Source organism: Lathyrus oleraceus, chromosome 7 (genome assembly GCF_024323335.1).
Source record: "Lathyrus oleraceus cultivar Zhongwan6 chromosome 7, CAAS_Psat_ZW6_1.0, whole genome shotgun sequence".
NCBI classification, from domain to species: Eukaryota; Viridiplantae; Streptophyta; class Magnoliopsida; order Fabales; family Fabaceae; genus Lathyrus; species Lathyrus oleraceus.
The window spans coordinates 193,429,312-193,501,400 of record NC_066585.1 but is presented as its reverse complement, the minus strand read 5'-3'; the positions used below and the strand labels follow the sequence as shown (position 1 = coordinate 193,501,400).

The 72,089-nt window shown below is 38.2% G+C and overlaps 1 non-coding gene and 2 pseudogenes across 1 annotated transcript; 2 read left to right on the top strand and 1 right to left on the bottom strand.

Annotated features, from left to right (window-relative positions):
- The first annotated feature begins 7,642 nt into the window (after window positions 1-7,642).
- On the top strand, window positions 7,643-8,812 carry LOC127102860 (uncharacterized; annotated as a pseudogene).
- A 13,955-nt stretch (window positions 8,813-22,767) lies between these two features.
- LOC127102859 (plasma membrane ATPase 1-like) lies at window positions 22,768-30,480 on the bottom strand (annotated as a pseudogene).
- Window positions 30,481-48,739: 18,259 nt separating this feature from the next.
- LOC127108903 (small nucleolar RNA R71) lies at window positions 48,740-48,846 on the top strand. The gene has a single exon (XR_007796401.1). It is a non-coding gene; the product is annotated as a small nucleolar RNA R71 (small nucleolar RNA).
- Window positions 48,847-72,089: the final 23,243 nt, after the last annotated feature.

The window sequence follows — 72,089 nt, the reverse complement described above, 5'->3', positions numbered from 1 at the left end:
CACAGTATAATGTCATGACTTCTTGTGTGACATTGTATTCAGACAACATTTGTTTCATCCAGACTAGTTGAGAACAACTACTCCCAGCTGCTATGTATTCAGCTTCAGCAGTGGATAGAGATACACAGTTCTGTTTCTTGCTAAACCATGAGATCAGATTGTTCCCCAAGAAGAAACATCCTCCTGATGTGCTCTTCCTATCATCATCACTTCCAGCCCAGTTAGCATCACAGTAACCAGTCAGCATAGATCCAGATCCATGAGTATACAACATCCCATAGTCACTGGTGCCATTGACATATTTCAGTATTCTCTTCACTTGGTTTATGTGACTGACTTTTGGTTCAGCTTAATACCTAGCACAAACACCTACAGCAAATGCAATGTCAGGTCTGCTTGCTGTGAGATATAGCAGACTACCTATCATGCTTTTGTATAGACTCTGATCTACACTGACACCATTTTCATCTTTGGAGATTTTCACATGTGTATGAGAGCAGGTGTTCTTTTATGGCTTGCATTCTCCATGCCAAACTTCTTCACAATGTTCTTGGCGTACTTGCTTTGAGATAGAAAAATAGAGTCTTTCATCTGTTTGACTTGTAGCCCAAGAAAGTAGGTCAGTTCTCCAACAAGACTCATCTCAAACTCAGATTGCATTTGTTTAACAAAATGTTCAACCATCTGATTTGACATCCCACCAAATACAATGTCATCTACATATATTTGTGCCACCATGAGCTTTCCTCCTTCATTCTTCACAAATAGAGTTTTGTCAATACCTCCTTTCCTGTATCCATTGTCAGTGAGGAACACTGTGAGTCTCTCATACTAAGCCCTTGGAGCTTGCTTCAACCCATAGAGGGCTTTCTTTAATCTGTACACATGTTGTGGAATATTTGGATCTGTGAATCCTTTAGGTTGTTCAACATACACTTCTTCATTTAAGTAGCCATTCAGAAAGGCACTTTTTACATCCGTTTGGAACAGTTTGAATTTTAGAATACATGTCACTCCAAGCAATAATCTAATGGACTCAAGGAGAGCTACATGAGCAAATGTTTCATCAAAGTCCACCCCTTCAACTTGAGTATATCCTTGAGCTACTAATCTTGCTTTGTTCTTAGTAACAACCCCTTGTTCATCAGATTTATTCTTATAAACCCACTTTGTACCTATGACATTTACTCCTTCAGGTCTAGGAACCAGTTCCCATACTTCATTCCTCTTGAATTGACCTAACTCCTCCTGCATGACATTGATCCAGAACTCATCAGTCAAGGATTCCTTGACATTCCTAGATTCAATCTTTGACACAAAGCAGCCATATGAGATCACTTCTCTTGATCTAGTAGTGACCCCTTTATCTGGGTCTCCTATGATAAGATCTTTGGGATGATCCTTCTGAATTCTGATAGAGGGTCCCTTATTGATTTTGTCATCTACAGGTTCAGCTTGAGAAGATTCACTTTCCTTATTTTTGTCTGAGAAGTCAGCTGGAGAATCATTCAGAGATATCTCGACATCGTCTGTGACATCTGCCTGTTGGTCATCAACCACAACATTGATGGATTCCATCAACACATTAGTTATGGAATTAAAGACCCTGTAAGCTATGTTGTTTGTTGAATAGCCCAGAAATATTCCCTCATCACTTTTGGGATCCATCTTCCTTCTCTGCTCAGGATCAGCCAAGATATAGCATTTACTACCAAATACATGGAAGTATTTGACTGTAGGTCTTCTTCCTTTCCAGACTTCATAAAGGGTTGTGGGAGTCCCTTTCTTTAATGTCACTATGTTGTGAACATAACAGGCTGTGTTCATGGCTTCGGCCCAAAAATGGTAGGGCAATTTCTTAGCATGAATCATAGCTCTGGCTGATTCTTGAAGAGTTCTATTTTTTCTTTCCACCACACCATTTTGCTGGGGAGTAATGGGGGATGAGAACTCATGATGAATTCCTTCTGAAGAGAAGAATTCATCAAATTTGCTGTTCTCAAATTCCTTTCCATGATCACTTCTAATCTTGATGACAGGGCTTTCCTTTTCTCTTTGTAGTTTTAGGCAAAGCTCCTTGAAGACTTCAAACACATCAGATTTTTCTCTTATGAAATTGATCCAGGTGTATCTGGAGAAATCATCCACCACCACATATGCATACTTCTTCCCACCAAGACTTTCTACTTGCATGGGTCCCATCAAATCCATATGGAGGAGTTCCAAAACTTTGGTAGTGGTGTCATGTCTGAGCTTCTGGTGTGACATCCTTGCCTGTTTACCAATCTGACATTCTCCACAGATTTTTCCTTCATTAATCTTTAAGTTGGGAATTCCTCTAACAGCTTCAACAAATATGATCCTTTTCATACCTTTAAGATGTAGGTGGTCCAATCTTTGATGCCATATCTTCACTTCTTCCTCTTTGGCTAAGGTACACATTGAAGAGTAACCAGTTTCTTGAGAACTCCACATGTATCAGTTGTCTTTGGACCTAACTCCTTTCATGATTACTTCATTTTCCTTGTTAGTAATCAAACATTTAGTTCTAGTGAAGTTTACATTCAGACCTTGATCACACAGTTCACTGATGCTTATTAGATTAGCAGTTAATCCCTTAACAAGTAGGACATTGTCAAGGTCAGGAACTCCAGAGCAATCCAATTTACTCATTCCCTTGATTTCACCCTTTTCTCCATCACCAAAGGTAACATAACTCATGGCATGAGGGTGAAGGTCAGTTAGCAGATTTTTGTTTCCATTCGTATGCCTGGAACAACCACTGTCAAAATACCAATCTTCTTTGGCTGAAACTCTGAAGGAAGTGTGAGCTATTAGGCTTGTAACATTTGTTTTAGGAACCCATTGCTTTTTGTTGACAGGCCTGTGAGGTTTGGGTCTTGATTGATATTGAGTCTGAGCAGGGCTAGGATAACCATATAGCTTATAGCAGAAGGGCTTCAGGTGGCCAAATTTTCCACAGTAATGGCATCTCCATTTTTTATGCTTCCTTTTTTGTTGTCTTCCCTTCTGATGTTGAGACATATGATGTGACATCTCAGGTTTGTTTTTAACATGGTTGTACTTAGGTTTGGATCTTGGTTTACAAGCAGTGTAACTGCACTCAGCCTTAGATTAATTGAATCCAATGCCATATTTGTCCCCTGTTATTTGACCAGTCTGGAGAATCTTGTCTAAGATGTCAGATCCATTGTTAAGCATTCTTACATACTTGGTCATCTCATCTAGTTTGGAATTTAAGAGTACTGCTTCAGTCTTCAACTTGGAGATGGTTTCCACATATTCTTCCTTTTCATTTTCCAGCTGAGCAATCACTTTCTTCTGAGTTTCAACTTGTCTGCACACTCCTGCACTTTTGTGGCACAACTCTTTGTAGGTAGTGGCCAGTTCTTCAAAGGTTACTTCATCATCTCCCGACTCTTCATCAGAACCCCATCTTCCTGTCAATGCAGTCACATGATTTGCAGCTTCTTCTATTTCACCTCCACCAGACCAAGACGCAGCAAGACTCCTCTTTTGTTTCTTGAGGTAGGTCCCACATTCAGTTTTAATATGACCATACCCATTACACTCATAGCACTGAACTTCTTTGGGTTATTCTTCAGACCTTGTTCTTCTACCAAAACTGTTGGATTTACTGATGTCAGATGTGATGTTCTTGACATTAGATCTCACATAAATCTTTTTCATAAGTCTGTTGAACTGTCTTCCCAGCATTGCTACCTCTTTTGCCAGATCTTCATGAATATCTTGACCCCCTTCCTCATCTTCCTCTTCAGTGTTTGACATGAAGGCTATGCTCTTGGCTTTCTTTTCAGATCCATCACATATTCCCATCTCAAATGTTTGAAGTGATCCAATTAGCTCATCAACTCTCATATTTGAAATGTCTTGAGATTCTTCTATGGCTGTTACTTTCATAGCAAATATCTTGGGGAGTGATCTGAGTATTTTCCTTACTAACTTTTCATCTGACATCTTCTCTCCCAAAGCTCCAGAGGCATTGGCAATTTCAAGGATACTCATGTGAAATTCATGGATATTTTCATCTTCTTTCATCCTTAAGTTTTCAAACTTGGTGGTGAGCAACTGTAGTCTAGACATTTTCACTCTAGAGGTGCCTTCATGAGTGGTTTTAAGAATGTCTCAAGCATCTTTAGCCACTTCACAGTTGTTTACTAATCTGAAGATGTTCTTGTCTACTCCATTGAAGATGGCATTCAATGCTTTAGAATTTCCAAGGGCTAGATCATCCTCCTCCTTGGACCATTGTTCTTCAGGCTTCTTATCAGCAGTGGCTTCTCCTTCCTTAGTAATTACTGGATGTTCCCAGCCTGTTAACACAGTCTTCCAAGCCTTATTATCAAGAGTTTTTAGGAAGGCTACCATTCTAGGTTTCCAATAGTCATAGTTAGATCCATCCAAAATTGGTGGCCTGTGAATAAATTCTCTATCTCTCTCCACTCTACCAGAACGTGTTGTCCCTAGATCTCACCCAGAACCAGAGCAGGATGCCTGCTTTGATACCAATTGAAATTCTGGTATCAGATATGAGATGTCGAAGGTAATGTCACGACACTAATATCTAAATAATACAAACAGAAGAAAGATATAGAATAGTAATGCAAAAGACACAAGCAATTGTTAACCCAGTTTGGTGCAACTCACCTACGTCTGGGGGCTACCAAGCCAGGAAGGAAATCCACTAAAATAGAATCAATTCAAAGACTCTTCGTACACTTCAACAAGTTACAGTCTTTCTCACCTAATCTCTACCCGTGCAATTTCTATCTAAGCACTCTTAGATATGAGAACCCACTCACTTCCCTACAATCACACCTGTGATTTTAAACAACAATCCATTGAGAAAAGAACACACTTTTCAATAACACACACTTGATTTTACTTCACAGTTTCAATCAAGTAGACACGCACTTGATCTTGCTTAACAACTTTGATCAAGTAGACACACACTTGATCTTGCTTCACAGCTTTGATCAAGTAGACACACACTCTTGCTTAACAGCTTTAGAGTGACAAATTACAACCACAAATCAAACCAATTCAATCATCTAAAGATGACTTGAATGGCTTACAAGTCTCACAACTAAACAAGACACAAACCCTAGCTCTCTCTCAATATTTCGCTCAGTATTGGTTGTGTTGTTAAAATAGGTTTTCCAAGTCCCTTTTTATAGAAGCTTTCAGCTGGGCTTGGACATCTTGAAAACCCTAAAACTATTTTCCAATTAAATCTTTTCATAACAGCTGGTTAGATCTCCTTAGAAAATAAGTAAATCAGGTTGTAATCAATGATTGAATGCGCCTGCAAATCAGATCTTCAATCATACATAGATTGCCATTAATTGCGCAATCACATAACACCAGACATTCACACTGAATATTCTGTGTACAGGATATCATGACATCGGGTCTGACATCCTGGAAAATCCTGCATAATTCCATAGTTCCTTTTATAATTTCCAGCAGGTACAAAACATCAGATGTCATGACATCGTGTATGACATCCTGAAACAATCCTGCATAATTATGTTTTCCATTTAAACTCCAGCAGGTACACATCATCAGATGCCATGACATTATGACATTCTGAAACAATCCTGCATGATCATGTTCTTGAACTCCAGCAGGTACACAGGATATCTTATATTAAGACATCACACATAACATCTTGTGAACACTCTTTGTTTTACCAAAATTGCTGCCAACACTTAGAACCAACACATTTTAGGACCCTTGCTTGGAGGCCTTTTCCTTATCTTTGTGATACTTTGTAAATGTTGGATTTTATTTGTAACTTACATTCATGTTGTAAGAATGGCATCATGGCACCACCTTAGGGGGACATGTTTGTAAGACCATTATCCTTTGTTTAGCTTAAGTCACTTTCGCACACAAAAGGCTTTCTCTTGGGCTACCTTACAATGAGACCCCTTTAATTTCTTGTTGGTTACTTTGCATTCATGTAGCATAAGCCAAATTTCATAATCAAATAAAACAAACCCTTGATTCAACGTCAAGCGGCATTTTCATAACCAAATTCAAAAATACTTAATAATTATGATTATTATTGTGTGCCACGAGCCTTAAGTGGGGGAGAATGAGTAAGAATGGAGCATTCATACCCTTACTCTGATTATTTTGGACGCAAGACGCTTGGCTTGTTGTCTAGAATAATCACCTCCGCCCATAGACATTAGTACAATATAATCACGAAGACTCATTTCATAAAACCCTTATTCAAGGTAAAAATAATACAACTCATTAAACTCATTTTTGTGCCTTAGGGCATCATCCCGAAAACCCTTTTTTCAAAGGTAAAATCAACCAACACACAAACATTTTCTACTCCGATCTACGGAGCTCTGATTCCTCATTCCCGAATGAGTGATACGTAGGCACAAGGGCCTCAATCCTTGGCGAGCACTATAATAACAAAAACACTCCCCCCCTCCTTTTCACACATTCTTCTGAAAATAAAAAATGATAGATAAATCCCATGTATGTAAAACGACCCAAATGGTTCCCATGGAGTACCATGGACGTAAGGGGTGCTAATACCTTCCCCTTACGTAACCGACTTCCGAACTCAAATCTCGGTTGCGAGACCGATTCCTTATTCTCTTTTAGCGCTTCCCGTGCGCGTCTCCTTTCCGAGGGTTTTATCGACTATTTCCCCTATCCTCTCCGATAGAGGTACACTAAATAAAATTCGATGGCGACTCTTCTGACTTTGCCTCTCTTTGGCATCTCTTTAGTCCCAGTTTCGTTATCGTGAAATCCCGGTAGCGACAAGATGGATTGCAAGAGCAGAAAATTACTTGGGTTTAAGGTTTATTTTCTTAAATATTTATTTGAGCCCAAAATCATATATTTGAATATTGATTTTATTTATCTAACTCTTATTTTGTTTTGCTTCAGAATCAAATGCATGCAAGATCCATAGAGAATAATCTTGCACCAAATATTTGATCTTCCCCAAAATTCAATAATTCGAAGATCTAAAATCTAGATTTTCAGGGAATTTATTTTTATCAAGATCCCTAGGGAATTTTATTTTTATCTATGTCTCTATAGGCATGTGATTTTTATTTTAATATTCTTTGTAAATAATGTAATATTATGGGTAAACAGTGTAACAATATTTAAAAAAAAAGAAATAATCTTATCCCTCGGTTTTCAAGATAAACCGAGATATAAGATACGTTAGTTTTAAAAATAATAAAAGTGTTGCTGATGGGGTTCGAACTCATGTGCATATAACGTTATCCCTTGATTTTTAAATCACCGAGTTGATAAGTGACAATTTTTCATGACACTCTTTGTTACCTCGCTACTGGAGCCGAGGTAAAATTCATTTTGCGTCCGACGTTAAAAGTATTAGAATATCTCTATATTTAGTATAATTATTAGGATATCTCTATAATTGGTATACATCATAATTGTATATTATTAGCTTCCAAATATAGACACTATCATACTTGTATATAATGAGTATTCTGATCAATGAAAAGACAAGGATTAAATTACTTACATGGTATCAGTTTTGTCACGATCCTAACCTAAACCCTTCTCACCGCCGCTAATCCTTTGTTTTACCATGACAGAAACAAACTCCCATTCCCAAACTTCTTATGACACTTCATCAGCCTCTCAAACCAACCCTCCTCAGGCGGCGAAACCCAACTTCCACTTCGCCTTCGCCATTAACAATGTCAAAACCATAATCCTGGTGACGTTGGAAAATGATTCTAATCTCTACCTCTCATGGTCTGCCATCTTCAAGGTGCAAGCATGTGTTCACAACGTACTTGATCACATCATCCCGTCATCAGATGCACATGCCATACAAGCATCAACAGACCTTAAGGCTAACGATTCTGAACTTTGGAATCGACTTGATACGGTGGTACTGCAATGGATGTACGCAGCTGTCTCACAGGATATTCTTCAATCAATCCTCGTCGTCAATGACACTGTCGAAGAATGTTGGAAGCGCATCACCACTATGTTTCATGATAACAAGCATTCACGTGCTCTACAATTAGAAAATCAATTCAGCAACACAAACCTGGAAGATTTTCCATCGACAAAAGGGTACTGCAACCGCCTTAAAACTCTATCTGATCAACTCGCCAACGTCGACTCTCCGGTCACTAACACACGAATGGTGGTTAAAATGATATCTGGTCTCACTGATGCATACACTGGGTTTGTCACCTATATATAGCAACATGACCCTCTCCCTACCTTCGCCACATCACGATCACGGCTGGAACTCGAGGAGTCAACCATGTTGCAGTGTGCTGCTCGCGAATCACACACCTCTTCTGTTTCGGCCGCTCTCATGGCCAAAGCTCCGGCCACCGAACCTGCACCCAAACCATCATCCTATGCTTCAAACTCCAACTATCTCCATCGACATATCGCGGTCATAGAGGAAAGAAACCAAATCGTGGCGGTCGAAATTCCGGAAGAGGAAATCACGAGCAACAACAACAACAATAATGGCAACCATGGAATTACCAACCTTGGCAACAATGGGGTCCTTGGAATTATCCACCTTGCCCTTATCCAACCTCAAATTGGAATAGACCAAATAATGGTCCTAAGCCCTAACAAAGTGGAATTCTTGGGCCCAAACCTTAGCAGGCTGCTTTTAATGTTAATACTACCAGCCCTACTGACAATGAAAGTGCTTTCAACACCCTCAATCTTGCTCAACCAGACCCCTCTTGGTACATGGACACCAGAGCCACCTCTCACATGACATCCTCGCAAGGTAATCTCTCGTCTTATTTTAAATTGAGCAAAAATAATAAAATCATTGTCGGAAATGGTCATTCTGTTCCAATTTATGGTCTCGGTAGTACACATCTAGATAACCCCACCCACCTCTTGTCCTAAACAATGTGCTTCAAGCTCCAAATCTAATTAAAAATTTAGTGTTGGTTCGTAAATTTACTACAGATAACAAAGTTTCAATTGAATTTAACCCGTTTGGTTTTTCTGTGAAGGACTTTCAAACGGGGATGCCTATCATGAGATGTGAAAGCCAAGGTTACCTTTACCCCATTACCAACCACATGACCAAAAATAAAGCCAACCATTCATCCACCTTTGCAACTTTGTCACCATCTATTTGGCATAATCGTCTAGGACATCTGGGTGAACATGTTTTATCTTTTCTTCGCAAAAATAAATTGGTCGAATGTAATAACTCCAGTAAATTACATTCACATTTTTGTAATTCATGTCCTCTTGGTAAACACATCAAATTGCCTTTCACTAATTCCCTTAATAATAACTTGTTGCCATTTGATATTCTACATAGTGATGTATGGACATCTCCGGTTTTAAGCTCAACAGGTCACAAATATTATGTTTTATCCTGGATAACTATTCAATTTTTTTATGGACATTCCCTATTTCACAAAAATCTCAAGTTTATCCTATTTTCCAAAAGCTAAGAGCTTACATTAAAACACATTTTCAAAGGGAAATCAAAACAATTCAATGTGATAATGGTGGCAAATACATATCTAACAATTTTCGAAAAATGTGTGAACTTAATGGCATATATTTTCGTTACTCTTGTCCTTACACCTCCTCTCAAAATGGTAAAGCTAAGCAAAAAATAAGGTCCATTAATAACATTATTCGAACTTTATTAATTCATGCATCTCTACCTCCTTCATTTTGGCATTATGCTCTAGAAATGACCATTTATATTTCTAACATTTTGCCAAGTAAATCAATTAATTTTCAGTCACCTCTCTACATGTTATATAACAAAAACACGACATACTCTCATCTACGTGTTTTTGGTTGTCTATGCTTTCCTCTATTCCCCTCAAATACCATCCACAAACTCCAGCCTCGCTCCACACCATGTGTCTTTCTTGGGTATCCGTCCAATCATCGTCGTTATAAGTGTCTCGATATGATAACAAACAAAATAATCATTTGTCGTCATGTTTTGTTTGATGAGTTCACCTTTCCCTATGCAAAGCTGCACACCCCTCAATCTACTACCTACACGTTTCTCAACAATGACTTATCCCCTTATCTCATCAACCATATCATGACCCAAGACCAAAATAATTCATCGGTCCCTCCTTCAAAACCAAACACCTCCCCAAACATGGCCCACACCACACCTTTTCCAAATACATTCCCTCAAACAATACAACCCACTACTCCCTCAAACCGGCCCCAATCAAATTCAACCCATACTCTAAACTCATCACTCCCCTCCCCATAATCAAATCATACCTTGCAAAATAATCTTCCCCCTATCTATCAACCTACCGCCCAAGCCAACACAAAACCCATCACTAGGAGTCAACATGGAATTTTTAAACCTAACCAAAAATACTACAGTTTACTCACTCATGTCACAAAATCCCCCCTCCTTAGGAATCCAGTGTCTGCACTTAAGGACCCTAATTGGAAAATGGCCATGCATGATGAATATAATGCTTTAATTAAAAATGAGACGTGGTATTTAGTACCACGACTGGATAATGTTAATGTTATTAGATCTATGTGGATTTTTAGACATAAAGAAAAATCTGACGGTTCCTTTGAGAGGCATAAAGCTCGACTTGTAGGTGATGGTGCAGGTCAACAGGTTGGCATTGATTGTGGAGAAACTTTTAGCCCAGTTGTCAAACCGGCTACCATTCACACTGTTCTCAGTCTTGCTCTTTCTAAATCTCGGCACATTCATCAACTAGATGTCAAAAATGCATTCCTCCATGGTGAACTCAATGAAACAGTTTACATGTATCAACCATTAGGATTCATAGATTCCAAACATCCTTATCATGTGTGTCGTCTCCACAAATCACTATATGGGCTCAAACAAGCCCCTAGAGCTTGGTACAAGAGGTTTGCCAACTATACTTCATCGATTGGATTTTACCAAAGCAAGTGTGATCACTCTCTATTCATCTACAAGAAAGACTCTCATCTAACCTACCTTTTATTATATGTAGATGATATCATCCTCACCACCTCCTCTGATGCTTTGTGGCAATCCATCATCTCTCTCCTCAACTCCAAGTTTGCTATGAAAGACTTAGGACATCTCAACTACTTCCTGGGTATTACCGTCACTCGCCATAATCATGGTCTATTCCTCACGCAGAAGAAATATGTCAATGACATCCTATCACAAGCCGGCATGTCTTCATGCAAAACTTGTCCAACTTCAGTTGATACAAAACCCAAGATGAGTGCCACACATAATGTCCCGTATGAGGATCTGTCTCTCTACTGTAGTCTTGCAGGTGCCCTCCAATATCTTACCTTCACACGACCTAATATCTCATGTGCGGTTCAACAAATCTGTCTTTTTATGCATAATCCTATGGACACCCACATGCATGCTCTCCACAGAATATTACGCTACATTCAGGGCACAAGACACTACGATTTACATCTCTATCCCTAATCTACTACTTCATTACTATCTTATATAGATGCAGATTAGGGTGGATGTCATGACACTAGGCGTTCCACTTCCGGCTACTGGGTGTATCTTGGAGACAATATACTTTCTTGGTCGTTTAAATGGCAACCCACACTCTCACGCTCTAGTGCTGAAGCAGAATACCATGGAGTTACCAATGTGGTATCTGAATCCTGCTGGTTATGAAACCTTCTGCTTGAGTTACAATGCCCTATTCATAAAGCCACCATGGTGTACTGTGACAATGTTAGTGTCATCTACCTCTCAGGTAACCCAGTTCAGCATCAACGAACGAAACACATTAAGATGGACATTCATTTCATTCGTGAAAAAGTCGCTCGGGGTCAAGTCAGGGTTCTCCATATCCCCTCGAAACATCAAATCGCAGATATTTTTACCAAAAGACTTCCTCTCATACTTTTTCAAGACTTCAGAGACAACCTCAACGTCCGTCCACCTCCCGCTTCAATTGCAGGGGAGTATTAGAATATCTCTATAATTAGTATAATTATTAGGATATCTCTATGATTGGTATACATCATAATTGTATATTATTAGCTTCCAAATATAGACATTGTCATACTTGTACATAATGAGTACTCTTATCAATGAAAAGGCAGGGATTAAATTACTTACAAAAAGTACTTTTTATAGTAGTGTTGTAACTTATTCCCGTTTAGAAAAATAATTGTATCAATAATAAACTTTTTCTCGTTCATAAAAATATTTATAACTTATTCCCGTTTATAAAAATAATCGTATCAACAATAGATTTTTTCCGTTTATAAAAATATTTATAACTTATTCCTTTCTATATCAACAATATACTTTTCTCGTTAATAAAAATATTTGTAACTTATTCCCGTTTATAAAAAAATAATTATATTAATAATAGAATTTTTCCCGTTTATAAAAATATTTGTAACTTATTCTCGTTTAGAAAAATATTTGTATCAACAATAGTATTTTTCCCGTTTATAAAAATATTTATAAGTTAATACCGTTTATAAAAATATTTGTATCAACAATAGGCTTTTCCCGTTTATAAAAATATTTATAACTTATTCTTGTTTATAAAAATAATTGTATCAACAATAGTTTTCTTCCCCTAATAAAAATATTTGTAACATATTCCCGTTTATAAAAATTATTGTATCAACAATATAATTTTTCTCGCTCATAAAAATATTTGTAATTTATTCCCGTTTAGAAAAATAATTGTATCAATAATAGATTTTTTCCCGTTTATAAAAATATATATAACTTATTCCTGTTTATAAAAATAATTGTATCAACAATAGACTTTTTTCGTTTATAAAAATATTTATAACTTATTATCATTTATAAAAATAATTGTATCAACAATAAACTTTTCCCGTTAATAAATATAAACTTATTTCCATTTATAAAAATAGTTGTATCAAGAAAAGTTTACAGTAAAAACATTCATTAAATTAAGTTAAATAACTTTAGACTGATATATCCCTATAATTAGAAGAAAATAAACATTGATTAAGAAAAGTTTAGTGGTCACTTCCACATTATGTTCTTTTAATAGATTCATAGTAGATTGAATTAAAAATCATAGATTAAAAATTCATATGCTCTGGTTGCCGATATTTCGTCATGATAAGCCCCTGTGATATTTTGGAAGATAGTTTGTCTACGTTTAAGTAGTTAATAGTTATAAAAATTTGTAGGGTGCGTCAAGAAATGCCTTTTGATGAAATACCTATATCAGGCCCAATTAGGGGAGTGGATGTAAAAAAAGCCCATTATATGGCATGTTTATTCTAGAAGGAAGAAGGTGGGTCCAGCTGATGATTAGTGAATGACATGTCCCTTTTTGAGGGAATCCAATCAGGCTTTACGGGAGTATAGGAGAGGAGTGCGGGAGTATAAGCATTCCTTATTTGATTTTTCATTACTGTTGTATTAAGGAGAGTCTCTCTTTGGTAGGAGCCATTGACCCAAGTTATCTTTTTTTTTTGTAAGAACTTCCTCATCTTTTCCATATAATAAATACCATTTCATCAACATTTTTCTGTTAACTCTATCATTGGTCCGACCTATCAGATAAACGAGCGGAGCCAGTGAACCCATGAATTGTTGATGCCATCGAAGATGACAGATCGAGTAGAAGTGTGCGTTTAGTCCGGCGAAGCGTGTGCAAGCCATGAAGTTAGCGAGATATGTGGAGATGGAATTATATGGATCAGTGGGCCTATAAAACGGTTGATTTACTAAATCTAGGTCAAGATCCTGGGGAAGTTGTAAGGAATGGTGTTTTGGGCCACAAACAAAAAAAAAGCTTTGGGTCAAATGTAATTTCAGGCCCAAATAGAAGTGTGGTAGGCTCTGGTCCAGGAAATAATTCAATTAAGAAATTTCGAAATGTTACGAACGCAACATCAAGTACCAATTTGAACTCAGTAAGAATGAACAAAGATGGCAGAAAAAAGGGTGGCACCGACTAGATTTGTGGCTTCAAACACCTCCCCTACTCGGAGCTCATGGAGAGGAAGGCAAATGGTGTATGTTTTTGTTGTGGGGAACATTTTCACCTCCTCCATCAATGTGTCGAATATAACACCCTAATCCCCGACTCGATAATTTTAATAAAATAATATAAATAAAACTCCATGATTAGAGTGTCACACACACTTCACCATAGCATAAAAACATCAAACATAACACACAAATTAAAATTTAGCAGCGGAAAATCATTAAGTTTGGCATACAAGCCTTAACATCCAACGAATAACAAAATTTCAATGTAAGGAAAGCATAAAACAAGAAAAAGGTGAATAACCCATCCGCAATGCTGCATATCATAGCGAATCCTCTATGAATCAAAGATAAATAGCTAAAGAGGCATTGATGCCATCCTCTAACTCAGCGACTACTCTTGTACCTGGTTGTCTGTACTCTAGAGGAGCGCATATGCCACAATAACAAAAAGGAGTGAGAATACACTCAAATAATATAGAGGTGCAATACATAAAAAGGGTAGATCAAAAACATCTACATCATCAAATCAAACACACTTTACAGATAGTACACATCACACCATTAATAATAGTTCATGCATAATGCAGGTATATGCAATGTGACACCACCTCAACTCTACATGCAAATGTGGTATCGACTCCTTGGACATCAGAAGTATGTTACTGATATTTTTCACTCACTCCCGATCCCACCAATGGACCAGAGTACATCAAATCGCTACTGATTCCACCATTGAATCAACAATGCATCATGACTCCCATTATACGGAAGTCGGTTACTCGCTCCTGATCCCACTAATGGACCATAGCATATCAAATCGTTACTGATCCTACCACTGAACCAACAACGCTTCACTGATCTCACCATAGGCATCAGCTACTCGCTCTCGGTCCCAGCACTGGACCAGAGCATATGGGACTGAAGTCCGTACATCATGATGCATGACACATGTAACTATACGCCAAAGAAGGCCATCAACACAATGTACATGCTTAACTCACAACATAAATTCCACATCACATAACATTAATTATGCATAATATTAATTTATCAATAACATTCATCACATTAATTAACTATGCATGTCAACATTCATGCAAGTTCGTAATTCGTCAACAATTAATTATGTACTCATTTTACAATATTAAAAGCATATTGGTTCACGCCCCAACACATCAAACAAAATCACATAATCTCAAACAATTCATGACAATACCAATTAATCGTCAAAACAACACAATGTCATGAAATTAACTCGAAAACACTCAATTATATGTCGTCACCCTCGCCGAGAGACCAATAGCTCGTTGGGTGAGCCCTTGCTAGGAGAGATTTTCTCTCGCTGGGCGCACATCTCAGGAAATAGAATTCCTCACTCTGCATATCTCATTAGGCGAGATCGGTCAGACCGGAAACCCCCAAAACACGATTTCCACCATCGAACCCCTATCACAACTCCAATTTCACACTTAGAACACTTAAATCGACCAAAAACGAATTATACACTAATTATAACACATATGCATGTTAATTTCACATTGAATCATAATTGATTTCACCAATTTATCATGAATTAAGATCATACTCTTGAAAACTCAAACACATCAATTACCAACAATATTTTGTAGATTTCACATGCTTTCACCATGCATCAATTTGACATATTACAGTGCACGAATTTCATACAACAACATCAATCAAAACACAATATACATGTATTTGTAACCAACAATTCACACAAAATCAACAATGAAAAAATAAGACAAAACCTAGATGAGGATTAAGGAGTACTCACTACCCTTTCATGAAATTAACACCCTTAATTGAGTAGTTCTTCCTCCTTACCTTGATTTTCAAGCAAAAACGCTCTAGCCATGGCTTCATCTTCTTCCTCAAACCCTTGTTCTTTCCTGTTTTTCTCTAACTCTCTCAATTTTCACGTACTGACACAAGTAAGTTCCCCTAATCCCTTTTTAATAATAAACCTAATTTTTAGCTTACTAACAATTACACGTTGGCCCAACATTTTTTTTTTATTTCTCACCTCTTACACCATTATTTCTCATTATTCTATTTTATACCCAAATCTCACTATTTGTCATTTTCTATTTATTTAACTAATTCTACTATTTTTAATTAAATAAACCAGTTAAAGTTATAATAATCCCATAACCTCACACACCACATATTATCATCAACCAAATACTATTAAGTCATTTGAATAATAAAATAAAGCAAAAAAAATCAATTAAATAAATTAGTTGAATTCAGGGTGTTACGACTCTCCACCACTTATAGAGTTTTCGCCCTCGAAAATTATCTGAAGGAAAAAGATTTGGATAAAACTCCCTCATCCGACTCTTGAGCTCCCACATCACACTTCCACCAACAGGTCCTCCTCAAACGACTTTCACCAAAGCAATCTCCTTGCCTCACAAGTGTTTCACTTCACGATCATCAATCCGCAAAGGTGATGCCTTAAAAGTCAAGTTCTCCCTAACTTGCACATCATCCAACTAGATGACATGAGGCGAATCAGGAATGTACTTCCGAAGTTGGGACACATGAAAGACATTATGAAGATTCGAAAGAGACGATGGTAATTCAACCTTGTAGGTCACCTCTCTTACTATCTGGAGGACCTAATATGGACCAATGAAATGAGGCATGAGCTTTCGAGACTTAAATGCACGACCAACACTAGTGAATGATGCGACTCTCGAGAGCATATGATCTCCCTCTTGTAACTCAAGTGTTTTTTTCTTCTTATCATGATAACTCTTCTAACAACCTTGAGACGCTTTCATCTTCTCTTGATTCATCTTGATCTTCTCAGTAGTCTATTGAAAGATCTCAGGTTCAAGCACTGCACTCTCACCTGATTCATACTAACACAAAGAGTTCTACACATTTTTCCATACAAAGCCTCATACGGTGCCATTCCAATACTAGAATAGAAACTGTTGTTATACGTAAACTCGATCAACAATGGTTAACTATCCCAATTACCTCCTTGCTCTAGGACACAAGCTCTCAACAAATCCTCAAAGGATTGGATAGTCTTTCAGTCTGACCATCTGTCTACGGATGATAAGTAGAGCTCAACCTCAATTTAGTTTAAAAAGCTTCTTGTAAACTCTGCCAAAAATTCTATGTAAACCTAGGGTCTCTATATGACACAATACTCGAAGGAATGCCATGCAACTTCACAATCTCGCTGATGTAAACATCAGCTAACTTCTGCAACAGATAGCCGATCTTTATCGGAAGGAAATGGTATGATTTATCCAGTCTATCAAAAATAACTCAGATGGAATCATTTCCCTTCGTCGTCTTCAGCAAACCATTTATAAAGCCCATCTAAATGCAATCTCATTTCCACTCAGGAATACTTAACAGTTACATCAATCCCGAAGGCTTTTGATGCTCGATCTTCGACTTCTGACAAGTAAAACAATAATAAAAATACTCAAGAACATCCTCCTTCATACCCGACCACCAAATCATCTTCTTAAGGTCTTGGTTCTTTGTAGCAACTAGATTAATACTCAAACCACTTTTGTGACCTTCCTCAAGAATTTTCTTCTTATGCTCTGACAAATCCGATACACAAACCCTATCTCTTAACCTCATAACACCATTCTCATTAATTCGGAAATGCACCTCTTTACTTTCCTCACAATGAGAATCCCACACAAAAACTTGCACCTTTCGAGTTAACTGAGTCAAAGGTAAAACTAACCTCGAATAACCTTCTATGAATCTTCTCTAGTAACTAATTAGGTCACGAGGATTGTACATAATTTCGAAGTAGAGTTGGAAATCTTGCATTTATTTAATGTGAGTACCTGTACCTTTTTTTAACTTGGCCTGTAAAGAAATGAAAGCTTCAGTTAGATGGTGCATCTTGGTCATCACGTCGACACAATTTTCAGTATGATAGTCCTTCCACCAATTGTAAAACTCTCGGGTGTAGTAGAAGGATTTTTGTAATTTGAAAGGAATAAGTTCTAGGCTTTATTTATCTTGTTTGACAAGGTGTTCAAAATATGTCTCCTCAGACATTCCGACGGTGCTAAGACATATTTCCTTTTTGTGTTGGAAGTAAAAGTTGGGTTTGAACTAACAAAAACCAAATTGTCGAGCCACAAGGTTGGGTTGATACCTAACAAAACCTACTTGGCCCTTTTTCTTCGAGAGCATGGTCGACAATATTTTAGTGTCAGAAAATCTTTCCAGATCTCAATAGACTCAACCTGATGTTCATCATCGAGTGCAGGAAATTCTCTTTTGAACCATGCAGGGCCATAACGTCTATCCACAAAGGGATCCATATGGGAAGTGAACATGTAACGCTTCACAAACATCATATAATATTCATTGAAGATCTCTTATGTTGAAAGCCATTTGTTAGTATGAGTAAGAAAGGTGAGTCTACTTCCTTCGATTTGCCATTCTTTGGTGTTTTTAATAGGTCTGTTCGGTTTGTTAGCCATCAAAGATGGCTCAAATATGACATTAATCCAGAGTTGAAGGATCCAGAAGGGACCAAACAACAGAAGAGTACCCATGAGATTGTTAGTGAGACTAAATGTTTTCATGGCATGAGATGCTAGGCTCGAAGCTTCATAGAGTGATGCCAAAATTAACTGGCTTAAACATATGTTTCTTCCACAACGTAGTTCGTTGGTAGAGTGACAAACATTTTTGCTACTTGCAAAGAACTTGAGCAAAAAAATGAAATGTGACAACCATATGGACAAAAAAGGCGATGTGTTCTTTATCAAAAATTTCCTTAGTCGTCTCATCAAAGTGATCAGCAATGAAGTTGGTGAAGCTATCACAATTTGAGTTAAAACCAATGCTATCTTCATTTTGGATAGACGGATCGAAGACTTTTCCAGTTGGTCGAAGACCAGTAATGGCAGCCACATCAAACAATGTTGGCGTAATCATGCCACATAGCAGATGTAAGGTGTTTGTAGAACCCTCCCAAAAGTGAAGCGTAACAAGCAACATGTTCTGGCTATACGCATAACCTACCCTAGATAATTGGATTAGGTAGAAGAGACCTTGATCTTTCCAAATCCTTCCTTTCTTAGATTCTACCTTGTTAACCAATTAAGGTAGTTCGACTGATTGTTATACGGAGCTGAGCGGAATACACGAGTAGACATGTAGGTAAAATCTAAGGGGTTATCTGCAGTTGCGAGAGGTTTTGTATGGTGATAACAAGGGAAAATTGCACTACCTCATTCTACATTCATGTTAAGATCAAGAAAAGGACCAGAGAAATCATGAGTGATATCAAAAATGTTGAAAGGGATTAATACATGAGACTTCTAAATGAGGGTTTTTTCTTCTTGAAGAGGAGGTTCAGGGACATGTAGTTGATTTCCAACAAGAATGAATGTGGTAATAGATGCAACGAGAGGAATCTTCTGGTCTGGAGTTGATGTGGACGTCATTTGAGTTAAAATGAGTAGGAATTGAGTTTTGCAGAAAGAAACTCTGAAGTTTTTTCTAAAAGCGAAGAGAAAAATGGAAGAAAAGAGAAAAAAATGAAGAGAAAACTATTTATAGCTTTGGAGAAAATCATTCATTTTCTCTATTTTCTTTATTTTCCTTTAAAGAAAATAAATTAGAAAAAATATTTTTAACAAATGGCCCATGAAGGTTGAAAAAGTGGAAAGTTGAGATTGTGTGTGAACCACGTTTTTCCTAGAAAATAGGAACCATGATATCTTTTTATGAACTTGCACGTCTTGAAAAGACGTTTAGGTCATAACCAAGACGACGTTGACGTTAGCACACAACTTTGAATAGAGGTGAAAACTTAAAAAATGCCATCTTTCTTTCAAGATAAATCGAAAGTGGCATTTTTAGGGGGCAATTTGTTAGCCAAGAAATTTTAATGTACTAACTCGATAAGGGAGTTAGTTGAATTTTTTTGTACAAAGCGTAAGGCAAGATTTCAGGCTTTTCGACCAGAAATATTGGGATAAAACATCAATGTTCATCATATTGAGGATTTATTCTGGTACTTAGTGAAATTTCCAAAAGTTGGTTGTTGACACGTGGAGATCAATCGAAGACAAGCGAAAAATGCAAAAGTGACATGTCGGATGAAAGACAGTTGATAGTTGAAGACAATTAGTTTCATAGTACTATAAATATGGAATCTAGCATTAGGACTCAGGAAAGCAAAATCATTGTAAACTTCAATACAAACTCAAAGTACCCATACGCAAGCCAAAAACGAGTCTCTAAAGAAAATGTACTTGCCTACCAACTTTTACTTATGCAAATAAAGTCTTTTCATTTCATCTACATTTACTTGTTTTTGTTTTCATTTCAAGTTACCATTTCGACTTAGTCGAAATTACTGTTATATTTACTTTCAAACTTAATGTTTTTTCCAAAATAGTCAACACAAATACTCGACAACATTAATGCACACTTCTTTTTTTCAAAAAATTTGCACAACATGCCCCAGGATTTACTAGTTTGGTCCTTCAAGAAATAAATTTAAAACTAAATGATTGTTTACCAAAATCACTGATTAATAGTAACCCCACTTAATGCAGTTTTATAAATAAAAATTATTTATGCGTTGCGAGGGGTATAACCCCAAACACATATTAATTTAGAGAATGTCTTAACCCCTAACATTTATCTTCTTAAAAAACAAGGTTTTCCTTGTAGTCAAAGGTTTTTGAAAATACCAATCTCTATGAATATGATAATTATAAAACTTACTTCTATGCTCATGAATATCCATACACATTATACTTCTTCCTTTGAAATCTTCTATCTCTAATAAATATTAACTCTTTAGTTATTATAATTATTTTTATCATATTGTCTAATTAAAAATGTCTTATTTAAAAAAAATGTTTTTTAAATTATTTGTTTTTTTTTAGTTATTGATTTTATATTTATTAATTTTTTATTAATATATTTTAGTTTATTTAGTTACTCTACTAATTATTCTATCAATATTTTAATAAATAATTTTTTTATAATTAAAATTAATATAATTACAAATTCAAATGAAATATTTTAAAATGGCTCGTTTGAATATTCTACTAAAATATTGCATCCACTTATTATTAATTAGTGTATACTTCCACCGGCTTTATTTATAAGCAAAAGTCTTCTAATTTTTGTATCTTAAAGATAAACAAATGTCAACAAATCTATGTGTATTTAATATCTTTATTCTAAGAGTATTCTGCATTAATTATTTAATTTTGTTAGTAGAAGATAATTTAATTGAGAATATACTAGTAATTGTATTATCTCTCACATGAAATCAAAAAAATTAAATACAATTAATTATATTTTTTAATAAATATAAAATTAGTTTATTTTATTTATAAATCAGGCGGGAGTAGTATGCGATGATCACCCTTAGGGATGGCAATGGGCAGAGTTTGGGCAAGGTACTATAGTACCCATCCCCATACATGCGATTTGAAAAAATTCTCGTGCCCGAGCCCATACCCGCTTGGGTGCCAAAGTTAGCACCCGTACCCGTGCCCTATGGGTATGTAGGTACCCATGCCCGTACCCGTGACCCGCATTCCTATTAAAAATAAATAGATCAATTATAAAACATCATATAATTTTAAGTTTTTAAAAACATTTAAAAAAATTTCAAACAATTTATTGTTGAAATAAACGAACACTTAATTAAATATTTAATGATTTAACATTAATATACATTTTATAATTGATAGACATACATTTTTATATAATAATATAAACTAAAATATGTAAATCAAAATAAAAATACATAAATATATAGTGTGCGGGTATGGGGCGGGTTGGGTACCAAGGTGTCTATACCCGCACCCGTACCCGCTTATTTTTATGGGTAATTATCTGAGCCCATGCCCGTACCCATTTTTGCGGGTCTTTACCCTATCCGTTGTGGGTAAATTTGCGGGTGCCCATTGGGGATGAGTCAAATTGCCATCCCTAATCACCATTTTCTTCTTCTCTCTGTATTTGAAGGACAAATACACATGTGGCTATAAATGGTGTCATTACCATGTAATCGGAATTATTGACTATATGTAGTTTCTAGAATTAGAGAATAATATGGTGGAAGTTAAATAGAACCTCATCTCTTTTCTCTTATATCATTATCAGACAAAATTTATATGCAACTTGTCTCTATTTCATCCAATACTGTGATTTTCATATCCAATGCTATTAATAATACCAGACAAAAAACCAATAAACATCATAACACCAAGTGATATATCAGAATAGGAAGAGTGTTTTTTTATCACTCAAAGCTTAAGCCATGTTCACCTTTCTACAAAGTTCTCTTTCACATGTAAATTTCTATTCACTATTCTTCACTATCATTCCGCTCTTACTTTCTTTTTTTCTTTTTCATCAAATATTGGTATTATTCCACCATAAAAAACTCACCACCTTCACCTCCAAGATTTCCACAACTTGGCAATCTTCATCAACTTGGCTTATTCCCTCACCGCACACTCCGAACTTTATCTCAGAAATATGGTGTCCTTAAAGTCTATAAAGTCTTTAAAGAAAATAAATCAGAAAAATCTTTTTGACAAGTGACCCACGAAGGTTGAGAAAGTGGGAAGTTGTGATTATGTGTGACCCACGTTTTCCTAAGAAATAAGAACCATGTTGTCTTTTTCTGAACTTGCACGTCTCAAAAATACGTTTAGGTCATAGCCATGATGACGTTGGAGTTAGCGCACAACTTTGAATAGTGGTGAAAACTTCAAAAACGGTGTAGCGGGGTATTCGTTACCTTTAGATTTATTGACAAAATCAAAAGTAAATCATACAATTCGAGTCGCCACCGCACTTCTATTTATCCAAAGGAAAGGTTAGAAAGCAAACAAAAATCGAGAAGTTTTATCAAATCAAAAACTAATAAAAATGTCAGAGATCTGGGTAAGGGGGTTGGTTATGCAATGGGAAGGTTTTAAGCACCCAAAACATCCTTAGTACTCTAAGGGAGCCCTTTTTGCAAATGTTGTATGGTAGGTGGGTATTTGTGGGGGGAAAAATTGTGCAAACATGATTGGGGAGATGAGAAAAGAATATACAAATTATTTATAATTTTGTTGTTTGAATGGATAAACCCATTGCCTACGTACCATCACAAAGGTAGGATCAAAACCTCGTAGTTCGGGGTAAAAAATCTCAAAAGATATTGGTGAATTGATTTGATCAAAAGCCTTAAGGTCTTTTGTTATCAAAGGGAGAAAACTCAACCTAAACCAACAATCCACCATGTGAGGAGAGCTTCAACATACTAGTGAGGGATCCACCCTATAATAAGTATGGAAGACTTATAGTCCAATCACTAAGGATAAGGTGAGGTTTACATCAACCACTATGATAACTCAAACCTATGGCTAATGTTTATAAAAAAAGGTTTAGCAAAGGTGGCCATTGGAACCACAAAAACCACTTGAAGTGAGTTGTATTTACAAATTAGAAGTCTTCACAAAATGAAGTCAAAGTTGACTTAAGGTTCAATTCAAAATAAGTGTTAATGAAAAGAGTTTGAAAAAACAAAGGCATAATGCCTAGGTTTCTAGTTTTGAAAACAATGTCAATGTTTGCACAAAAAATAATTTTGGCTTGGGTTAGAGTGGAGAGAAGAAGAGAAGGGCTAGTCCTAAACATGCAAAGATGAGAGAAGAGATAAAAACCCTTGGAGTTCCTTTCTTGAGATCATAAAGATGATTCAAGATGCTCCTTTCCTTTGGACTTAGCAATTAACTCAAACAATCAAGCAAATATTCAATCAAGCTCCTAGGATCTCCATTTGGCTTGTCTCTCTTAACTTGGATGCTTATGACAATGGTCCCTCTAACTATCTCAAGTTTTGGAATCCCTATCACACAAGAACAAACAATAAAAAAGTTCACAATGCAATAAGAGGAATGGACAAAGAGAGAGTTTAGATTAGGGGTCCTTTCAAGTCATCTTCAAGATTTAAGCATTCTAAAGGCATGAGGCCTAGTTGCTCTTCAATCAATTTTAGCATTCTAAAGGCATGATGCATAGTTGATCTTGAACTCCATTAAGCATAGGTGAGGTCCTAATTCTAAGTCCTTTCTCCTTTTTGCATTGGGTTCACACAAACAATCACAAAAACAAACACAAAGCAACAATATATTTGCACAATAATGTGCTCAAGTGATCAAAAGGCAAATAGCATAAACATAAAATATGAGCTCAAATGAGCAAAGGGAAAAGACAATATGAATAAATGAGCAAGAAATTAAATTGCATTAAAGTAAATTGCAAGAATTAAATGCTTGAATTAAAAGTTAGTAATTAGTAGTTAATGTTAGTGTGTCATAAGGCAATTTAGCGCTATGTTAAGCAATCGTAAGTGGACTAATGTAGTAGTCACACCTATCTGAGGCCGGTCAATAAAACTATAGGCAAATAAACACAAGTTAGAGATCATGACTAGTAAGCCAAGCTCCTACAACTTGCCATGCCAAAAGAAAAGAAGAAAGACCTTGTATGGATTTTAGGCTTTTTGCTTGACCAAGAAGCAACCTATCTTGGACACAAAGCAATTCATTTGATCTTTGATCAAGTTGAATTTGATTTGGATCAAAGAAGGTTAAGCCTCTCATATGTCAAGGCTAACCACAAATCATTAACTCATTGGTCAAAATAAAAGAAGAAGATGAAGAAGAAAATGGAATGGATAAGGAAGAATTCAAATGACATAACCAAAACACAATGATCAAATGTGAATGGCATCAACATCAATCAATGGTAAACAGAAGTGAAATGAAGATTAGAAGTCAAGAAAGGTCAAACATATTTTGGTATTTTTTGGAATTAAAATAATACATAAAATAAAATGAACAAAGTAAGGTCAAACTTCAAATCCAATTCAAATCAAATTGGATAAGTCCAACTGGATCATCATAAGTCTAACATGGTCAAACAAGGTTGGACAAATTTTCTCAACATTTTTTGAAAACAAAAGCTATTTTAAAACAATTAAAAATGAAGAAAAATAACACAAATGGACTAAAATCTCAAATAAATCTCAAATCAATTAAGAAATTGATGAGAATATTTTTCATAGACTTATCATCATCCATATTTATTAAGAAAATATTTTTGGAATTTTTTAATATCAAAAAGTAATTAAAATGAATTAAAAACTATTAAAAACAAAATAATTCACAAAAAATATTAAATGGAATCACAAAAATAATTAAAAATCAGATTATGAAACTAGATTTTAAAAGAAATTTTTTGCAATTGGTCCCATATTTTTGTGATTCCAAATAAAAGAGTTATGAATTTTTGAAAATAAAAGGAATTAAAGAAAATAAAACAGAAATTAAAAAAATAGAAAAAAATCAGGAGCGCATGATTCAGCTTCATTAATTGATGTGGACAATCAAGTGGTCCAGAAGCGCGCGCGCATTGTGATCCTCAGTTAAACGTATCACACGCTGGATTAAAAATAGTAAACACAATGTATGGCCACGATTAGAACGGAGAAGTGAGATCCAAAGGCCAGAACTCATCCACGTGGGGACGGTGGTGGAAACCACCGTCGTCTCCAGTGAGCAAATAGAAACTGGCCACTAGTTGCAGGTTTTACAACCTCAACCAAATTGCATGATCTTTATACCAAATTAAAGTTGGGGTGATGTACATCACCCCTGTAACCTTGGATTTCTCTCAAGATCCCTATAGAAGGAGAAATCTGAGATGGAAAATCCAGGTGTTCAATTTGAAATGCATCAATTCATGAAATTAAAGCCACCATGGGCTTGCCTCTCACACGAGGACTTCAGAGAACCAAACAAACACAAGCAGATCATAATATATGGTGAGATATGGATCAAAACAGTTGGGATGTAAACCTTTAAAGTGCAGCTTTGATGAGCACGATCCAGTCCAATTCTTGCTTGCAGCTTGATCTTGAGGTATGGTATGAGTGCAAGGATAAGGAATAAGTGTTAAAGATCAACTGATTTTGTTGAAATTCAAACTTGAAAAGAGAAATGAAAATTCAAAATTCCTTTGGTGTGAGGTTGGGTATGGATTTCAGCAAAGCTTTAGGCACCTTCAGGTTGATAATTAAATGAAGCAAGGTTCCTATTTATAGCTGAAATGCAAGGCAAGATGAGGAGAAACTCGTGTGCATGATCATTGGGTCCTCCATGCATGGGCCTGTAGAGGCGCATGTTAGACCCAAATCCAATTGGAAATACAAGCTGAAGTCACTTGGAGTTGAAATGGACGTGCATTCTGAGCTTCATTGGCTTGTGCATCAAGTTACAAAGTGAAATGCATAATTGATCACAAATGTTCCTCTCTTCGAAAGTCCCATATGGAAAATCCAAACATAGGCATGTGAGTAATGGTTGGAAAGGTCTTGACATAAGGAACAAAAGCTATGTTGAACAAAAATCCATTTGGAGTTTGGAAAATTGTGAAAACTGGCCATGAAGTTTGATGTACAAAACATGCCCTTTGAAATATTGCCAAAAATGACCAACTTCTATCCCTTCTGTTTCAATGATGCAAGCCTCAAATGGAAAAACCTCCAACATCAAAGTTGTATATATTTTCAAGATGATCAATTTGGACTTAAATTTTGCATAACTTGGATTTTTGATGAGAAAGTTATAAGCACTTGAAGTTGGACTTTTTTACACTACAACAAACAAGACCTTAGACAGCGCTTTTTTTAGCCTTAGACAGCGCTTTAAAGCGCTGTCTAAACCTCCGCTGCTAAAGGTTTAGACAACGCTTTTTTAAATCTTAAAAGCGTTGTCTAAGCCCCCCCCCCCCCCTTAGACAGCGCTTTGGCCAAAAGCGCTTTATAAGACCCTCTTATTTTAAATTTTTTAGGTATACCTTAGACAGCGCTTTTGAAAAGCGCTGTCTAAGCCCCACCCCCTTAGACAGCGCTTTGGCCAAAAGCGCTTTCTAAGACCCTCCTATTTTAATTTTTTTAGGTATACCTTAGACAGCGCTTTTCAAAAAGCGCTGTCTAAGCCCCCCCCTTAGACAGCGCTTTTGCCTAAAGCGCTTTCTAATCCCCCCCTTAGACAGCGCTTTTTACCAGCAAAACTGTCAGCTTTCTCAATGAGATCATCAATGGAAACAGCACCTAATTGATCTTTATTTTCACCGAGCAGTGATGAAGAAGGATACATGTTAGTCCCCATCCCTAGACGCCTTCCCGTTTCCTTACCTATTGCGAGTTGATCACCTGAAAGTTTTTTTTGTAGCATGAGTATAGTTTGCATTATATAAAATCATTGACTCAATTTCAAATGACGGTGGTACTGTGATACAACGTACCAGTGATCATTTTGACACTAACGCCAAGATCAAGAGCTCTTCTGATTGTTTCTGCGCTATCATGTCTCGGAGGGTCAAAAAGAGGGAGAAGAGCAACAAACTCCCATGGTCCTCCTGCACTTTCCTTACTTCCCTCTGGTACTTCCTATATGAAAAAAAAAACTTCGGTGCTAAGGAAAGAATACATAATAATTGACTTATCCGATTATGAAGAATTCGTAAGAGGGAAATAAACCTGTCTTGCAATCCCAAGAGAACGAAGTCCACGTTCTGCAAACTTGTCAATCATTGCATGAACCTTCCGTTCGATTTTTGCCTTGTTTTGTGCAAGATTGAGAATCTACACAGTATATGAGAAAAGTTTATCAATGATCGGTAGGTTGCGTGGTTCTTGAAAAGCGAGAATGAATTATGTATTACCTGCTCTGGTGCACCTTTGCTAACCCTGTGCATATTACCAGCACCATCAATGTATGTAAGGGCAGTTCTTTTATCAGTTGGATTAAACGGAAGGAAATGAACTTCTTTTATTCCAGCTCGTGCCTTGCGAAACCAAAGGACTATTAGTAGACTAACCAAATTTCAACTACACAACATGATGGAAAACAAACTTTGAAGAGTCTGTACCTCCTTTGGGTCTGCCAACATTGAAACGATTGCGCAATTAATTGCATCTTGGTTCTCCATCCTTGATGCTCTTGCAGCCATAAGTACAACCAAATCCTTGCCAACACCTTTGGCAAAAACCTGCCAGATATTCATGATTGTTAGGGGAAACAAAGTTAATATACATCCTGGTCAAAGATTGTTTCAGTCAGAATTCAAACTCGGGTTTTTCCGAATACTAATATTTATCTGTTTGTATACTTTTGACAAAAAAAGAAACTTATGTCTCAAGTAATTGCGATGTTCTATTTTATCTTTAGAAAGAATAAGATTAAAACCTCAATCATTTCCTTGTCCACTGTAAGCTTGTTAAGAGTTAATGTGCCTGTTTTGTCACTGCATAACACATCCATTCCGGCCATTTCTTCAATAGCAGTCATTCTCTTTGTTATAGCACCCTGCAACAATGATGCATATGATCAAAACTTGACAACATCTTTAAAAAGCTACTGAAATGTTGGAATAATCAATGTACTAATTGCAAACCTGCTGAGATAACTTATGTGAGCCAATAGCCATTGTAACTGAAAGAACAGTTGGCATTGCAATAGGGATTCCTCCAATTAGTAGCACTAGAAGGTTATCAATACCGTTTCTGTAACCATATCCGTGGACGCCGTATATCACAATGATTTCAATAATCATTCCAATAGCAATTGAACAGATGCAGAAATTTCCAATAGATGTCAAAACCTGTAATAATATTTGTCACGCAGTGAGCATTACTATCACAACATTCGGTGATGTCAAATAGTGGCTATAACAATGTAAGTATAGTGGAATTTGAACAAATCGCTTTTGTCTGCGATACATTATTTAGTATATTATGTACCTGTTGGAAATGTCCAACGTGTGTTGTGTTTTCGACGAGATGAGCTGCCTTTCCGAAAAATGTGTGAACTCCAGCTGCTATGACTACGGCTTCAATTTCTCCTTGCTTGCAAGTTGAACCAGAATATACTCCTTCTCCGAGATGTTTAGTCACAGGGAGTGACTCTCCGGTAAGAGCAGACTAAAAGTACAAACAGCAAAAACATAACTTCAATTACAAGAAATCTAGAATCTGATATCAACATCAATAAACTCGTGGAAGATATTATTCGTTGTGACGCTTGAATCATGCATCAGTAATTTCAAAGTACTTTATAGATTTTACCTGATCAATCTTCAAAGGGTCACCTTCAAGGAGACGTGCGTCGGCAGGAATGATGTCCCCTAGCTTGATGCTAACTATGTCTCCAGGGACCAATACCGAAGCATCTTCTTCGCTCCATTTTCCGTCACGAAGTACCTATTAATCAAATATAATTAGAAATCAAAGAAACTATGAGCAAGACAAGATAACAAAGAGATTATAAGAGAAGAAGAAGAAGAACCTTTGCTTTTGGAGCCAATCTTGCCATAAGGGCAGCAGCTGCATTACCAGCATTATTTTCTTCTATGAAACTTATGGTTGAGTTTATAATTAGCAAAATAATTATGCCAACAAAATCTTGATAATCTCCTCGCTTTCCCTGCATAATCAAAGCGTTGTTATATTAAACCGGTTGATATTAAAAACCATTTTTTTAAAACCAGGACCGAAGATCTAGCGGTGAGACTTCTAGATAATGGTTCAATAAGTTGAAACACACTGATTGAACCAGCAGACGGACTAATCGGTTCTTAGTTCAACCAGTTAAACTGGACGGTCTGGTTTTAAAAACACTAGTTGAAAGTTCAAACATGACTTTTCACCTTAACAAACTTCTACCACCAAAATCTTTCTTGTATGTATTCCATAATCCTTTTGTAAAATGAATAACATTTGTAACTTTCAAATCAAGTTAACCAAAGGTTATAAGAGTACAGTTTCATAGTTATTCTAATTTTGTATGATTTGAAATAATGAAAACCATTGAGAAATAACAAAACAAACAAAAAAAGGAAGAGACTTACCCCTCCATGTGCCATAGCAATGGCCATGAGAGCAGCAGCTTCCATAACCCATGACAAAGGATTCCACATAAACCCTAAAAACTTCAGTATTTTACTTTCCTGTACAAGAAGTTAAAGTTACATAACAATTTGGTAAGAAACTATATAAGCACTTAAGTCAGGATTCTAACCTTTTTTTCTTCAAGTTTATTGTATCCAAACATGTCAAGCCTCTATTGTACTTCCTCAGAGGTTAAACCTTCTTTTGTGCATTTTAGATTATCAAATACCTCCTCAATAGGAATGTTCTCCTATACATACAACAAATTCCAAATTTATCAAATGTCTAATACTTCTGATGGAAGGTGTGTATAGTGTCTGACACGTCTCAGTGTTTCACATCGACGCAATACAGACACAGACACATGTATCAGTGTCATGTTTTGACATACCAAATCAACAGCTTCCTTTATAACAGCATCAAGAGACATAGTCCCTTCCACCATTTTCTTTATTTTCTGCTCCCCTTCAATTTTGAGCTCTAAATCAAAATGAGTTAAAATTACAAAATTATGGAACCTAATGGGCATAATTTGTTTCAAAATTATGGGCATACCTTAATTACAAAATTACAAAATTATGCAATCGATAACGAATAACCTTTGTGTAATTTGTTTCACGTATTGCGGGTTTCGGAAACGGTGAAAGACGAACAAAACGCAGTAGAAATGATGAACTGAATCAGAAATGAAAAAATGCAGAAATGAAGAACATACCGCAGTAGAAATGACGTTCTGAAACCGATTCTTCAAACACTTTCTGGTATTGAAACCGAATGATTACAATGTATTCTCGTTCGCTGTTAGGGTTCGCTGGAGGGGTTTAATCGCAGGAGGGAAAACAAAAAGAACTGAGAACGAAAATAGAAGTCTGAAATTTAATTTTAATTAGACCTTAGACAGCGCTTTTGTGGAAAGCGCTTTCTAAGATATGCCTTAGACAGCGCTTTCCAAAAGCGCTTTCTAAACCCCCACCTTAGACAGCGCTTTTGGTTTTAATTTTTCTTTTAATTGAAAGACTTTAAACAGCGCTTTCTCAAAAGCGCTGACTAAGGTCTATATTTAAAAGCGCTTTCTAAAAGCGTTGTCTAAGGGGGGGTCTTAGACAGCGCTTTCTAAAAGCGCTGTCTAAGACCCCCCCTTAGACAGCGCTTTCATTATTTTTTTAGAACATTTTCCGTGTTTTATTTTTATTTTAACCTTAGACAGCGCTTTCTTTTAAAAGCGCTGTCTAAGATGCGCTGTTAAAAAACCTTTTTGGCGTAGTGAAGATTCAATGGCTTTGGTCCAAAGTGACCTATAATGTTTTGTATTATCACATGTGTTTATTTTAGGATTATGAAATTTTGTCCAACATAACATTTGAAGTAGACATCTCAAACTTTCCAATTCAATTGGTCTTACCTCAAAATCATAAAACATGAAGGAGTTAGGTCCTTGGGAAGTTGACCCAAAATTAGGGTTTCAGTCAAAATGACCTATAATGTTTTGAAATGAATAATGACCTTCCAAGTTTCAAATGAATTTTTGATGAACATGAAAGTTGTTCATATGGTTCTTACCAACATTTTTTCTCTTGGGGTCATCTTCATTTGACAAACACATCAAAAAGTAGGTCTCAGTGGATTTCAAAATAGTCAGATGACTTGATTGGTCAACTTCTGAAGTCCAAACTTCAAATTTTAATGAATGAATGATTGAGGATACTCAAATAGGCTCATATATGCATAAAATTATGAATGAAAGAACTTCCCTTAATTTAATTTGATCATAGGTTGAGGTTGCTTCATGAGCAAGACACAGTCAATGCACAGTTGAATTAGGGTTTTCTTGGGAAACAAGCCCCAAGCCCTTTGGTTTATCTAGATCAAAATGGTAAATTGAGATAATTGGGAGACATATATGATGATTGAGAGCTTTTGGAACCATTGCCATGCTTGCTTTCATCTTCATCCAGACACTTCAATGAGTATAGGGGCCTCCTAGGAGCCTTGGATCACATGACTGCTTAAGCTTCAAAACAAACAAAGTTAGTGACATATTTTTGTGCTTTTGGTTAGTAAACAAAATAAGAAAAGCAATAGTATACAATTCAAGCATGCTTGGTGGTCTCAAACCAACTCACACAAGTCCCAACCCTAGGGTAAGGAACCAAGATGCTATGATCCTTGAGGCAAATGCAATGAGCAATGATATGATGCCATGAGGGATCTTAGGGTTAAAATTAGGATCTTACAGATGCCCCTATTTAAGGTCATTCTAGCTGGAGATATGAAGGTTAAAATCTTTGTCTCGACGAGGTAGAATGGGCTTAAATAATAACAAAGAGACGAATTTTTGTCCGTAAGAGATCTCATGATGCAGATGTATGCATGCAAAAGTTAATACTCTGTGGGGAAATATGGTCACAAAGGAAAAAGAAATCAGGATAAACTGAAAGTCCGCGGGAGTGTAATACATTCCATAAGGAAAACTCACTGGGAGACAGAGACTCTGAGGGGATAAAGGGAATAAAATGCATGAGCAGGTCACGACTTGAAAACTTGCTGGGAGACACGAGGGGATTCCACAAAATTAAATCAATGGAAAGACTCGAGCTGACGCAAAGATGCATGTATTGGGGAATATGCCAATACCGCAAAACTATCCATAAAGGATACTTCGGATAAAAATATGGACTCAGGTGGGGATGTCCACAAAGGACTCGGCTGAGGAGGAAAGCAACGAGATATTACCGACTACTGGGTAATAAACTCAAAGAGAGACATGTGATCAAAAACTGGTATAAGGGTGAGAGAACAACATGCTCAGGGAGAAATAAAATCTAAGACCGGTATAAGGGTGAGAGATATCCATCATCCAAACATCTGAGGAAAACCTAAAAGGTATATTTCAACTCAGGAAAATCTGACTCCACAGGGGACAAAAAAAGTCATAATAGGGAGCAGAAGGAAGGAACACCAGGGATACCAGTTACTGGGCATATAATAGGTGACCAACCAGGCGTGAATTGGAGAATATTTCCAAGACACTCATCATCCGAAAAGGAGGGCTGAAAAAGCAAACTCAATTATAGGATGGACATTCGATTCCATAAGGAAATACGAATCTTACTCAACTGGGAAAGAAAAAGGCTTCGACTGAAGAGCGCATGAGATATATTATCTATTACCGTCAGAATGTAGATAACATACTCGCATGGAAGATTATCCACAATCGATTACTAGGTTAATAAAGGATACATCGACTGAAAAGGAAAGGACATCGGGATACCGGTTACTGGGTATAAAATGATAACCGATCCAAAGGAGAAACAATCATTACCAAACAAAGGTAAATGAAAGATGACTCGCTGGGGATACATTGACGAAAGCAATGATCCTAGAGATATATCACCGGTTACTGGGTGGTATATCCAAAAAACAAATGAAGGAATATCAATACCGAATATTGGATAAAGATAACCAACAAGGAGGGGATTACATCTACCGGTTACTGGGCAGAAAACCACAAAAATAGGACTTACAACTACCGGTTACTAGGTAGAAGGCCACTGAGTTCACTGGGGAAAGGATGAACAATTACTGGTTACTGAGCAATTGAACAACTAAACCACAGGGAACTGCAGGGGAAATAACAAGACATGAGTCAATCTAGGAACAAGCTAGAGAGACACGATCAAACAAGACTCAACCTAATAAGGATATAACTCGAGGGAGTAACTCCATCCAGATACACAACTGGAGGAAACTGAAACAAAAATCATCCACGAGGACATAACTCAGTGGGGAATATAGAAGGAAAGATAGACACTTTCTGCCTATAGGGCTGACTCTTATATGGAGAGATCAGACACGAACATCTGCTTGGGGAAGAATATTTCACCAATAGCAGGAGATAACAAGCAAAGATATATGGCAAATAATGCAACATGAATATCTGAATGCTATAATTATGCATGTATACGCATGGTTTATGTATGATTAATGCTGACAAACAGACATATCTAGCACAAACAGGTCCCAAAAATAATGGAAGAACATCCGGTATAACATCTCAAAAGAGAAAGGCCAGGCCCACAGGAGGAAATCCAATCTGGTGGGAGAGCAATAAATACCAGGAAACATAGACTGCAGCTGGGAACCAAGCAGAATCGCTGTCGGGGACAAAGACCACCGCTGGGGATCAGAGACCGTTGTTGGGGATCAGCAGAAGGTCACAGCTACCAACTACCGGGGATCTTCCAACAATTCTCGGGAACATTGCAGAGATATTGATAAGATCTGTCATAGAAGAACTCTACAGGGGATCTTATTAGGCAACAATATGAAATTCTGTGGGGAACAAACACCAAACAGAAATACGTCAATCAAGCACTCTCTTCTAACCGCTGAAGAAATATCTCTTCCACCGGGAGAAGGAACAAATTACTCCGCTGGGGAAGCTACAGAGCCACTGCCAAGGATTTGCTGCTGAACAGTCAAAAGATCCATCGTAGAGGACACTCTACCGGGGAGCTCAACACGGATAAGATTCCGTAGTAGAAGAAACTCTACTAGGGAACTTATCAAGGGATGATATGAAACTCTGTGGGGAACAACCACCAAACAGAAGTTCCAATAATCAACACACTTCCTCTTATCTACTGGAGAGATATCTCTGCCAAGGAGAGAAAACCAAATGCTCCGCTGGGGAAAGAAATAGACATCTTCAACACCAGCTCTGTTTAGAGGAAGCTATCTAATATGGAGGTGAAACAAATACCAGGCTCTGATTAGGCAACTCCATTAGGGAAGGACTGTAGGCGAATCAACTGGGGATAATTTGTCGTGAGCAACCTCACTGGGGATGAGTTGTAAGCAAACCCGCCAGGGAGAAGCTGCAAGCCACCCTGTTGAGGATTTCCGCTCATGCTGGGAATTCCTGCTCACTCTGCGGGAGATTTCCATTCATGCTGAGGGAAAGACCAACTTCCTCGAAAATAGATAACATATCAATTTTTATCAATCTATAAGGGATTTTAGGTCAGTCCGCACAAGGGATGACAACCATTTAATTGATAAAACACAAATGCTAGACTCAGACTCACTGGGGAGTTGAGGATGTTAGAGGTATACGTCTCTAAGAAGATCAAGACCAAAACACCAGACTCTCTGGGGAATTTGGTGGTGTATTATCCCTTCTTTGCGCTCGTTGAGGAGACAACCTGAAAGATGATGAAGAGGATACAAATATTCCGTAAAATGAACAAATGCCTTACCCTTTTGGAGATCATACTATCCTTGGGAGAGCACTAAGGACATTCCATTTATCCTTTCAGTCATTGTGAATGTTCACTTTGTTTAAAAAATAGTTTATAAAAACTTTATTTGTTTAAAACAATGATATTTATCAATTAAAACATGCAAACATTGGTTAAACAGAAACAAATAAGAGTGCAATGAATTAGATAAAGGCTCAACTTTATTTGATAGAATGGTAGTCCGCAAATGGCGAGACTCCATGGATCTTTACAAAATTTGAAATTGGTGATATATATTGGAAAAAGGCTACATTGAACATAATGACTGTTTCTCCACCAACTCTGAATCCAATGTATTTGAAGCTTCAGTTGACGATGACTGAGCGAGAATCTTTGAGAGATGACAGCTTGTAGAACAAAGTCTTGCCAAGACGCAGTTACTTGCCAGATCCCTAATTTTTGCCTAGATTGCCCCAGAGTGAGGTACTCAATCTAGCGGGATATATATATATATATATATTTCATGTCTCTAACTTTTGCCTAGATCGCCCTTTCGGGTTTTCAATCCACCGAGACGCTCATTTTTGCCTAAGTCGCCCTTTCGGGTTTTCAACTTAGCGAGCTATTCTGTTTTTAATTTTAGGCGAAGTATTTCTTGATTGCACTTGAATTCACAAGACGACTGAAATCCTCCCCATCCATAGTTGTAAGTATCAAAGCACTGCCTGAAAAGGCTCTCTAAACAACATATGGACCTTCATAGTTTGGAGTCCACTTGCCCATGGAATCAGGCGCGAAAGATAAAACTTTCTTGAGCACGAGGTCACCTTCTTGGAACACACGTGGCTTGACCTTCTTATCAAAGGCTTTCTTCATCCTTTGTTGATACAACTGACCATGTCATATGGCAGTTAATCTCTTCTCTTCAATCAAATTTAGCTGGTCATAACGACTCTGAACCCATTCAGCCTCAGTAAACTTGGCTTCCATCAAGACTCTCATTGATGGGATCTCAACCTCCACGGGGAGCACAACTTCCATGCCATACACAAGAGAGAAAGGGGTTGCCCCTGTTGAAGTGCGAACAGATGTACGATAACCATGCAAAGCAAATGGCAACATCTCATGCCAATCTTTGTACGTAACAACCATCTTCTGGATAATCTTCTTGATGTTCTTATTAGCAGCTTCAACAGCCCCATTCATCTTGGGTCTATAAGGAGAAGAATTATGAAGCGCAATCTTGAACTCGCTACACAGCTCTTTCATCATCTTGTTGTTCAAGTTAGATCCATTATCAGTAATGATCTTGTCTGGCACACCATAACGGCATATGAGTTGATTCTTGATAAACTTCACAACCACCTGCCTGGTCACGTTTGCATATGACGCCGCTTCAACCCACTTGGTGAAGTAATCAATTGCTACAAGAATAAAATAGTGACCATTCGACGCCTTTGGCTCTATCATGCCAATCATGTCAATTCCCCACATGGAGAAAGGCCATGGTGCTGAAATAACATTCAGAAGTGTCGGGGGAATATGAATCTTATCCGTATAAATTTGACACTGTGGCATTTCTTCACATATTTGCAGCAGTCAGACTCCATTGTCAGCCAATAGTAGCCTGCTCTCAGCATCTTCTTTGCCATGGCATGTCCATTGGAATGAGTACCAAAAGAACCCTCATGGACTTCAGCCATCAACAGGCCTGCTTCGTGTCTATCTACGCATCTGAGAAGAACCATGTCAAAATTCCTCTTATAAAGCACATCTCCATTGAGGTAGAAACTACCAGATAATCTCCTTAAAGTCTTCTTATCTTTAACGGATGCCCCAGGAGGGTAAATCTAACTTTGGAGGAAGCACTTGATATCAAAATACCATGGCTTCTCATCTTTCACTTCTTCAACTGCAAATACATGAGCTAGTCTATCCAAGCGCATGAGCTAGTCAAAATACCATGGCTTCTCATCTTTCACTTAATATTGGGGACTTCATTCCAGAATTTCACCACAAGCGTAGCAAGCGCATCTGCCATCCGATTCTCATCTCGAGGAATATGATGGAAGTCAACCTTGGTAAAGAAAGTTGAAATCCTCCTCGCATAATCTCTGTATGGGATGAGGCCAGGCTGATTCGTCTCCCATTCACCCTTAATCTGATTAACAACAAGGGCTGAATCACCATAAACATCAAGATGTTTGATCCTAAGATCAATACACTCTTCCAAACCCATAATACAGGCCTCATACTCCGCCATATTATTCGTGCATTTGAAAGTCAACCTTGTTGTTGATGCATGCTTTTTGTTGCTTTTCGCAAGTGTACGAACGCGTCAGAGTAATATAAAAGATTATCGAACCACAGAGACCAAGTGTCAATCTATCGTTATCTGTTGTTATGGTGTTTATCAAAGGTAATTGAAATAGGTGTTTTTATAGTGTGCAATTGAAAAGTAAAGTTTTAAATAAAGATAATTAATAAAGACAGGGTCGAATGTAATTCACACAATTAATTGATAATCCAAGTACTTGCTAATAGAACTACTTATGGGCAATGTTTCCTACTTTGAAAAGAACTAATTTAACAGGAACTGTCGCTTTCGCGTATTCAGAACCGAGTTGTACTCCCTAATCAAACCCTCTTATTGTCACTTATAAAAAGGCGCACATTGCGTTAGAGTAGTAAACCTATTTTTAAGAAATATAGTATCTTGACTAAGTTGAAAAGTATTATAACCTGGATTTCTTAACCAAAAGAGGTTCTTACGAACCAGACTCTAAACTTATAAACGCGTCCGAAAATAGTTTTAAAATCTCTTTTCTTCTTGATGTTAAAAACTCCTAATGAACTAGACAAAGCGCTTTCGCTGTTTTTGAAATAGTTAAAAACAATTAAGTTTAAAAAGACGTTGGACGGCTTTCGATCTTACCCAACGGAATTGAAGTGCGGGAAAACTTAATTTGAAAGTTAAAATAGCCCTTAAGTATCTCTACGAACAATTGTACGGATCACTTGTTTAATTACGATCCTTACATTCTAGCCTTATAAATTTAGCTAGACATGGTAAAGTAAAAGTGCATTAAAATAAATAAAAGTAGTGCGAGTGCGGAAAGTAAATAAAAGTAGTGCGAGTGAGGAAAGTAAATAATTTAAAGTGAGTGCGAGGAAATAAATAAAAGTAAAGCGAGTGCGGGAAATAAATAAAAGTAAAGCGAGTGCGGGAAATAAATAATTTAAAGCGAGTGCGGGAAATAAATAATTTAAAGCGAGTGCGGAAAATAAATAAAGTAAAAGCGAGTGCGGGAAATAAATAAAGTAAAGGCGAGTGCGGGAAATAAATAAAGTAAAGGCGAGTAATAAAAACCTGCTCCAATCGGAGGGCTGAGTAAATTGCAATGCGGAAAAGAAAATGGCGGCATGATTAACTTCCTTCCAAAGTGCTCCAAACTCGATTACAGACTCTATCACAGTCTCAATTACACAATTGTGGTAACACTCCAATGCGAAGCGATTACCACTTTATAAAACTGAATATATGCCTAAGTGAAACAAAGTTGCTTCTGATTTCGCCTTGTTCCAAGTTCGGATCTTCGTCTGCTCTAAGTTTGGGTGATTGTAAAACTGAATTCGCGTTTCTATTTATAGGCAAATAAAAAAGGTGGAATTGACTTGGATGCCCTTCAACTTGAAAATAGAGGAAACCGTTTTTCCTCTTGTGGCGCCCGCCACAAGGCCATGGCGCTCGCCACAAGCACAAAGTGGGGCGCCTTAGTGGATGTAGTGGGAAAACGTGGGAGTTGATGGAAGTTGAATTTGACACGTCATGGCATGGTCTATGGCGCCCGCCATGGGGTAGGCCACAAGAGTAAAATGCTGAATTTTAGGGTTTTTTGGCTCTTTTTCGCTCCTTTTCTCGCTCGGGGCTCCGATTAAAGTAAAAACCTGAAAACAAAGGAAAACATACTAATAACACAACAAAATGATAATAAAACAACTAGAATGCATGTGAAATCGGAGTCAAAAATACGTAAATTTTAGTGTGATCAAACTCTCCCACACTTAAACCTTTGCTTATCCTCAAGCAAAACATTGAAAAAGCTCATAAAAGAAAATTTGTGTAAACGAGTGCTTTAGGTAAGAATTCCAAGTTCAAGTCGGGATGCAGTGATAGGTACTAACTGAGTGAACTAAGGGTATCATGATGACACTAATCCGCAAATACGGACATAAACTTTATTCCTATATTAACCAACCCATATTATCCCACAATACCTAGGCCTGCCTCTTCATCTCTTTTTGTGTCCTTTTCATTCAGGCGCAATCACATTAAGCCCATTATTCGTACATGCTTCGTAGTAGAGTGACCTGTTAGTGATTATGATCTGAACATGGGATTTCCGACACATATATATGTGTAAACCTTTTTTTGGAACCAACTGTAGTTGTGGGGGATCGGATCGTAATCCGCCCTACCGAGTTCAGTGCCAGATACCTCTGAACCAACTAGCAGTGGGTACTGCTTTTCTTTTTCTTTTTCTTTTTGTAGAAATTTTTTACAATTCTTTGGTTTAAATGACTTTGTGAGGGTCACCTATACCGGAGTTGCCTTTTTGCTTTCTTTTATTTTTTTGTTTTTCTGGATCATTCACTTATTTGCATCGGTCCCCTACGTAGAGGATGTGTAGGCCGGAGCTGACTGCTGAGATAAACTACTAAGGACTTATACGGAAATGATGATTAAGGCCATGGTATATGGGGTTTCGGGAATGATTCCTATATTTACGAAGTCTATGGTGCTAAAACAGATACTGATGTTTCGCAAAGTTCTCCCAAGTCACCGCATCCTTACTCAAAACATGTCCTTAAAACCCGAAAACTTTCGAAATAACACTATTTTCTTTTACAATTTTTTTTTGTGTGGGGCTAAAGGTATGGGGAGGTAGGATTGTACTAAAGATCTACTGTATTTGGTGACTCGTCAGACTCATGCATTATACTAGAAAGCAAAATAAACAACTAAAAGGAAATAACAATAAATAAAAAACAGCAAATAAAAACGATAAAGGAAAAGCGAGAAAAACACTAAAGAAAAGACGATAGAGTCTCCTCCCACACTTAAATCGAACATTGTCCCCAATGTTTCGAAATAAGATAAGGAAGAGTTACCTGGCAACCTATTGCTGACCACTAGTGCCCTCGCCATCCTGAGGTGGACGACGGGATCAGGTACGACGACGATCTCTCTGAACCATCCTCGCCTGCAGGGCGTCCTGAGCGGTCCTCACATCTCGAAGGTGACCCAATATGGTACCCTGAGTGTTCTCTATGAGAGCAATGTGTTGCTGGTGGTGTTGTTGTTGACGGGCTTGTGTATTGGTAATTGTTTGCAGAGACTGTAGAACAGTGTCGTAGGACCTGTCGGACCTCCGCCGCGATTCTTGCATGAAGTTCATATTATCCGTCATTTGTTGCTGGAGGGTAGAGAGTAGGTCATCACGCCTTTGCTCTCTAGCCAAGTGGTCACGCCACATCTCCTCTGTAATATAGAAGCCAGGAGTGGTACCTGCAGAAGAAGAAGATGGTGGGGTGTGTGGTGGTGAAGGATGATGGGGGGACACATGTGGTACGGGAGATCGCTCTCTCCAATCATATTCATCATCAGTGTCTGGTCCCGCCTCATCAGGAATATTAGGGGGAAGAAGACCCAAAACAGGTGGAGCATTTAAATCGTAGGTCCAATTCCTCTCATCACGTATATCTGTACGTCTAGTGCAAGGTAGAATGACAGATGGGATGGCTACACCATGAATCCTAAGTGTATAACCACCTTCTCTCCTTGAACGACACAATTTCATGTCTCTCAGAAATTTTAAATTAATTGTGCGAGGAGGTAAGGGGTCTAGGGTAGCCATCTCATTGTTCAGGTTAAGTGCCCGAGCAATAGACGTAATCAATCCACCAAAAGAAATCGGTCCCGCCTTATTCAGAGTTAAAATCATATGGGCGAGCATAAACGGAACCAAATTAATTTTCCTATTTGTGAGGCTTCCTTGCAAATATAGAAGCTCTCTAGCGTTAACCTTATTTGGATTCTCCCGGCCAAAAATAGTGCATGCCAACAGATATCTAAAAACTCTGATGGTCGGGTTATGGATAGTTGAGGCAAGAACTCCTTCAAAAGAGTTAATGGAAGTGTTTGATAAACGCTCCCAGAAGGAAAATACCTCAACAGGCCATTCGGAATCCAAAGGGGCCTCACAAATAGCACCCTCCCCATGAGGGATCCCTAACAGATTGGCTAGTTCATCGGTACTGAATTGGTATTCAACAGCAAACATTCTAAATTGGACAGTACCGACTGTGCTAGCAGTGTTAGGGCAGACAATATAAATTAAGGAACTTAAAAATTCGATTGTCAGCCGCTCATAGATGGGTTCTTCGTTGATAAAGAAATTATGCAAACCTAAGATGTCTAATAAATGAAAAATGCTATGGTATATACCTAAAGTGTAGAGACAATCTTCGTCAACATACCTTGTCGGGAGGATTTCCCGATTTTGCAACCGTTCAATGATTTTTCTTTGTCTCTCCCCCTGTTTCCCTCCTCGAAGAATGAATCCGTTAAACTCCATTTGAATGCTCTTGAAATGTGGATGAAGAAGATGAAGTGGTTGGTGAAAAGGTTGGATTTTTACAAAATCCGGCGGATGAAATCAAAAATGGAAAGTGGAACAATGATATGTGTGGTATGATGGTTAGGGAAGTATGAGCTTTTTGTGGGTTCAAGGACTTTTTATCAAGGTGAAAAAATGGGTTTTGGAGGTTGTAAGGTGCAAAAATGGTGAAGAAGAGGGGTCTGCCCCGACCATTTACAGACGCTGTGGCGGGCGCCACAGGTCCTATGGTTTGGGCTTCACTTGTCTTTTGGCTTCGAGGGGTCTGGATAGCATTTGTCTTGTGATTCTCCTAGTAACTTTGACTTGCATAATTTTTATAAAAGTAAAAACGAAAATAAAAATTGAAACTGAAACAAAAACAAAAACAGAAATTAAATGTAAATAAATAAATAACTGTAAAATTAAAATGCAAAATAAAATAAATATTAAACATATATAGATAAAAATACTAATGTATGGTAGTAGTTCATATAATATTCTGAATGTGGTAATATAAAATGAGCAAAGCAAATACGATAAATATAAAAATGAGACGAAATAAGATTAAACGGTGAGATCATGTAGTCGGGATGTCATCTTCCTGAGTGGAACCACGGAGCATGGCTACTTCTTGCTTGAGCTCCGCGATATCCTGATATAGACAATCGGCTTCAGTAGCATGGGTGAGATCAGACACTTCTATCTGTAAAGTTAAGTCCGCCACTTCCTGTCTAAGCTCTGCAATCTCTCTACGGCACTCAGCAATCTGGGTGCGTATGTCGGGTGTCTGCAATGAATGATTATTAGAGAAAACAATGATTCTAGGAGATGGTGGTGTAGGCGTGTATTCAGCAACGGGTGGTGATCTTGGTGCCTCGACGGTCTCTCCCTGGCCCTCTAGAGCATAACTCCAATTCGCTGGATCATGCACACTGGTCATCATAGGGTCTGGCAATGTGAAGTAATGGATGGCCTCACTGTCGACTAGCAATCGGAACTGACATGGGTGGAAAGAGGCTCTCCTCATCAATCCTCTGGTTAAACAGAAATCGATGTCCATGGTAGTGTATCCACAGTAGGTCCGAAGATGCAACAACTTGCGAGACAGACCTAAGGCGACAACAATCTGTGTGATGATTCCACCAACATGGATGACTCCTTCGGTGGATCTAGAGATACCGCTGAGATTATTCAATAAAAAGTTCCCACATGCTACTGGGAGAGACTGGGATGCGCAAAATAATAGGAAGATCTCCTCTTCACTCAGTAGTGTCTCTGCATCCAGTCTTCCCAAGAAGGAATGTGCTAATATCATCTAAAAATATCTGAAGGTTGGGTTATGTATGACGTAGGATAACTGTGTAGATGGATCCTGGCTTCCGCCACCTGATATATCACTCCAAAACTTCTCCACTTCCTTCCCCAGGAAATATCCCAAAGGTGTCTCCGGGATAGCATCAGGAGTAGTCTGGAAACCCAATAAGTCGCCGAACTCTTTCTGGCTGAAGGAGTACTCAACCCCAAAAAGTCTGAAAGCGGCATTCCCATCTGGTCCAGAATATGGGTCGTAGTCGAATGAACTCAGGAACTCCAGAGTCAGGTTCCTATATGTGTTGCTCAAGTCATCAGCAAATTCGTCCCAGTGGAGCTGGTGGCTAAGGAATCTGATACTAGGCTCGATACCCGGTGCCTCCATACAGTGCTGATCAGGGTAACGTGTGGGTGCCATAGGGCGCTGATACAAAGCAATGTAGCGCTCCCTCTGAGCATTGTCTCGATAGGCAACATGCATGTCATCAAAATCCTGCATCCTATAAATGTTAAGAAAGTGATCCTGAAAATGCAAACCATTCAAATCTTAGTCTCAATGTAAAATCAAATAAAATAAAATAAAAATAAATGTAAATAAATGCGAAAAGAGTAAAATGAAAAGAAAAACCATGGGTTGCCTCCCACGCAGCGCTTGTTTAACGTCAATAGCTTGACGATCAGAATTTATACACCTGTAGTAATAGGAATTGGTGGATCAATCAGGGTGTGGCTTGAGTAGTATGTTGGAATGTCTCCTCCTTCGTAGAGCTTCAGTCTTTGTCCATTTACAATGAATGGGATACAGGTTTGGTTCTTGATTTCTACGGCTCCGGATCTCAGAATCTTGGATACTTCGAAAGGACCAGACCATCTTGAACGTAGCTTTCCAGGGAAGAGTCGTAACCTAGTGTTGAAAAGGAGAACAGAATCGCCTATATTGAAGTTTTTCTTTACTATTCTTTTGTCGTGATAGGCTTTTGTCCTTTCTTTATATATTTTTGCATTCTCGTAGGCATATTGCCTAAGTTCTTCTAATTTATGAATGTCTAGGGTATGCTTTTCTCCAGCAGCTAAGTAATCTAAATTCAATGTTTTAATGGCCCAATAGGCTTTATGCTCTAACTCGAATGGTAAGTGACATGATTTTCCATAAACTAGTTGGTAAGGAGTAGTTCCTATAGGGGTTTTGAAAGCGGTTCTATAGGCCCATAATGCTTCTTGAAGCTTCTGAGACCAGTCTCTCCTAGAAATAGAAACAGTTTTCTCTAGGATTTGTCTTATCTCCCTATTAGATACTTCTACTTGGCCACTAGTTTGTGGGTGGTACGGTGTTGCTACTCTATGCCTAACTCCATATTTTCTTAAAAGTTTGTCAAATATTCTCGATATAAAGTGTGATCCTCCATCGCTTATGACTAAACGTGGTGTTCCAAATCTAGGGAATATATAGTTTTTAAATAATTTGATTACTACCCTAGTGTCGTTTGTGGGTGCAGCTATAGCTTCAATCCACTTAGACACATAGTCTACGGCTACTAAGATATACCTGTTTCCTAAGGATGGTGGAAAAGGTCCCATGAAATCTATACCCCATACGTCAAAGAGTTCTACTTCCTGAATGTTTCTTAAGGGCATTTCATCTCTTCTTGAAATGTTTCCAGTGCGTTGGCATCTATCACACTTGACAATGAAAGCATAGGCATCACGCCACATGGTAGGCCAGAATAGGCCAGCTTGAAGAATCTTGGCGTATGTCTTAGAGGTGCTTGCATGTCCACCATAAGGTGCAGAATGACAATGCTCTATAATACTATTTACCTCTTCTTCTGGAACGCAACGGCGAAAAATGCCATCTTTACCCCTTTTGAAAAAGAGCGATTCGTCCCAATAGAAGTTTCTCACATCGTGGAAGAATTTCTTCTTGCGGTGGTAGTCAAGATCAGGGGGTACTATATCAGTAGCTAAGTAATTAACGAAATCTGCATACCAGGGTACGTTACTTATTGCTAAGGAATTTTGGGAATGCTTACAAGGATATAGGTTATTGTCTTCAATGGTTTCTACTCTAGCGATCAGTCTATCATAGGCGAAATCATCATTTATGGGTATTAGTTCAGGTTTTAGATGTTCTAGCCTAGAAAGATGATCGACCACTACATTTTCAGTGCCTTTTTTATCTCTTATATCTAAATCAAACTCTTGTAGTAATAGAATCCATCGGAGTAACCTGGGCTTGGCATCTTTTTTACTTAATAGGTAACGAATGGCAGCATGATCGGTGTAAACAATAATTTTTGCTCCTACTAGATAAGATCTAAATTTGTCTATAGCGAAAACTACAGCGAGTAATTCTTTTTCGGTTGTTGCATAATTAAGTTGGGCAGAATCTAGGGTTCTACTGGCGTAATAAATGGCATGTAATTTTTTATCTTTCCTTTGTCCTAGAACGGCTCCAACTGCATAATCACTAGCATCGCACATTATCTCGAATGGTTCTGACTAATCAGGCGGTTTCATAATGGGTGCAGATACTAATGCTTGTTTTAAAAGATTAAATGCGTCATTACATTTTTCATCGAAAATGAATTCAGCATCTTTCATTAAAAGTCCAGTTAAAGGTTTAGTTATTTTGGAGAAGTCCTTAATAAAACGCAGGTAGAATCCAGCGTGTCCAAGAAAGCTTCGGACCTCTCTGATGGTTTTTGGGGGTTTTAGGTTTTCTATAACTTCTATTTTAGCTTTATCTACCTCTATACCTTTTTCGGAAACTACATGTCCTAAAACTATTCCTTTGGTTACCATGAAATGACATTTTTCCCAATTAAGCACGAGGTTTACCTCCACGCATCTCTCCAGGATTTTCTCAAGGTTAGCGAGACAATTGTGAAAATCGAATCCGCAAACCGAGAAATCATCCATAAACACTTCCATGATACCATCTAGGTAATCTGCAAATATCGACATCATGCAGCGTTGGAAAGTAGCTGGGGCATTACAGAGGCCGAACGACATTCGTCTGTAGGCAAAAGTTCCATAGGGGCATGTAAAGGTAGTTTTTTCTTGATCTTCAGGGTGAATAGGTATTTGGAAGAATCCAGAGTAACCATCCAGATAGCAGAAGTAAGAGTGTATGGCTAGGCGCTCCAACATCTGGTCTATAAATGGTAAAGGGAAATGGTCCTTCCTAGTTGCTTTATTTAATTTTCTATAATCTATACACATCTGCCATCCTCCTTCTAAACGTTTTGCTACATGTTCGCCTTTATCGTTTTGCACGACTGTGATGCCTCCCTTTTTAGGTACTACATGCACAGGGCTCACCCACTTACTATCCGAGATCTGGTAAATTATACCTGCCTCAAGCAACTTAAGAACTTCCTTCTTAATAACATCACTCATTATAGGGTTTATTCTTCTCTGATGTTCCCTAGAGGGTTTTGAATCTTCTTCGAGCGAAATCCGATGCATGCATACGGATGGGCTTATACCTTTCAGGTTAGAGATATTATGTCCTAAGGCTGAGGGATATTTTCGTAAAACGTCTAAAAGTTGGTTCGTCTCCTCTTGGCTCAAGGTAGTACTAACTATAACTGGACGGTTCATCTTTTCATCGAGGAACTCATATCTCAGGTTCTTAGGCAGTTCCTTAAGTTCTAAGGTTGGTTTCTTAGGGCATGGTATAAGATCTGGGGTAAGGGATAAACATTCGTAAAGGTTATCATCGATGTATGGTTTCTTAAAGTCATCATCTTCCCTTATGAGGGTCGATGGTAACTTGATTGTTTTTATAATTTCTTTTTGTTCTAATTCTCTAACACATTCATCAATGATATCTAAGGCATAACACGAGTCTCCCATCACAGGTGCCATAAGAAATTTCGAAAGTATAAATTATATTTTCTCGTCACCTACCTCAAATGTCAACTTTCCTTTCTTGACATCTATTATGGCTCCTGCAGTCGATAAGAATGGTCTACCTAGAAGGATTGGTATATCATTGTCCTCTTTGATGTCCATGACAACAAAATCAGTAGGGATAAATAACTGACCTATCCTAACAGGAACATCTTCTAAAATGCATATCGGATATTTGATAGATCTATCGGCTAACTGAAGTGACATCTGAGTGGGTTGTAATTCTCCTAAGTTTAACCTCTCATAAACTGCTAAAGGCATTAAGCTCACACTAGCTCCTAAGTCTAGAAAAGCTTTCTCGATGACATGATTACCCAAAAGGCAAGGAATGGAGAAATTTCCAGGATCTTTATCTTTCTTTGCTAATTTGTCCTCGGAAATAGCATTACATTCCAAAGGCTTCGGATCGTCAAGTCTAAGTTTGTTGGTAAGGATGTCTTTCAGAAACTTTGCATAAGAAGGTATTTGGGTAATGGCTTCTGTGAAAGGGATTTCTACATGAAGTTTTTCTATAACTTTAATAAATTTTTGATACTGTTTATTGATCTGGGTATGTTTGAGTCTTTGGGGATATGGTATAGGTGGTTTATATGGCGGGGGTGGTACGTAAGTTTTATCTTTAGGTTCTTCTCCTTTATCTCGACTTTCCTGGTTTTCAGATTCCTCTGGTTCCTTTACTTCGTCTGTGGGTTTGGTACATTCCTTAGAAGTTTCGGGTTCACTTAATCTTGGGTTTGGTGGCTCATCATAAGCGTTCCCACTTCGTAGGGTAATGGCATTGGCTTGTCCTCTCGGATTTTGTTGAGGTTGTCCAGGGAACTGTCCTCCAGGTGTAGTCTGAGGGGCTTGATTTAAAGCTACCTGAGAGATCTGGGTTTCAAGCATCTTGGTATGAGTAACTATTTGGTCAACCTTGGTTCCTAACTGAGTAATCAATTCGTTAACATGAATGTTTTGATTCATGAACTCCTTGTTTTGTTGGGTTTGAGCGGTGATAAAATTTTCCATAATTTTCTCAAGGCTCGGTTTTGGTGGTACAGGTTGCATAGGTTGATTTGATCTAGGGGCTTGATAACTAGGTCTCGGAGGTGCATTATTTTGAATAGGGTTATTGTTTCTATAGGAGAAGTTAGGGTGATTCCTCCATCCAGGATTATAGGTATTCGAATATGGGTTCCCTTGGGTGTAGTTCACTTGCTCGGAGTGGGTTTCGTTCAATAGACTGCATTCTGCGGATTGGTGTCCTTGGGTTCCACATATCTCACAATCCGACGAAACTGCGGCTACAGTATTCGGGTTCGTGTACATATGCTCGACTTTAAGGGCTAATGCGTCCATTTTAGCTTGCATCATGTCTATAGAGCTTAGTTCATGCACTCCTCCTTGGGCTTCCTTCTTCTCAACTGTCGCTCGTTCGACTCCCCATGATTAATGGTTTTGAGCCATGTCTTCGATGAGGGCACTAGCTTCAGGGTAAGGTTTGTTCATCAGAGCACCGCCTGCGGCAGCGTCGATGGTCATCTTTGTGTTATAATGAAGTCCATTATAGAAGGTTTGAATAATTAACCAATTTTCTAAGCCATGATATGGGCATGCTCGTAACAACTCTTTATATCTCTCCCATGCTTCGAACAGCGATTCTCCTTGGTTTTGGGTAAATCTAGTTATATGGTTTCGAAGAACGGCGGTCTTACTCGGGGGAAAATATCTAGCAAGAAAAACTCTTCTAAGGTTATCCCAAGTCGTAATGGAATTGGGTGGAAGGGAATCTAACCATGATAGGGCTTTATCTCTGAGGGAAAATGGAAATAATCTTAAACGTATTGCCTCAGGAGAAGCTCCATTGGTTTTAAAAGTATCTGCTAATTGAAGAAATATTTTTAAATGTTGGTTAGGGTTCTCGGTAGCGAGACCCGCGAATTGTCTCTGTTGCACTAGTTGTAACAGGGATGGTTTAAGTTCAAAATTATTAGCTGGTATGGTGGGGTTTACTATACTAGAACTAGGTTCTTCATTAGATGGTTGAGCGAAATCTTTAAGAGGTCTTTGGTTTTGATCTTCGGCCATAGCTCTCTTAATTCTATGAAAGAATAAACGTGCGCGAGCGTAATGTTCAGGTTCCGCCAGAGGGTTTACTAAACTTAAACTTCCGATGCTGCGAGTTCTTCGCATCGACCGTCGGGAAATAGCCTAAGTCTAAATGATATAACAACAGGAAAATGAAATTTGACGAAATTGGTCCCCGGCAACGGCGCCAAAAACTTGATGCGTGCTTTTTGTTGCTTTTCGCAAGTGTACGAACACGCCAGAATAATATAAAAGATTATCGAACCACAAAGACCAAGTGTCAATCTATCGTTATCTGTTGTTATGGTGTTTATCAAAGGTAATTAAAATAGGTGTTTTTGTAGTGTGCAATTGAAAAGTAAAGTTTTAAATAAAGATAATTAATAAAGACAGGGTCGAATGTAATTCACACAATTAATTGATAATCCAAGTACTTACTAATAGAACTACTTATGGGCAATGTTTCCTACTTTGAAAAGAACTAATTTAACAGGAACTGTCGCTTTCGCGTATTCAGAACCGAGTTGTACTCCCTAATCAAACCCTCTTATTGTCACTTATAAAAAGGCGCGCATTGCGTTAGAGTAGTAAACCTATTTTTAAGAAATATAGTATCTTGACTAAGTTGAAAAGTATTATAACCTGGATTTCTTAACCAAAAGAGGTTCTTACGAACCAGACTCTAAACTTATAAACGCGTCCGAAAATAGTTTTAAAATCTCTTTTCTTCTTGATGTTAAAAACTCCTAATGAACTAGACAAAGCGCTTTCGCTGTTATTGAAATAGTTAAAAACAATTAAGTTTAAAAAGACGTTGGACGGCTTTCGATCTTACCCAACGGAATTGAAGTGCGAGAAAACTTAATTTGAAAGTTAAAATAGCCCTTAAGTATCTCTACGAACAATTGTACGGATCACTGGTTTAATTACGATCCTTACATTCTAGCCTTATAAATTTAGCTAGACATGGTAAAGTAAAAGTGCATTAAAATAAATAAAAGTAGTGCGAGTGCGGAAAGTAAATAAAAGTAGTGCGAGTGCGGAAAGTAAATAATTTAAAGCGAGTGCGAGGAAATAAATAAAATTAAAGCGAGTGCGAGAAATAAATAAAAGTAAAGCGAGTGCGGGAAATAAATAATTTAAAGCGAGTGCGGGAAATAAATTATTTAAAGCGAGTGCGGAAAATAAATAAAGTAAAAGCGAGTGTGGGAAATAAATAAAGTAAAGACGAGTGCGGGAAATAAATAAAGTAAAGGCGAGTAATAAAAACCCGCTCCAATCGGAGGGCTGAGTAAATTGCAATGCGGAAAAGAAAATGGCGGCAGGATTAACTTCCTTCCAAAGTGCTCCAAACTCGATTACAGACTCTATCACATACTCAATTACACAATTGTGGTAACACTCCAATGCGAAGCGATTACCACTTTATAAAACTGAATATATGCCTAAGTGAAACAAAGTTGCTTCTGATTTCGCCTTGTTCCAAGTTCGGATCTTCGTCTGCTCTAAGTTTGGGTGATTGTAAAACTGAATTTGCGTTTCTATTTATAGGTAAATAAAAAAGGTGGAATTGACTTGGATGCCCTTCAACTTGAAAATAGAGGAAACTGTTTTTCCTCTTGTGGCGCCCGCCACAAGGCCATGGCGCCCGCCACAAGCACAAAGTGGGACGCCTTAGTGGATGTAGTGGGAAAACGTGGGAGTTGATGGAAGTTGAATTTGACACGTCATGGCATGGTCTATGGCGCCCGCCATGGGGTAGGCCACAAGAGTGAAATGCTGAATTTTAGGGTTTTTTGGCTCTTTTTCGCTCGTTTTCTCGCTCGGGGCTCCGATTAAAGTAAAAACCTGAAAACAAAGGAAAACATACTAATAACACAACAAAATGATAATAAAACAACTAGAATGCATGTGAAATCGGAGTCAAAAATACGTAAATTTTAGTGTGATCAGCTGTAAAAGGAAAATGTGTGCCCTGAGGAGTAATAATCACTTCCCCAATACCATTTCCATACTGATTAACAACGCCATCGAACACCATGCCCCATCGGGAACCAGGCTCTAGCTCTTCATCGAGCGTAGGCTCATCACAATCTTTCATTTTCAAATACAGAATCTCCTCATCAAGGAAGTCGTACTGAACAGACTGATAATCCTCAATTGGTTGATGTTCCAAGTGGTCAGCCAAGATACTACCTTTAATAGCTTTCTGAGCTCGATACTCAATGTCATATTCAGACAACAGCATCTGCCAACGGGCAACCCTCCCAGTTAAAGCAGGCTTCTGAAATATATACTTGATTGGATTCATTTTGGATATCAACTAAGTCGTATGATTCAACATATACTGGCGTAAACGTTTAGCGGCCCAAGCCAAAGCACAACATGTTTTCTCAAGCATTGAGTATCGAGACTCACAATCAGTGAACTTCTTACTCAGATAGTAGATCGCATATTCTTTCTTCCCTGATTGATCTTGCTGACCAAGGACACAACCCATAGAATCAACAAGAACAGTCAAGTACATAATCAATGGTCTCCCTTCAACAGGCGGAGACATAATCGGAGGCTCGGACAGATACTCTTTGATACTGTCAAAGACCTTCTGGTAATCCTCGGTCCAATCATGACGTTGATCTTTCCGGAGGAGCTTGAATATAGGCGCATATGTGGCAGTCATGTGGGATATAAATCTGGAAATATAATTCAAGCGGCCAAGAAAACCTCAGACTTGCTTCTCAGTTTTGGGCGCAGGCATCTCTTGTATTGCTTTGACCTTGGCAGGATCAACTTCAATACCTCTTTCACTGACAATAAAACCCAATAACTTGCCGGAACGGACTCCAAATGTACACTTGTTTGGGTTCAGACGGAGTTTGTACTTCCTCAAACGCTGGAAAAGCTTCAACAAGTGCTCTACATGTTCAACTTCCGTTCTCGACTTTGCAATCATATCATCAACATATACCTCGATCTCCTTGTGCATCATATCATGAAACAAGGTAGTCATAGCTCGTTGATACGTGGCTCCAGCGTTCTTCAAACCGAAGGGCATCACTCGATAACAGAATGTTCCCCAAGGTGTGATGAATGTTGTCTTCTCCATATCCTTAGGTGCCATTTTAATCTGATTATAACCGGAAAGTCCGTCCATAAATGAGAAGACATTGAATTTAGCTGCATTATCTACCAACATATCAATATGCGGTAAAGGGAAATCATCTTTCGGACTAGCTTTATTCAAGTCTCGATAGTCCACGCACATTCAGACTTTTTCGTCTTTCTTAGGCACGGGCACAATATTGGCCACCCATTGAGGATATGTAGAAGTCACCAGAAACCCCACATCAATTTGCTTATGAACTTCTTCTTTAATCTTCAGTGCCATATCAGGATGAGCACTTCTGAGCTTCTGGTTTACAGGCACACACTCAGGCTTCAAAGGCAGGAAATGTTGCACGATATCAGTATCCAGACCAGGCATGTCTTCATACGACCAGGCAAAGGCGTCGACATATTCTCGTAGCAGTTCAATTAACCCATTCTTGACAGACTCTTCAAGGAGTGCCCCAATCTTCACCTCACGAACACAATCTTCAAACCCCAAGTTGATTGTTCCCAGATTCTCAAGATGTGGCTGAATGATCTTCTCCTCGTGCTCAAGAAGACGGGTAATCTCATCAGGAATCTCTTCAACATCATCTTCTTCGGCCTCAAATACAGGGAACTCAAAGTTGGGAGATGGCGTTGGATCATTATGTTCAATGGGTTTGATCAACCTGTATAATGATTTTGAGTATAAAAAGAGATTTCAGAATTCAAGCAAGGCAAATCATTATGCAGATGAAAAGATTGATTTTATTCTCTTTTTTAGGGTTTTATGGTAATCACCAATTTCATGCAAAAATCAAAAAGGGAAAATAATTTGGAAAAACAAACATTTAACATGTAATTATTGAATGAATATCATTGTATTAATGTGCCAACAATGTCATCACTTCTCCTTTTGGCATGGGAGAAGGGTTTTTAAACAAAAGTGAACACATTACGTGGACTTATGGATGACTGTTGGAACATCAACAATGACCCAATTATTGCAGATTCCTCCAGGGATGACAAAGTTGCCAGAATCTTCCTCTGCACCATCTTCCACTATGGCAGCAACCTTTTGGTCTTCCACAGTGTGGATGAAACCACCACTCTGAAACAGCCGACGCTAATTGAAAATGCCTGAAGAATACCCTATGCCAACCCGAGATTTATTATCTTCCAGCTCAATGGCCAACTTCGCATCATTGTAGGAAGCAAATGAAGAAGGTCATTTCCTTGAAGGCTCGGCAATAGATAAGGCTTGGAACGGAGTCCCAACCTTATCCTCAGCATCTATGTAGGAAAAGGAAGACAAATGGCTTACCAAGAGAGCCTTCTCTCCCCCTATCACCACCAACTTCTTATTCTTGACGAATTTTAACTTCTGGTGTAGGGTGGATGTCACGGCGCCTGCCTCGTGAATCCATGGTCTGCCAAGCAAGTAGCTATATGACGGGTGAATATCCATGACCTGGAAAGTGATCTGGAAATCACTAGGTCCAATCTTGATTGGGAGTTCTATAGCGGGATATTCGTTACCTTTAGATTTATTGACTAAATCAAAAGTAAATCATACAATTCGAGTCGCCACCACACTTCTATTCATCCAAAGGAAAGGTTAGAAAGCAAACAAAAATCGAGAAGTTTTATCAAATAAAAAACTAATAAAAATGTCAGAGATCTGGGTAAGGGGGTTGGTTATGCAATGGGAAGGTTTTAAGCACCCAAAACATCCTTAGTACTCTAAGGGAGCCCTTTTTACAAATGTTGTATGGTAGGTTGGTATTTGTGAAAATATTTGTGCAAACATGATTGGGGGGATGAGATAAGAATATACAAGTTATTTACAATTTGGTGTTTGAATGGATAAACCCATTGCCTACGTACCATCTTAAAAAGGTAGGATCAAAACCTCGTAGTTCGGGGTAAAAATCTCAAAAGAAGTTGGTGAATTGATTGGTCAAAAGCCTTAAGGTCTTTTGTTATCAAAGGGAGAAAACTCAACCTAAAACCACAAATCCACCATGTGAGGAAAGCTTCAGCATGCTAGTGAGGGGTTAACCTTATAATAAGCATGGAAGACTTATAGTCCATCACTAAGGATACAGGTGAGTATTATATCAACCTCTAGGATAACTCAAACCTAATAGCTAATGTTTATGAAAAACTTTAACACAAATGGTCATTGGAACCATAAAACAAATTGTGTGAGTTGTATTTACAAATGAAAAGTATTCAAAAAAATAAGGTCAAAGTTGACTTAAGATTCAATTCAAAATAAGTGTTATGAAAAGGAGTTTGAAAAATCAAAGGCGTAGTGCCTAGGTTTCTAATTTTGAAAAGCAATGTTAATGTTTGCACAAAAGAGTTTGGTTTGGGTTAGAGTGGAGGGAAGAAGAGAAGGGCTAGGTCCTAAACATGCAAAGATGAGGGAAGAGAAATAAAACCAATTGGAGTTCCCTTATTGAGATCATAAAGACGATCCAAGTTGCCCCATTCCTTTGGACTTAGCAAGCAATAAGCAATTAACTCAAGCAATCAAGCAAATATTCAATCAAGCTCCTAGGAATCTTCCAATTGGACTTGTCTCTCTCATTTTTGGATGCTCATGACAACGGTCCTTCTAAGTAGCTCAAGTATGGGATCCCTATCACAAGAACACACAAATCAAAAAGTTCCACAATGCAATAGAAAGAATGGACAAGAATGAGTTTAGAATTAGGGGTCCTTTCAATGTCATCTTCAAGATTAAGCATTCTAAAGGCATGAGGCCTAGTTGCTCTTTGACAATTTTAGCATTCTAAAGGCATGAGGCCTAGTTGCTCTTCAAACTCCATTTAGCATAGGTAAGGTCTTAAATCTAAGTCCTTTCTCCATTTGCATTAGGTTCACACAAACAAAACAAAACAAAGCACAAGACAATAGTATATACACAATAATGTGCTCAAGTGAGCAAAACGCAAATTTCATTAACATAAATATGAGCTCAAGTGAGCAAAGGGCAAAGACAAATGAATTAATGAGCAAGAAATTAAATTGCAAGAATTAAATGCTTGAATTAAAAGTTAGTAATTAGTGGTTAGTATTAGTGTGCCATAAGGCAATTTAGCGCTATGTTAAGCAATCGTAAGTGGACTAATGTAGTAGTCACACCTATCTAAGGCCGGTCAATAAAACTATAGGCAATTAAACACAAGTTAGAGATCATGGCTATTAAGCCAAGCTTCTACAATTGCCATGCCAAAAGAAAAGAAGAATGACCTTGTATGGATTTAGGTTTTTTGCTTGACCAAGAAGCAACCTATCTCTAATGCAAAGCAATTCACTTGATCTTTGATCACGATGAATTTGATTTGGATCAAAGAAGGTTAAGCCTCTCATATGTCAAGGCTAACCACCAATCATTAACTCATTGGTCAAAAAGAAAAAAGAATAAGAAGAAGATGGAAATGGAATGTACATAATTGAAACTCAAATGACATAAGCAACACACATTGATCAAACATGAATGGAATCAACATCAATCAATGCTAAACAGAAGTGAGATGAAGCTTAGAAGTCTAGAAACAATAAGAATATTTTTGGTATTTTTTAGAATTAAAATAATACTTGAATTAAAATAAACAAATAAAGGTCAAACTTCAAATCCAATTCAAATCAACTTGGAAAAGTCCAATTGGATCATCATAAGTCCAACATGGTCAAACAAGGTTTGACAAAAAATTTCATCATTTTTTGAAAACAGAAACTAATTTTAAACAATTAAAAATGAAGAAAAATAACATAATTGGACTAAAATATCAAATAAATCTCAAATCAATTAAGAAATTGATGAGAATATTTTTCATAGATCCATCATCATCCAAAGATGTTAAGAAAATATTTTTGGCATTTTTGAATATTGAAAAGTATTTTAAATGAATTAAAAATGACCAGAAAAGAAATAATTCACAAAAAATACTAGATGGAAAATACAAAAATAATTAAAAATCATTTTTAGAAACTAGAATTTAAGAGAAGTTTTTTGCAATTGGTCCCATATTTTTGTGATTCCAAATAAAGAAGTTACGAATTTTTAAAAATAATTGGAATAAAAGAAAATAAAATGGAATTTCAGAAATTGCAAAAATCCACAGCGCTTGGATCTTGGTTCATTAATTGATGTGGTGCATCTAGTGGCTGGGAGACGCGCGCGCATGGAACACTTAAGTCAACAGCATCTCACATGGCATTAAATGAAGTCAGCCAAACCAAAAGCCAATATTAGATCTGAGGCAATGGATCCAAGGGCCAGGAACTCATCCACGTGGGGACGGTGGTGGAAACCACTGTCTTCTCCGGTGAACCTCACTGTTCCGGCCAGAATTGCAGGTTTCGAAACCTTCACCAAAATTCACGATCCATACATCATTCGAAAGCTGGGGTGATGTACATCATCCATGTGCCCTTAGTTTCCACTCAAGATCTCTATATAGAGAGAAATCTGAGATGGAAAGATGAGGTGTTCAAATTAAACTTGCTCAATTCACAAAATTAAATGCACAAATCATTTGCCTCTCACATGAGGACTTCAGAGGTACCAACCAACACAAAAAATGATCAATATCCAAGGAGATTCGAAGGAAAACAGTTGGAGGGAAAACCTTTGAAGAGCAGCTTTCAATGGCACGATCTGATCCAAATCTTCAGTGCAACTTGTTCTTGAGGTAGCAAGGAAGCAAGGCTAAGGAATTGAAGTTCAAAGATCAACCAATGAAGTTGAAATTTGAACTTGAAAAATTGAGAGAAAAATCAAAATTCCTTTTAATGGAGGTTTGGGATTCAATTGTGCAGAATTCCAGGCGCCTTTAGGTTGGTTTCTGAAGTGAATGAAGCATCCTATTTATAGCAAGAGATGATGTAATGCATGAAATATTTGTGTGCATGTGAAGTTGGGTCCTCCATGCATGGGCCTGTACAGACGCATGGGAGGCCCAAAAGCAATTGCAATTGACTGTTAATCATCAACCAAATGGAAATGGACGTGCAGATTTCAAGATATCAGCTTGTGCATGGAATTTTGATATGTTATGCATAATTGGACCTAAAACTTCTCCTCTTCGAAAATGCCATTTGCAAAATTGAAACATAGACATGTGGGAAATGGTTGGAAAGGTCTTGACATAAGGAACAAATGCTATGTTGAACAAAAATCCATTTGGATTTGGGAAAATATTGAAAACAGGCCATAAAGTTCAATGTACAAAACACGTATATGGAAATTTTGCCAAAATGGACCAACTTCAAGCCCTTCTGTTTCAATGATTGGTGGACATCTTTTCAAGACCAACAATTTGGACTTATATTTTGCATCATTTGGATTTTTGATGAGAAAGTTATGGGCACTTGAAGTTGGACTTTTTCACATTTCAATGACTTTGGCCCAAAGTGACCTATAATGTTTTGTATTATCACATGTGTTTCTTTTAGGATTATGAAATTTTGTCCAACATAACAATTGAAGTAGACATATTAAACTTTCCATTTCTATTGGTCCCACCTCAAAATCATAATAAATGAGGGAGTTAGGTCCTTGGGAAGTTGACCTAAAATTAGGGTTTCAGTCAAAATGACCTATAATGTTTTGAAATGAATGATGACCTTCCAAGTTTCAAATGAACTTTTGATGAACATGAAAGTTGTTCATATGGTTCTTAAGAACATGTTTACTCTTGGGGTCATCTTCATTTGACAAACACATCAAAAGTTAGGTCTCGGTGGATTTCAAAATAGTCAGATGATTTGACTGATCAACTTCTCAAGTCCAAACTTCAAATCTTGATGAATGAATGATTGATGATACTCACATAAGCTCATATATGCATAAAATGATGAATGAAAGAACTTACCTTGATTGTATTTGATCATAGGTTGAGGTTGCTTCATGAGCAAGGCACAGTCAAGGCAGAGTTGAATTAGGGTTTCCATGGGAAACAATCCTCAAGCCCTTTGGGTTATCTTGATCAAATTGAAAAATTGAGATGCTTGGGAGACATACATGGTGATTGAGAGCTTTGGGAACCATTGTCATGCTTGCTTTCTCTTTCATCTGGCCACTTCAATGGGCATAGGGGCCTCCTAGGAGCCTTGGATCACATGACTGCTTGAGCTTCAAAACAAAACAAGTTAGTGACATATTTTTGTGCTTTTGGTTAGTAAACAAAATAAGAAAAGCAATAATATACAATTCAAGCATTCTTGGTGGTCTCAAACCAACTCACACAAGTCCCAACCTAGGGTAAAGGAGCCAAGATGCTATGATCCTTGAGACAAATGCAATGAGCAATGATATGATGCAATGAGGGATCTTAGGGCCAAAATTAGGGTCTTACAAGTTCAACTTCTCCAATCACAGTTTTCCTTGATCCATCAAAAGCCTTGACTACCACTCCACTCTGCCTCATGGGAGGCCCCTGGTAAGAAAGTTTTGCTAGAGTTGATTTTGGCAACATATTTAGCGATGATCCTGTGTCTACCAACACATTGGACAAGGCATCATCATTGCAATTCATAGAAATGTGCAGAGCCAAATTGTGGTCTTTTCCCTTCTCGGGAAGATCGGCATCGCAAAAGCTCAAATTGTTACAAGCAGTAATGTTTGCAACAATGCTATCAAACTGTTCAATTGTGACATCGTGATCCACGTATGCCACGTCTAACACCCTCTGCAAAGCTTCACGGTGTGGCTCAGAATTCATCAGCAAAGATATGACAGATATCTTTGATGGAGTTTGAAGCAGCTGATCAACAACATTATACTCGTTCCTTTTGATAAGCCTCAGCATCTCATCACAGTCCTCTTTCAGAATGCCATGCTGGCCAACAGGGACAGGAGCTTTAACAACAACAGTAGGGTCAACACCCTTCACAGCAAGTGCTGGATTCGGAGAAGAAGAAGTCTCCATAGGATTGGCAGAATTATCAACGGTAGTTCTTCTCATGTCATCTTGGGGTTCTTCTCATATCAACGGTAGTTCTTGATCTCTCTCTCATATGTTGCTTCCATATCCGCCTTATCTTTGGCGAGCGTGTCATACCTCCTTTTCCAGAACTTGGAAGAATGAGGAAGTAGAGAAGTCCAAGTATCATCAGGATCATCAATGACCTGATGCTCGAGAAACTCGATCATAGCATCTTTCTCCTTGATTTGTTGAAGCAACTCTTCTCTCTCACGGATCCAGGCACGTGAAAGGTCTTCGTCTCTCAACTCCTCTACGCCTTGGTTAGGGAGGGTTGAAGGCCTAACCACGACCAACGGTGTAGGTCTCGGATAATCATAGGGCATGAGATACTCAGATGCTCTCTTCCTCACCCAAGTAGTGTATGGCTCCAAAGCTATGCAGTTCTTCGGACCCAATTCACTTCTACCCTTCTTGTGAATCTTGCTCCAAGCGCGGACCATCCTGGCTTTCAGGCCTTGGGGATCTTTACCCTCCTGAAAGAACACACCTTCTAACAGAATGTTATTAGGTTTATCCTTTAGGGGGAACCCAAGCTGACGACGTGCTAATACGGGATTGTAACTAATCCCACCACATGTACCAAGAAGAGGCACATTGGAGAATTCGCGACAAGAGTCAATAATCTGGACACCATCATATACACGATCATACCAAGAGATATCATCATTAGTGAGAGACATAAGTCTCGTGGACCACCGTAGACATCCCTTGTTCTCCTTGAAAGCAATCGTCTGAGGTAAGTGAGAAATAAACCACTTATACAACAGAGGCAAACAGCACACAATAGCACCACCACCCTTTGCATTCCTCAGATGCAACGAGACATAGGCATCACCCAATAGAGTCGGAACGGGATTAAGAACAGAGAAGATCCTAATAGCGTTCACATCCACAAATTTGTCGATGTTGGGGAACAATACCAATCCATAGATGAGAAGCACAAATATAGCCTCAAAGGCATCCTCACTCATGGCCTTCCCATAAACAGTAGCTTGAGCGGTGAGGAACTCATAAGGGAGACCTTGAATTCCACCTTTGGTAGTCATATGAGCTTTAACCAAGGATTCATCTATATGCAACAAGTCAGCTATCTCTCGAGAAGTAGGAATACTCTCTAAGCCACTGAACGGCACCTGATCCAGAATCGGAATACCCACAAGATGCGCATACTCCTCTAGGGTAGGCAACAACTGAAAGTCTGGAAAAGAGAAGCAGTGATACAGAGGATCATAGAACTGCACCAAAGTATTCATCAACCCTTCATCAACCTGAGTAGTCAGCAGAGGCAGAAGCTTCCCATAACGAGCTTTGAAACCCAAGGGATCTAATACATAAGATGTCAGATTCCTTAACTCTTTCACATCGGGCTGTCTAAAGCTGTACTTCTTTGTATGCCTTTTTGGTCTTTCCATATCTGAAAATTTTGCAAATAAACCCCCTTAAGTTCCTTGAAAATTTACTCTTTTTTTGATGATATGGATGCAGATGAATGCATGAATGCATGAATGCAACAATCACACTCAAGGATCAAGCAAAGCACACCAGACAAAGGTCATGGGATGGTTCATATTATCCCTAATATCAATCATCCATTTTGGTGGATTATGGTTTTCACCTTATCAACACCCAAGTTCGATTGATATTAACGATATACGAATAGTTCAACCATCCTTAATATCAATCATCCATTTTGGTGGATTATGGCTCACGCCTTATCGACACCCAAGTTCCATTGATATTAACGATGGGTGAACGGATCAACCATGAATCACGGGTTTGTTGTGAGTCACGAGCATGGAGTCTCGGTTAAGAACCACCCAAAGGGAGTGTACTATGGTTTAAACTTGCCGAACATGTTCTACCAGAGGTTCCCATAGTCATCGTCCCATCTTTTGAATATTATCGGAGGAACGAATACTCGTATTCTAAAAATATTCTCAAGAGAGACTCTTATGAGTGTAGTATCGCGTAACAATCGCATCAGATCTTACATCTGAACGACCTCCGCACTACGTCCTAAAAATAGGCCAAGATGGGCGTGGTAAACTAAGGTCCTTGGCTTCTACGGCACATATTGAAAGAATAATGCCTAACCACAAATAACTTGTGTGACATCATTAATCCAACATGACCTCCACCAAGTGAATGGACTCGCAAGTCAACTTGCTAAGGAATAACTCCACACAAGTCGACGAGACTATGCCATTCTCCTATCATAGGGTGCACTCGAGTTCGGGTATAGAACTCATCTCACAAAGATCACCAAACAAGCAAGCAATTGATATATCAAGCAAATCAATCATTACAAATAATACAGTAATCCCAAATTGTACAAAAATATGTCATAAACAATATATCACAACAATTGTGAAAAGTTGGCAAACCCACTAGGAAAGGATTTATCCCCAGCAGATTCGCCACTTTTCTGTAGCGGTGTATTCGTCACTTTATGATTTATTGACTAAATCAAAAGCAAAGCATACAAAGATAGAGTCGCCACCGCACTTTTATTTATCCAAAGGAATGGCTAAAAAGCGAACAAAAGCCTAAGAAGTTTTACACATAGAAAACTAATGAAAGATTAGAGATCTGGGTAAGGGGTTAATTATGCAAAGGGAAGGTGTTAGGCACCCAAAGCATCCTAGGTACTCCTAGGGAACCCTTTTCACAAATTGTTGCAAAAAGATATTGTTTATGAAATATTTATTGTGCAAACATTGATTGGGAGGATGAGAAAAAGAATATACAATTTTTATTATTTTTGTGTTTGGATGGATAACCATTGCCTACGTACCTTTACAGGATCAAAACCTCGTAGTTCGGCTAAAAGATTTCCAAAATATGGGTGGGTTCATTTTAAACAAAAGCACTAAGGTCTTTCGTTATCCACGGGAGAAAACTCAACCTATACAACCACAAGTCCACCATGTGAGAAAAGCTTCAACTTGCTAGTGAGGGGTTATCCCTATAATAAGCAAGGAAGTCTTACAATTCAATCACTAAGGACAAAAGGTGAGATTAACATCAACCACTAAGATAATTGAGATCTATGGCTAATGTATGAAAACTTATCAAGAATGGACAAATCCACAAAACAATTGAATGAGTGGAATTAACCAATTAGGATTATTCACAAAATGAAGTCAAAGTATGATTAGAATTCAATTCAAAAGAAGTATTATGAAAATGAAGTTTGAAAATCAAAGGCTTAAGGCCTAGGTTTCTAGTTTGAAAAGAAATGAAAATGTTTGCACAAAATTTTTCTGGTTTAAGTTAACATGAAAATGGAGGTTTAAAGAAACAAAAGGGTGAAGGTTAAGGTATGCAAAACTTCTCAGGTGTTCACCTCTTGAGATCATATATAGATGATCCAAGTGATTCCTTTGGAAAAGGCAACAAGCAAATAACAAATGAACAAGGTAAATGGATACCGGATGTCAATCAATGGACTTATTCCAATCTCACAAAAAACAAACAAAACATGGATACCAGATGCCAATCTATGGACTTACACCAATCTCACAAAGCAAAGAAAACATGGATACCAGATGCCAATTAATGGACTTATACTAGTCTCACAAAGCAAAGATGGATAAATGCAATAAGCAAAAGGAAACAAGTTGCCAATAAATGGTCTTACACTCGACTCCAAGGAAATGGGATGCCAATCAATGGTCTTAGTCCCAACTCCTCCCAGATCATAGGAAACAACTGCCAATAAATGGACTTACAATTGACTCCTCAATGGATAAACAAAGTGTCACAAAGATATGAACAATGATCATGAAATGATATACAATTAATACTCAAAGATGAAAACAATGCACAAAAGCACACTCAAACAATTATGCACATATGGGCAAACAAGCAAACAAACAAGTCAATTATCACACACTATACACAATCAATTAGGCTCAAGCAAGGTTAGGCTTTACAGCCAACTGTAATGGGGTGTTTTGAGCTCTTAACCGTAACATTGAGAGTTAGGGTGAAGCAGATGAAATGGAGATGAGGGTTATGCCTCATAGCTCTTATCCCTGGCCTGGGAGAGCTTTAAACAATAGAAAGTGTGGGAGTTCATAACGTAGGAACTCTTCTCCACAAATGATTGACTCTATAAGATCTTGGGTTCTTATTCACAATGCATCAACACATGGTGTGAGCAAAGTGAATGACACAACTGAATAGCAGGGGATGGATTACACATCCCTTTTATCTGCCAATTGCCTCTTAAGAGGACTTTACCTGCTTGGCACAAAAATTAAACAAACAAAGACATGGCCTCTTAAGGAGGGCTTCAGACAGGTGCCTGCCAAAGTAACATGACAGGTCTTCCAGACTACATGAAGATTAGAGATTATACCTAAGTGGTATGCCAACCACAAGCAAAAGCAAAGCAAAGTTCAAATGAACTTAAAGCAACTTAGGTACCTGTGGAAACAGCTAAACCAATCAGTACAACTTTCAGACAAACAGACAACAGAAAATAACCAACAGACAATCCCAATGTACAACACAAAAGCCATAAGGCAAACTCAAATGAGTTATCATCAACCTACAAAACAGCAAGTGTTAGCAATCAAAAGCAAATATTAATGTTCAAGTGATGAAGCATCATCAACCATGGAACTTGGATGCTTAAACCTGAAACTCAAAGCTCACATGTAAGCAACAAACCACTAGGTCAAAGCCTAGGGTTAAAGGTGAGGAAAAACTTCAAAACAGAAGATGAAATTCAACACAATGCAACTTTAAACACATATTAACATGTCCTAAAAAGGCTCACATCAAAATCAATCATCAAATGCATTTCATGATCAAAAGAAGTCAAAGGCAATTTCAAGGCTCATATATGGACATCATGAATGAAAATTCCAAATCAAAACAGAAATGATTCACATAAATCTGGAAAGATTCATGAACATTCAACACATCCAACATGATCATCATGCAAAAAATCAGAAGCATTCAAGATTATTTGGTTTGGAAATTAAATTGCACAAGTTGGACAATCCAATGTGTGACACAAATTGTCACACCCTGTTAACACAAGCATAAAACAGAATTGGTGAATGATAAAAATACCAAACCAAGCCTAAAACATCCAGAAATGTGTCTAGAATCAGCATGTAAAATTTCAAGTCCATTGGATTAAAATCAAGCATTTCATGATAGAAAGAGTAAGGCAATGTCACAAAAGCACATATGATCAATCAACCAATCACAATTCAAAATCCAGCAATGGTAAAAATCCAGAAATCCACACAAAAAAATAAAGGACAAACATGTGAACATTTAGCAAAAAGAATGGAATTATTTGGATCATTTTTCAATTTAATATGAATTTTTGAAGTTGATGAAAAAATAAAAAAACAAGTAAAACATGTAGCATACAAAAGTGGAGGGAAATGATAAAATGCATGAACATTTGAAATTATGCGCCAGCCAGGAATCGAAGCGTGTGCGCGCGCCTGAACCAGACAAAGCCCTAGCACTGGTACGGGTATGGTACGCGTAAAGGCAAAATTATAGCAGGCCATACGCGTATGGTACGCGTATGGCGCGCGGAGGTTTCCACCGTTTTCTTCGCGAAGACGGTGGCCCTGCAGTGTGCGAGCTTCACAAAATTATTCCAGAATCCAGCAAAAGCTATACCAAATGAAAGCTTATGCAATGTAGGTTACAGATCAATCAACATCTAAGCCTAACAAGCCATGGATTAAGAGCTACGAGCAAAAACATTTTGACATGTCAAACTTTAATCAAGCATAACTCATTCATTTCTCATCCATTTCGCATGAATTTTATATCAAATTAATCAGCATGAAAAGCTCTACCTAAACATGGCAATGGATTGAAGAATTAAGAGATTCGAGTTTTTACCTCTTGAAGAGCAGAACAATAAAACCAGCGATTCAAGCTCCTAAAATGTCCAGATCCACTCCTATATTGATGACTTGAAGCTTTATGAAGAAATTGGAGCTTGTAGTGGCTTAGATCTTGATTAATTTTCCACTTCCATCTTCATGAATTTGATTGGAGTATACTTGATTTCTGCTCGAATTCAATGATCCAATGCTTGATTCTTCATCCACTACACTCAATAAACCAGAATATGGAAGAAAAATGCTATGCTATGTGGAGATTTTTCAAGTTTGATTGAGAGAAAATTTTGGAGGGAAAAAGTTTTTGGATCTAGAAATGTGAATTGTGATTAACCTCTTTCAAATTCTGTTAGATTTAGGTACTTATATGACATGCTAATCCATTTTCTAATCATGCTTAGGCTTGGCTAATTATTTTTTAATGAGAAAAGAGGTGTTATGCAAAATTTGGTTTTTTCACCCCATGCATGCAAGCATACGTGAACAGTAGCAAATGGCCATGCATTTTCACTTAAAACCATGTTATGAACATGTTGGAATGGTTAAAAAGTCCATATGATGCACCACTTTTGAATTCATGATTTTCCCTCCAAAATGGACACGAATATGCATATGATCATATGATGAATTTTCATGCAATGTAATGAATGATTTGAAAAGTTCATGTCATGAGAAGCATTTTAGAAAAAGAGGCACCAAATTTGGAGTTATGAATCAAAAGATATGGCCTCTTGAAGTTCCCTGCACACTTAGCAATGATTGGATCATATCTCCTCAACCATCCATCAGATGCTCATGATCTTGGACTTTTTGGAAATGGGAGAGAAAGATCTAAAACTTTCATGTTCAACAAAATTTCATTTGAAGCTTTTTTGATGATGTAAGATTGAGTTGAAGTTGGTCCAAAACCCTTCCATTTTTGGAAACTTCAAATTATGGGTCACTTTCTATTTTGGGAAATTTTTTACTTGACTTCAAATTCTTCAATGTGAGTGTTTGAAATGTCAAATGAGACTTGCTTGAACATGAATGAAGTATTTCTAATCACTTCCCACCTCCAAATCCACAGTTGACTTTGTAGTTGACTTTCTGGGTCTTCAGATGACCTGGAAATGTCCTGATGAAATTTAGACCTCTACCACTTGGGATTTTGCTTCAAAATGACATCATAGCTCATATGAACTCTTGATAATGATCATGGGGCCCAAATCTCAAGGATAACCGCCATCTATTGCTCAATGAATGCCTTTCATTGCTTGACCTGCAAATGCTTCAGCTGCAAGTAACAAGGGTTAATGACATATTTTGTACATTTTGGTTAGTGATAAAAAGAAAAGCAATGATATACAAATGCAAGCCATGCTTGGTGATCAAGAACCACTCTCAAGAAAGATCCCACCCATAGGGAAGGAAGCAAGGTGCCCAATGATCCTTGAGGCAATGCAATGTTATGATATGATGCCATGAGGGATCTTAGGGACAAAATTGGGGTCTTACAGATGCCCCTATTTAAGATCATTCTAGCCGGAGAAGTGAAGGTTAAAATCTTCATCTCGATGCGGTAGAATGGGCTTAAATAACAATAATGAGACAAATTTTGGTCCCTAAGAGACCTCATGATGCAAATGTATGCATGTAAAACAAACAAACTCTGTGGGGAATACAGGTCCACAAAGAAGAAAAGACGATCCATCAGAGTAATACACTCACCAGGAATAGAGACTCTAACAGGACTCTTATGGGGATAAGAAAAAGAAAAAGAATGCGTGAGCAGGACACGACTCTGAATTAGGGGAAACAAGAACTAGACACATCGTGAGCAGGACACGACTGGATTGGAGACCTCACTGGGGAGTAAAGGACTCAAACTGGGTAAAAGAAGAAGAAATTTCCAAAGGGAATAAACCCATTGGAAAGACTCAAGCTGATTCAAACTATCCATAAAGGATACTTCGGATAAAAATCCGGACTCGGACTGGGGAAAAGTTTCACACAGAACCTCCCTGCCGAGGAAACTACATATATTGGGGGAAACACCAATACAGCAAAAGGGTAAAATCACAACAGAAACTTCGCCGGGGAATGTCTAACAAAGACTCTCCTCGGGAAAATCTGCAAGATGAGGTGTTACCGGTTACTGGGCAACAAGCTCAAAGAGACATGTGATCTAAACACCAGTTACTGGGTGAAAGAACAACAAGCTCAGGAAGAATGAATATCTAAGACTGGTATAAGGGTGAGAGATATCAATCAACCAAAACATCTGAGGAAGACCTGAAAAAGGTACATCAACTCAGGAAAATCTGACTCCGCAGGGGACCAAAGTCATAATAGGGAGCAGAAAGGAAGGAACACCAGGGATACTGGTTACTGGGTATATAATAGGTGACCAACCAAAGCGTGAATTGGTTTTTACTGCCAAGACACTCATCATCCTGAAAAAAGCTAGAAAAGCAGACTTGTTAAAGGATGGATATTCGATTCTACAAAGAATACGAATCTTACTCAACTAGGGAAGATCAACAAAGGACTCCAACCAAAGAGCGCATGAGATATATTATTCATTACCGTCAGAACGTGAATAATACACTCGAAAAGGAAGAGACACCAGAGATACCGGTTACTGGGTATATAATAGGTGACCAACCGAAAAGAGAAACAATCGTTACCAACAACAACAGGGTAGACGAAAGATAACTCGCTGAGGATAAATTGCAAGCATACGGCAATTATCCAAGAGACATATCACCGGTTACTGGGAGATACGCTCAAAAAGGAGAAGAAACAAAGAATATCCGATTCCGCAAAGGGAATACGAATCTTACTCAACTGGGGAAACACAACAGGCTTCGACTGAAGAGTGCATGAGATATGTTATCCATTACCGTCAGAACGTGGATAGTATACTCGCATGGAAGATCATCCATAACCGGTTACTGGGTTAATAAAGGATAAATCAACCGAAAAGAAAGGCATCGGGATACCAAAACTAGGTATATAAAGATGACCGATCAAAGGGAGCAACGATCATTACCAATCAAACGGGTAAATGAAAGAGGACTCATCGGGGATGCATTGATATAAAATCAATGATCCGGGGAACAAATCACTGGCAAACGGTGAAAGGACCCACTGAGGATAAAATTGCTAGCATCCGGCAATTATCCACAAAAACTTGCTGGGAAATACAAGTGCTTACTTAGAGCAAATACCCAGAAGCAAGGGAATATCAACATCGAATACTGGATGAGGATAACCAACAAGAGGGGATTACATCTACCGAATACTGGGTAGAAAACCACAGACGAGTAACCGTCATCGGTTAGGACGAACAACTAGGTTAACTCTGCAAAGGGGAGAACAAAGGATTTACAACTACCGAATACTGGGTAGAAGACCAAAGACTCTGGCTGAGGATAAAATTGCTAGCATACGACAATTATCCACAAGCAAGCACAGCCTCCGCTAGGGAGACAACAACAACATAGGATTTACAACTACCGAATACTGGGTAGAAGACCACAAGATCCACCATCAACCAGAATGAACCACAAAGGTTACCTCTGCTAGGGGAAAAGAGATAGGACTTACAAATACCGAATATTGGGTAGAGGGCCACAACTCTGATGAGGATACAAAATTAGGGTTTACAACTACCGAATATAGGGTAGAAAACCAAAACCTCTGCGTGGGGAGTGAAAGGATCACAATTCCGCACGAGGAAAACAAAATAGGGTTTATAACTACCAGTTACTGGGTAGAAAACCACAAACTCTGCTGGAAAGCAAGAAAATAGGATTTGCGACTACCGAATACTGGGTAGAAAACCAACGACTCTTGCTGAGGAACAAAAAGTTCACAACCACAGATTCCACAAAAGGAAAAAAGGTATACAGGATTTACAACTACCGGTTACTGGGTAGAAGGCCCAAAACTCCGCTGGGGATAAGATGAACTATTGCCGGTTACTGGGCAATCTATTCATTTATTCCACAAGGAAGCAAAAGAGACAGTTGGAAAAATGCCAATTCAGGATCAAACCAAAAAGGCAAACTGAAACAAGACTCGTCCTAATGAGGATATAACTCAATAGGGAAAACCCATCCCAATATATGTGTTGGGAGGAAACAGAAACAACCGTCATCCACGAGTATATATCTCAGTGGGGAACTGCAGAAGGACAGATAGACACTTTTTGCTTATGGGGAGGACTCTATTATTGAGATTAAACACCCAACATCTGCTTGGAGAGATCTATTGGAGAGATCTATATCACCATTAGCAGGAGACAACAAACAAAAGATATATGGCAAAAAATGCAATCATGAATATCTGAATGTTGAAAGTATGCATGAATATGCGTAATTTATGTTTGATGAATGCTGACAAAACAGACATATCTAACACAAACAGGCCCAGGAATCAAACGCCCGGTACTACACTTCCAGAGGAAAATCCAAAGAAATCCAACTGGAAAGCCAATCTGCTGGAGATCTACATGCTAAAAAGCAAAGATCTGCTGGAAAAAACAAAAGATCAGAGATGTCAAAGAAATCACAAAATCTCTGAATGATGGATCATCAGTCGACCCAACTGGGGAACAGAAGTCTACAACAGGCAGAAACTGCCACAAAGACAAATCTGTTGGGGAAATGGAGAAATCCCGAGATTTCTGCAAGGGAATCATCAGTCTCAGCTGGGAAACGAGAGTTTACTGCACAAGCAGAAACCGCTGAAGAAAACAGAACACACAAGTAGAACCTAGCCGCACAAGCAACTCTACCGGGGATACTGTCAACAACTCCATTGGGGACGAACCCACTAAGGGAGAAAAGATCACACAAGTAGATTCTGCTACACAATCCACTCTACTGGGGATCAAAACATCAGGAAATCACCAAGTCTATGGATGATAGATCACCAACCAACCCAACTAGGGAACAGAAGTTCACAACAGGCAGAAACTGCCACAAAAGCAACTCTGCTGAGGATACCAACTCTGTTGGGGATACTGCAGGGAAATCACGAAACTTCTGCAGGGAAACATCACAGACACAATCCACCATACCACAAATCTACTGGGGAATAATCTGAGGAAGAGAAGGAGAACTGGGGATCAACCACCAAATGCTGAACCTTCCAAGAGGAAACCAACAACTGCTGAGGAGGAAATAATCACTGCTCTGCTGAAGGGATAAGAGGTGAAAACCTCAACAAGCACTATGATGGGGAGAGATAGCATAGATGAAATACATCATACCAACAAACTCCGCTGGCGACTTTACTGAGGAAACAGACAGAGTACCGGGGTGTCAACCCACCAACTTCCGAATCTTCCAAAAGGAAAGCACCCATGCTGGGGAGAGAATGCTGCAAGAGAGGAAAACTGAAGTTTCCAACAAGCATTTTGATCTGGGAACACAAAATCTCAACAAAAGCTCTACTTGGGGAACAACCCCAACAACAATCTGGAGAAAGAGGATACAACCAAGCCAGGGATATGAACAAGTGTCTTACTCTATTGGAAATCATGCCACCCTTGGGAGAGCACTGAGAAATTCTTAAGTATCCTTTCATCATTGTGAACGTTCACTTTGTTTAAAAACAATTTTGAAAAGTTTGTTTGTTTAAAACAATGACATTTTATCAACTAAAACATGCAAAATATTTGTTGAATTGAAGCAAATAAGAGTGCAAATAATTGGATAAAAGCTCAAATTTATTTGAAGGAATGGTAGCCTGCAAATGGCAAGACTCCATAGATCTGTACAAATTTGAAATCGGTGATATATATTGGAAGAGGGCTACATTGAACATAATGACCATTTCTCTACCAATTTGAATCCGATGTATTTGAAGCTTCAGTTGACGACGAATCAAAAATCTTTGACGAAAAGACAACTGTGGAACAGAAAGTCTTGTCAGGATGCAGTTACTTGCCAAATCCCTAATTTTTGCCTAGATGGCCCCAGGGTGAGGTACTCAATCTAGCGGGATGCAAATACACTTTTTTCATGTCTCTAACTTTTGCCTGGGTCGCCCTTTCGGGTTCTCCACCGAGACGCTCATTTTTGCCTAAGCCGCCCTTTCGGGTTTTCAACTTAGCGAGCTATTCTGTTTTTCTTTTTACTTCTTCTTTTTTTTTAGGCAAAGTATTTCTTGACTGCATCTGAATTCATAGGACGAGTGACATCCTCCCCATCCATTGTTATGAGCATTAAAGCTCCGCCTGAAAAGGCTCTCTTGACAACATATGGACCTTCATAGTTTGGAGTCCACTTGCCCCTGGAATCGGGCACGAAAGACAAGACTTTCTTGAGCACGAGGTCATCTTCTCGGAACACACGAGGCCTGACCTTCTTATCGAATGCTTTCTTCATTCTCTGCTGATATAACTGACCATGGCACATGGCAGTCAATCGCTTCTCTTCAATCAAATTCAACTGGTCATAACGACTCTGAATCCATTCAGCATCAGTCAACTTGGCTTCCATCAAGACTCTCATTGATGGGATCTCCACCTCTACTGGGAGAACAGCCTCCATGCCGTAAACAAGAGGAAAAGGGGTGCCCCTGTTGAAGTGCGGACAGATGTACGATATCCATGCAAAGCGAATGGCAGCATCTCATGCCAATCTTTGTACGTGACTGTCATCTTCTGGATAATCTTCTTGATATTCTTATTAGCAGCTTCAACAACCCCATTCATCTTAGGTCTGTAGGGAGAGGAATTATGGTGTGCAATCTTGAACTCAGCGCACAACTCTTCCATCATCTTGTTGTTCAAGTTAGATCCATTATCAGTAATGATCTTATCAGGCACACCATAACGGCAAATCAGCTGATTCTTGAAAAACTTCACGACCACCTGCCTGGTCACATT